This window comes from Piliocolobus tephrosceles, chromosome 13, assembly GCF_002776525.5.
Source record: "Piliocolobus tephrosceles isolate RC106 chromosome 13, ASM277652v3, whole genome shotgun sequence".
NCBI lineage: Eukaryota > Metazoa > Chordata > Mammalia > Primates > Cercopithecidae > Piliocolobus > Piliocolobus tephrosceles.
Window position 1 is genome coordinate 64037950 of NC_045446.1, and position 62728 is coordinate 64100677.

General features: G+C 42.7%; 2 protein-coding genes and 1 pseudogene across 10 annotated transcripts; 1 reads left to right on the plus strand and 2 right to left on the minus strand.

The window, feature by feature from the left end:
• Positions 1–7408: 7408 nt before the first annotated feature.
• On the minus strand, positions 7409–12546 carry LOC111540864 (cytochrome c oxidase assembly factor 4 homolog, mitochondrial). 2 transcript variants are annotated; one of them, XM_023209454.2, is made up of 3 exons: positions 12526–12546; positions 9140–9160; positions 7409–8481 (listed from the first exon to the last, which is right to left on the minus strand). In XM_023209454.2, exon 3 carries the CDS (start codon positions 8148–8150, stop codon positions 7860–7862), a length of 291 nt encoding a protein of 96 aa, XP_023065222.1. In that variant the 5' UTR covers positions 8151–8481; positions 9140–9160; positions 12526–12546; the 3' UTR covers positions 7409–7859. The 2 variants fall into 2 exon arrangements, with proteins under 2 accessions (XP_023065222.1, XP_023065223.1); XM_023209455.1 differs by lacking the exons at positions 9140–9160; positions 12526–12546 and adding an exon at positions 11406–11585 and having other exon boundaries at positions 7409–8139.
• Positions 10879–60416, plus strand: PAAF1 (proteasomal ATPase associated factor 1). 8 transcript variants are annotated; one of them, XR_002731112.1, is made up of 13 exons: positions 11622–11718; positions 13429–13469; positions 22700–22803; positions 27200–27289; positions 32269–32367; positions 33619–33769; positions 41758–41952; positions 47269–47360; positions 49404–49519; positions 51681–51763; positions 55111–55189; positions 57287–57369; positions 59969–60028. XR_002731112.1 is itself a non-coding variant. In XM_023209451.1 (12 exons), exons 5-12 carry the CDS (start codon positions 32332–32334, stop codon positions 60044–60046), a joined length of 834 nt encoding a protein of 277 aa, XP_023065219.1. In that variant the 5' UTR covers positions 10879–11390; positions 13429–13469; positions 22700–22803; positions 27200–27289; positions 32269–32331; the 3' UTR covers positions 60047–60416. The 8 variants fall into 8 exon arrangements, 7 of the variants coding, with proteins under 7 accessions (XP_023065219.1, XP_023065214.1, XP_023065215.1 ...); XM_023209451.1 differs by lacking the exons at positions 11622–11718; positions 55111–55189 and adding an exon at positions 10879–11390 and having other exon boundaries at positions 59969–60416; XM_023209446.1 differs by lacking the exon at positions 55111–55189 and having other exon boundaries at positions 59969–60416.
• Positions 54423–57050, minus strand: LOC111540863 (annotated as a pseudogene).
• Positions 60417–62728: the final 2312 nt, after the last annotated feature.

The window sequence follows — 62728 nt, forward strand, 5'->3', positions numbered from 1 at the left end:
GCTTGAGCCACCGCGCCTGGCCGATCCTTTCTCCTAAAAAAAAAAAAAAAAAAAAATTCTATTTTCTCTTTGCCTGATGCTTTAGCACAGAAGCATGTTCCCCTTCCATATTTCTCCAGCTAGAGTGAATTCATCCTTTAAAGCAATCTGGCATGGTGTCCTGTAGTGAAGCAGAGGATCATAACATAAGTAAAGTCTCTATGGGTGGAAGTTGGAGAGAAGGACATTTTGGCTTTGCACATGAAAAAACTCTCCAGATAGAAACAGATTCTGCCCATAAGTGAAATAAAATGCTTTGTGGGGGTAATAAGTGACTTGTAAGTGTTCAGGTAGATGTTACATAACTGCTAATTAAGTTACTCTGGATTGAGTTTAAGCAAAGACTTGAAAGTTGATCTTGGTCAGGTGTCAGCAAACTACTGCCCATGAACCAAATCCTACCCACTGCCTGTTTGTGTGTGTTTTTTTAAATAATATATTGAGGTGAAATTCATATATACAAAATTAAACTTTTTTTTTTTTTAAACGGAGTCTCGCTGTGTCACCCAGGCTGGAGTGAAGTGGTGCGATCTTGGCTCACTGCAACCTCCGCCTCCTGGGTTCAAGCAATTCTCCTGCCTCAGCCTCCCAAGTAGCTGGGACTACAGGTGCCCGCCAACACGCCCAGCTTTTTTTATTTTTTTGAGATGAAGTCTTGCTCTTGTTGCCCAGGCTGGAGTGCAATGGCGCGATCTCGGCTCACTGCAACCTCTGCCTCCTGTGTTCAAGCAATTCTTCTGCCTCAGCCTCCCGAATAGCTGGGATTACAGGTGCCTGCCACCACACCCGGCTAATTTTTGTATTTTTAGTAGAGATGGGGTTTTACCATGTTGGCCAGGGTGGCCTTGAACTCCTGACCTCAGGTGATCCACCCACCTCAGCCTCCCAGAATGCTGGGATTATAGGCATGAGCTGCCGCCGCACCTGGCCTTAAACATTTTAAACTTGAGTAATTCAGTAGCATTTATTTAGTACATTCACAATGTTGTGCAGTCATCAGCTCTATCTAGTTCCAAAACCCCTCCGTTTTTTTGAAATAAAGGTTTATTGGATCAGAGCCATGCTTATTCACTTACATACTGTCTCTGGTTGCTTTAATGCTACAATGGCAGAGTTGGGTAGCTGCATGTGTATTGCCTCTGTATCATATGGGCAATGGGCAGTGTCACATGTCTTCCATTTGGAAACCTGGAAAAAATAGCAGTCTTTTCCAGTCGCTCAGTTGTTATCAATACGTGGAAGCAGGAATCAGGATTTCATAAATTAACAAGATACTGGAGCTTAAGTACTTTAGGATCCAGCCAACCTAATTGTCTCTTTTAGCTAGTACAGGTTAGGAGCCCATAGAGGGCAATTCTTTGCCCAAGGTCATGGGATATGCACTGGCAGAGGGGCAGCAGGATTCAAATCTCTTGATTCCTAATCCGTCTTTTTCTTTCACATCACTCACGGATGAGTCAGGCTTCTTACACAGGAGGCAGCTGGATTCTGTCACCTTGGAGCTCTTGTGTCACTGACCTAGTTGATGATTTATGCTCTCACCAGAGTCAGAGAGCTTTTGTAGCTCATGATTAGTTTGCCCTGAGACAAATGGAAGTTACTCTTAATGCCTTATCCTGGTAAGAGGGACTGGAGATATTCTGATTGCCAGAACCTCAGGGTTACAAAACAACTATGAGCTTTGACTCTTCTGGAGGGAGGTCCAGAAGGAAATGGATGTTCTTATGATCACATGGCAGTAAAACCACATGGAATACAAATCTTCTGGCTCTAGGTTGAAAATGCCTTCCCTTCCCTCCCTGAGACAACCTGCTAAAGGAAAAGAGGCAAACAAACCTGAGTTGTGCCTGGCTTCCACATTTATTCATTTTGAAGCTGAGTTATTTTAGCCTCATTGAACTTCAGATTCTGATCGGAAGAATGAGCATAATCCCTTTTTAGGGATTTGAGATGGAGATAATATATATAATGAACTAGTAATGCTCAGTAAATGTTATATTTCCTTCCCTTATAAAACTTCTTTGGCATACTCTTTTAAAAGATTTTTTTCATTGAGGTATAATTTATATACAGTGACATACAGATCTTGAACATATATTTGATCAATTTTGAAAATACATCTACCTACCCATGAAACCCATACTTGTATCAAGATAAAGAACATGTCCATCACCCCAAAAAGTTCCCTCATAATCTTCTTCCCCCAAGATGGAGTCTTGCTCTGTCGCTCAGGCTGGAGTGCAGTGGCACAATCTCGGTTCACTACAACCTCTGCCTCCTGGGTTCAAGCAATTCTCCTGCCTCAGCCTCCCAAGTAGCTGGGATTACAGGCATATGCCACCACACCCGGCTAATTTTTGTATTTTTAGTAGAGACAGGGTTTCGCCATATTGGCCAGCCTGGTCTCAAACTGGCTGGTCTCGAACTCCTGACCTCATGATCCGCCTGCCGCAGCCTCCCAAAGTGTTGGGATTACAGGTGTGAGTGACCGCATATGGCCATCTTTCACGTTTTCTCCAAGAAGTAACCACTAACCTCGTTTCTACTGCCATAGATTAGTTTTGCCTATCTAGTACTACATATAAATGAAATACACAGTATGTATTTTTTTCTGTCTGACTTCATCCGTTTAGCATAATGTTTTATCCCTTGTGTTACATGTATCAGTAGTTCATTCCTTCAGCATACTTTTAGTTTTGAATATCCTAGTTGGGGTTAAATTATTCCTAGTAGTGCCATGAAGTCACAAGGGATAGGCAGGAGAGAAGAAGGAATGTCAGTGGATTGAGAATCAGAATAGGTGGGTTCTAATCCTGGCTCTATCAATACATAACCTTGGGGATAAACTATTTTGGTCTTCATTTTACAAATGTGTTAACTGGCCCAGGGAGAGAAAGAGACTTGCCTAAGGTCACCTAATTAGCCAGTGGCAGAGCCAAGGATGGTTTAAGGTCACACAATTCCTGGTTGAGTGCACATTACTGAGATTTTTAAAAAAGGATTTTTATGTAGATCACTATTTTTTTTTTTTTTTTTTTTGAGACAGAGTTTTGCTTTTATCACCTAGGCTGGAGTGCAATGGTGCAATCTCGGCTCACTGCAACCTCTGCCTCCCAGGTTCAATAGATTCTCCTGCCTCAGCCTCCCGAGTAGTTGGGATTACAGGCACCTGCCACTACACCCAGCTAATTTTTGTATTTTTAGTAGAGACTGGGTTTCACCATGTTGGCTGGGCTGGTCTTGAACTCCTGACCTCAGGTGATCCACCTGCCTTGGCCTCCCAAAATGCTGGGATTACAGGTGTGAGCCACCACACCCGGCCAGATCACTAACTTTCAAGAAGGATAGGATGCCTGGGTAAAATGGGCTGTTTTCCTAGTTGAGGCCAGCAGATTCCTCAGCTTCATGTTTTCGTCCCTTTCCTCTGGCTGAGGATGACTTGTTCCTCCACTATGGAAGCCTGGAAATGGCCAGCTGTGGATTCTGAAAAGGTATGTTTTAGACACATTCAAACAAATCTAGGTATTTTGGTCACTCAGATACTAGCAATGCTGAGGCCCCTGGGTCCCCTCTGTTTCTAGTGTACTTAAGGAAAGCTTTCTGAGCCTGTATTGGGTGTGCCTAGAACTAATCCTGATGGAGAGACACGGCATACAGAGGTAGCCAATGTGTCTTGTGCTTGTTTAATCTGTACTTTGATCTCTTTGTGAATTTTTGTTTTCATGTGTCTGATCTTCCCGCAATCTGAAGTGATTCATTTGACTATAATGCCCCTGGAATAACTTTCATTCTCAGACATTTCAGCTCATTTTAGAAAATCAGCTCACCATTGAGTGTCTAGGATCTGAAGAATGAAAACCCTTCAAAAGATAGCTGCTGACAGGGAAGAATCCCTGCTACCTCCTCTGCTTGCTTTAAGTCCTTGCTGAGCGAGAAGGCAACCCCAGCATTTTCTACAGGAAAATATAAGGATTCAATCTGGACTTGCTTCAGTTCTCTTTGGGTTTCTGAAGTCAGCAGCTCAAGGACTTAGTCTGGCAACTCTATGGAGAGAGGATGGGAGGATTATCTTCTTAGTCATGTAGTAAAACGCATTGCAGTGCACCTTTGTACCGAGCACAAGGCCAAGTCCCCAGCCAAGGACCTTGAAAGGAAGAGCTAAACCATGAGTCTGCCCTAGGCCTAGCCAAGAGAGGCATCGAGTCAAGAGGTCTCTCCACTCATCCCTGGCACCAAGTCTCTAAGCAGAGGCAACCCAAAGATGCCAGAGTTAGATCCTATAGGGACAGGTATGAACCACCTTAAAGTCCAGCTCCTAGACTGTGGGCTGCAAAGCTGAGACTAAAGAAAAACATACCAATCTACATCACTGTGGGCAACTTGCACTAATTAATTGCAAAAAGTTAATTTCTTTTTTGCAAAGTGCTGACAAAAGCAAAGTAATATTTTCACAGTCAATGTGGTTACTCACTACTGTGTGTTAAGCACTGCACTGGGCACCAGATGCTTGGGAGAGTAGAGTAGAAAACAGCCTAGGCTTTAGAGCAAGACACGCTTGGGAGTCTGATCCCCAGTCTGCACTTTATTTCCTCATCTAAAGGAGAGCGCCATGTTCAGAGGATTAGAAATTAGATTAGATAATGTAACTCAGGACAGTCACTAGCACACTTAGTAGTGATGATGGTAATAGCTAATGTTCACTGAACACTTACTGTGTGCCAGAGGCTGTTCCTAGGCTAAACCAATATTTAACTCAATCTTTCAACAATCCTATGAGGAAGGCCTATATTAGTTTTGAGGCTTGTGAAAAAGGTACTATATTTGCATTTTTACACAGGTAAAAACAGATCCTGAGATGTTAAGTAACTTGTCCAAAGTTACAAAGCTAGTAAGTGGCATAACTAGGATGTGAAGGCAGCACATCATTGGGATTGAGAGCAGGCTCTGGAACCAGACTGTCTGAGTTAAATGCCCAATCAATTTTAACACTTTTTATTATTAGCTACATATGTTTCGTCCCCCCATTTATTTGGCCTATGACATAAGAATTATCCCCATTTACCTGAGGGAACAGGCTTGGATGGCAAGAGTCCTCTTTGATCAAATACATTCTGTGATCCACCCTGTGCTAACTCCCTATTAGAGCCAGTGTTCTCCAAAACACGCTTGCTCCACTTAGCTGGTTTGGAAGCCATCCTTCCTGCTAAAGAAGCCTTTTATGCTTCTCTCTGTTGCTGTCACCCCCTCCTCCACAGCCTACTATTTTTACTCACACAAAATACACACATTCCTGTTGTAAAAGATTTGAATACACAGAGTCCTTACTGATGGAAATTGACATTAGGACCATTTACTAGTATAAACAATGCTGCAATGAACCTAATAGTATATATGTCTTATAAAAATACATTTCTGGCCAGGCACAAGGGCTCATACCTGTAATCCCAACACTTTGAGAGGCTGAGGTGGGAGGATCACTTGAGCCCAGGAGTTTGAGACTAGCCTGGGCAACATATTGAGACCTCATCTCTACCAAAAACAAAAATGAAATTTCTCTGATTATCCATGATGTAGAGCATATTTACAGTTTCCTATGTTTTGTGGCTTGTTCACTTTTTTTTTTGAGATGGAGTCTTGCTCTGTCACCCAGGCTGAAGTGCGGTGGCAGGATCTCAGCTCACTGCAACCTCTGCTGCCTCCCGGGTTCAAGCAATTCTCCTGCCTCAGCCTCCCAAGTAGCTGGGATTACAGGCACATGCCTGGCTAATTTTTTTTAGTAGAGACACGATTTCACTATGTTGGCCAGGCTGGTCTCAAACTCCTTATCTCAAGTGATCCACCCAGTTCTGCCTCCCAAAGTGTTGAGATTACAGGCATGAGCCACTGTGCCTGCCTTATTTGTTCACTCTTCTATCCAACTATGTGCTTCTTAGTGGCTTCCAGGTACTTTTTATTCTGGATGGTAATCTTTTCTGTTATAATTTACAAATAGGTAATGTCTACTTCATCTTTATTATTTATTTATCTATTGAGACAGTCTCACTCCATCACCCAGGCTGGAATGCAGTGGTGCAATCTTGGCTCACTGCCATCTCTACCTCCCAGGTTCAAGTGATTTTCCTGCCTCAGACTCCCAAGTAGCTGGGATTATACTCAGCATGCACCACCATGCCTGGCTAATTTTTTTGTATTTTTAGCAGAGATGGGGTTTTGCCATGTTGGCCAGGCTGGTCTTGAACTCCTGACCTCAAGTGAGCCACCATGCCTGCCCTATTTCATCTTTAAAAGTTCAACTCAACTCATCCCTTCTCTTCTTTGAGATTCTTGCTGAAAACTCCAGTGCACACTGCTTGTTTTCTCTGATGAATCAGCACTGAGCACACACACATAGCAATTTGTCTTTATAATTTGCCTGGTTATCCCCTTCAGCCAGAAATAGGATTGTTCTTTAAACTCCTATCTTCTCCCCTCTTTTCTCTTTACTTCTTCCCCAGATACTGGCATGAAGGCTCAAAGCAAATTTTAAGGCCTACTATACCTCAGAATTGGGCTTCTAATAGATAGATCCTGAAGAAATACTTGTTACTGTCTGGGTGTAGTGGCTCACGCCTGTAATCCCAGCACTTTGGGAGGCTGAGGCAAGCAGATCACTTGAGGCCAGAAGTTTGAGACCAGCCTGGCCAACATGGTGAAACCCCGTTCCTGACTAAAAATACAAAAATTAGCCGGGTGTGGTACTGCTTGCCTGTAGTCCCAGCTACTTGGGAGGCTGACACAGGAGGATCACTTGAATTTGGGAGGCAGAGGTTGTAGTCAGCCGAGACTGCGCTATTGCACTCCAGCCTGGGTGACAGAGCAAGACTCCATCTCAAAAAAAAAAAAAAAAAAAAAAAAGAATAGAATGGAAGAGTAGTTTTGTTGAAGAAAAATGAGAGTTGATATGCAACTGTTTTGAATGGGAAAACACAACCTACTAAAAGGGGGAGTTATTCAGCTCCAGCAAATTGTTAAGAGGGAATAAAAATCAATGTTAACACCTTTTCCACTTTTCAAAAGCTGAAAATCTGTATTTTAGTGTTAAATATACTTTAAAAATGTTAGCCCAACTTTGTGTGTTTGTTGGGTTGGGAGCAGGTTAAAGCCAGACTCGGTATCTGTTAATTCAACAGAATCTAGCATTTAATAGGTACTCAATATTTGAATAATTAGCTGGGTGTGGTGATGCACACACCTGTGGTTCCAGCTACTTCAGAGGCTGAGGTGGGAGGATGGCCTGAGCCCACTGAGGATGCAGTGAGCCCCGACTGCACCACTGCACTCCAGCCTGGGCAACAGAGACCCCGTCTCAAAAAAACAAAACAAAAACATATTTGAATAAAAAGTTTCCCCATTTGCTTTCTTCCTTCCACTAAACTGATTGAAACATCCAGAACAAGTGATGAAAGAGAAAGGCACTAATCAGGTAACCAATTTACCATTAGATTGTGAATTTAATTTAAAATAAAATGTCCCTAAAATCATCTCAGTACTTGGCACACTGACCCAAGATGTGGGGTCGGGGAGCATCCCTTACCACATTCTTTGTTTTCCTGTCAAATACTGGTGGAACAAGACAGCTGAGGATGTGTGAGATCTGACCATGAACATATGACAGCTGTTTGTGCCAGTCACGTCCAAGCCCGTGGCTCTTAACTCCAGATCCAAAAACTATCCCCAGGTTTTATACCTCCCACACCCAGCATTTAGGATTTCTTCCTCTATAATCTTGCTGGGTGCTGATCTTGGCAGGGCCATCTACTGGTGATAGGTGGTTTGAGGTCTCAGTGGTGGGCACTGGCTTGTTCTTTCCTCCTCTGCAGCTCCTCTCGCCGCCTCGACTGCTGTTCACTCATGCAATCCTTGAACGCCTGCACCTGTGGCTGGCATTGCCGCCAGTCCTGGTGCTGGGCCATGCACTCCTGCACTGCAAAGTGGGAGGCAGCACAGCCAGAGCGGGAGATCAGCTGGTCCAGTGGGTCCTCCTCCTCATCCTCCTTCTTCACCCGTTGGGTCCAGGTATGGCCTTGAGGGGCTGAGGTTGACATCCTGGGGACGGGGAGTCTACAGAACATTAACAGAGACAAGGTTAGAGTGGGGATATAATATGTAAGGTTCCTAGATTATAAATAGCACTGACCAGACTGCACTGTTTAGCCTGTTTATGTCTCCCGTGGGAGACTAAGCTTGCAGACAGATGCTTGTTTGTTTTTTTTAGGGTGTCTTGCTTTGTTGCCCAGGCTCACTGTAGCCTCCATCTTTAGGGATCAAGCAATCCTTCTGCCTCAGTCCCTCCCCGGCCAGAGTAGCTGGGACTACAGGTGTGCACCACCACACTCAGCTAATTGTTTTGATTTTTTGATAGAGATAAGGTTTTTCCATGTTGCTCAGCATGGTCTCAAACCCCTGGGCTCAGGCGATCCTCCTGCCTTGGACTCCTGAAGTGCTGAGATTACAGGTGTGAGCCAACTGTGCCCAGCTGATGTTTGTCTTGATTTACCTTTGTGCCTCCAGCACTAGGCCTGGCCGAGAGCAGGCCTGCGAAGTGGTTTGAACTGAATAAGATAAACCATGTGAGAATGCTTGACATAACATTCAATAAGTTCAATGGATTTTGCTATTGGAATATTAATTAGGTGAAATGTCATCTTTTTAGATAAGCTATCTCTGATCTACCTAAAAAGAACTAAACTTTCAGCTAGGTACGATGGCTCACACCTGTAATGCTAGCATTTTGAGAGGCTGAGGCAGGAAGATCCCTTGAGCCCAGGAGTTTGAGACCAGCCTGGGTTATGGCAAGACCTCATCTCTACAAAAAAATTTTAAAATGACTGGGTACAGTGGCTCACGCCTGTAATCCCAGCACTTTGGGAGACAGAGGTGGTTGGACTACCTGAGGTCGGGAGATCAAGACCAGCCTGACCAACATGGAGAAAGCCCGTCTCTACTAAAATTACAAAATTAGCCAGGCATGGTAGCTACTCAGGAGGCTGAGGCAGGAGAATCGTTTGAACCCGGGAGGCAGAGGTTGTGGTGAGCCGAGATCACACCACTGCACTCCAGCCTGGGCAACAAGAGCGAAACTCTGAGGCCTCAAAAAAAAAAAAAAAATAAGAAAGAAAAAAAATTTAAAAATTAGCTGGGCATGGTGGCACACACTTGTAGTCCCAGGTTCTCAAGAGGCTGAAGAGGGAGAATCCCTTGAGCCCAGGAGTTCAAAGGCTGCAGTGAGCTATGATGCTGCCACTATACTCCAGCTTAGGTGACATAGTGAGACCCTGTTTCAAATAAATAAATAACCTTTCTTCTTTTATCCTACTAGCCTTATTCTATGCTGAAGAACAAAGTTTAAAAAGTGAAAGAGGCTGGATGTGGTGGGTCACACCTGTAATCCCAACACTTTGGGAGGCCAAGGCGAGTGGAGCACGAGGTCAGAAGTTCAAGACCAGCCTGGCCAAGATGGTGAAACCCCATCTCTACTAAAAATATAAAAATTAGGTGGGCACGATGGCAGGTGCCTATAATCCCAGCTACTTGGGAGGCTGAAGCAGGAGAATCGCTTTAATCCAGGGGACAGAGGTTGCAGTGAGCCAAAGATTGCACCACTGCACTCCAGCCTGGGCGACAGAGTGAGACTCCGTCTCCAAAACAAACAAAAAAACAAAGTGAAAGGGTGCCCAAATATTAGTAGGTTTTGACACATGGGAAGGACAGAAAGAGTTCAGTGTGGCTGTAGCATACAGCATGCAGAAACCTGGCCTCTGCATCCATAAGGTGAGATGGCTTTGTAAACTATACAAAAATGTGAGATGTATTTATTTGCCCAAACTGTCACGCCCATCTGCATCAGAACACTCAGCAGAAAGCAGCACACAGAAGGAACTTAGGGTCTGAAGAGAAATGACTTCAGCCTTTGCAAAAATTTCACCATGATGGGCTGTAAAGAAACTAGAAGGACTCCTTATTGCCTTTACTGTGTCTCTCATTCACTCAACCAATGATTAAATACCTATCATGTACCAGGCACTATGCTAGTGTTGAGGATTCAAGAGTGTCTAAGTCAGTTAAGTTCCTGGCTTCATGGAGTTTACAACCTACACAAGGAGACAGGGCAGTTTACTATGCAGTGTACAGATAGCGAAGACTGGGACCACAGTGGAGGGATACCTAATCCAGACAAGGGCAGGAATAGGCAGGGAAGGCTTCCTAGAGGAAGTGATTTCCATGCTGAAACTTGACATATGGAACAAAAGTTAGCCAGAGATGGGAAAACTATTTTTGGTCAATGGAAGAGCAGGTGGTTGAGATAGAATCTGATACATAAGAGCAAAAAAAAAAAAAAAGTTCAGTGATGGGAAAATAGAGTATCAGAACAAGACAATATTAAACTGGTGGGCTTTGTAGGGCATAATAGGGAATTTAAGACTTTTTATTCTGAGGGCAATGTGGAAGTCACAAGAGGGAGTCAGGCACTTTACACAACTCATTTGCCTTGGAGGCAGTATAACTTAAGCAGGAGGGGGAAAATGGGCTTTGAAACAGACTCGGACCTAGCTTTGTCACTGCCTCATCATTTGATAACCTCTCTGGAAACACAGAGATGAAGCTGGGTGCCATGGCTCACGCCTGTAATCCCAGCACTTTGGGAGACTGAGGCGGGAGGATGGTTTGCTACCAGCCTGGGCAACATTGATCATGCCACTGCATTCCAGCCTGGGTGACAGCGGGAGACCCTGTCTCAAAAAAAAAAAAAAAAAAGGTTTGTAAGGAGGCTAGTACGTCTAAAGAGTTCAATAAATGATAGTTTTCTCTTCCTAAACAGGCCAGCAGCAAATAATTTAGAAAAAGAACAGTGGACTGGAAAGTGCTTTGGATCCTAAACCAAGAGATCCGTATTCGAATCCCAGCACTACGCCTTACTATGTAAACTTTTTCATTTTAGTTTCTCCATTAATAATATTTAATTCGCACAACAGAATGAAGATTAACGAATGAAAAGTGCTTGGGCTACAATAGGACTCAGTAAATGCTACCGTACTCTCCTCTCACCACCTTCTGGCTTCAGTCTCCGGAGTAAAATGAGGACGACCCCTGCTCAGAGATCAGGGTAGGCTAGAAGGTTGGCAGCTGGATCGTGGAGGCGGGCCTAAACTAGGAAGTCATGGAAAGGATCTTAAAGCAGAAAAATGCTGGCAGCCACGAGGCCTGAAGCGCCTCAGGGGATCGCGGACTTTGAACTTTGAGGACGTATGCGCGCGCGCGCGCGGCCGCTAATCGCTGCACCTTTGGGCCCGCAACGCCTTCTGAAGAACGCGGTACGCGATGCTCACCGAATAGGTGGGAGAAGAGGGCCCGAACGCACGCTCCTACGCGGCGGCTTGAGCTTCGCAGGCGGTTGGGGGTCCTCTGTCCATCCTTCCAGGAACCAACCCCTCGTGGGGAACGCGCATACGGAAGGGGCGGGGAATGTGAAAAAGGCACGTTTTCATTGGTGGCCTCTTAGTGTTGCGCCCACCCTCTGTCCTCGCCGCACCCTTCTCGGGGACCCACTTCCGGGAAGGGGCGGAAGAGGTGGGCTGGTGGAGGCGGGGTCGAGATGGCGGCGCCTTTGAGGATTCAGAGCGACTGGGCGCAAGCCCTGAGGTGAATCCAGGCCCGGTACAGAGTCAGAGGAGGAGGGTAGTGGATATTGCTTTTGCGTCAAGGAGAGCCATGCCTGGTCCAGGATATCAATAGAGGTTACTTCATCAATTGTTGAGGGATATGGAGGGAACAGGGTCCGGAAAAAGAAGTATCAAACCCGTATGGTCATTCTCTGAAAAGCTATCACCAGGCCAAGGGAGCACATGAGTTGTGTGATCCCCGCGTCAGAATTAGTATCAGTGAGTTGGAGAAAGACAGGGATACTGGAAGGCAGGAAGGCTCTTGGCCAAGCAGTCATTTAGCAAATACTGATTAGTCGTCAGTTATTTCCAGAAGTCCCTGAACTCACCACCACTTTGTGTATGTGATGGAACCTTTGTATTCTCCTAGGCCCCTAATGCTATATTGGGCATACTGGACGATACTATTAAGGAAACTAACACTATGTCCAGGCCCCGTACTGGATGCTTGGTGGAGCTCATATGTATACTCTAAATATAAGTGATGGTTCCTGCTCTTAAGAAGCTGATATCCAGGCCAGGTGCGGTGGCTTATGCTTGTAATCCCAGCACTTTGGAAAACAGATTGGTGGATCATTTGAGGTCAGAAGTTCAAGACCAGCCTGACCAACATGGTGAAACCCTGTCTCTACTAAAAATACAGAAATTAGCCGGGTGTGGTAGTGGGCGCCTATAATCCCAGCTACTCGGGAGGCTGAGGCAGGAGAATCGGTTGAACCCATGAGGTAGAGGTTGCAGTGAGCTGAGATTGCACCACTGCACTCCAGCCTGGGTGACAGAGCGATACTCATCTCAAAAAAAAAGAAAAGCTGAAATCTTAAGTAGGAATACACAGCAAACTATTCATTCATATAACGTTTATTGATCTTATACTGTGCCGGTTGTTTCTCTAGGAATCAGGATGGATATAGCAGTGCCATATTTGTCAACTGCTACTGCTAATAAGGGTTTTTCAAATTGAAACAATGGTGAAGATGAATGAAACAGTCTTCTGCGTTTAAGAAATTTTCACCTTACTAAGTTTATACCTTACTTAAATTAGGTGGGCTAAAATACAGACTAGTTGCTAGTACACAGAATGTGATAAGTAGTAAAGAACAATAACATGAAGTGCCACTAGGTACCTATGAGAAAGTACAGCACCAGAATCAGAAGGCTTAACTTGCCCAAGATCATGCATCTCGTCAAATGATAGAGGGTTGCTGTCAACCTAGATCTTTCTGTCTTAAAAGCATAGACCCTTTCCATTATACCCTAAAAGTGCTAGGGTGAAGAGATCAGGATTTGGATGATTGGGCAGGTGCTGAAATAATAAAAGGAATCTTGTTTGGTTATTGTGAGAGTTAATGATTGTATATGGAAAGTGCTTAGCACAGGGCTTGGTTTACAATAATCCTGATAAATATCTAATTAGATAACCTTGATTTTTCAAAGTGAGCTCACTGTTGATGGATGAGCATTAATTTAACCAACAGATATCTATTCATTAAATAGTTAATCCACAAATATTTCTTGAACAAATAAAGTTTGTCTGTCTTAGAATGATCTATACCTGATGAGAGGTTGAACTAGCTCATGTCTAAGTACTGTGACCAAACTGGAGGTTACGTGACCTTCTTTCTTCCCTTGTAACTATGGGATCCTGTTCAACTTTGGGTGAGCCTAATTAAGCTTTTGTCTTTCTTCATAGGAAGGATGAAGGGGAGGCCTGGCTGAGCTGTCATCCCCCAGGTAATAACCTATATGCTGTCACTTTAAAGAAGAAGGATTATTACCCTTAAAAGAAAGCTTCCTACATAAGCTTCCTGGCCCAGCCTCCTTACATAATACTCATAGTCTGCAAATATGCTTGACCAGTCAGTACTGTATGGCTAACACCCCAACTCCTCCATTCCAAGGGAAGGCCTTGAGATTGATTTTCCATTTGAAAGCCACAGACTTATTCATGGAGACATTGTTGATGCATGTTAATTAATCACTTACCCTGTGCTGTTGTATTCTAAGCACTTCTGCAGCTTTAACTGGGACCTTCTTGATGATAATTTCTAGATCTATAGCTCCAGCCCTGACTTCTCCATGTTCAAACAGAGATTGATCAGTTGTTTGCTGGAGATTTCTGCTTAAAGGTCTCACTGTCACCTTAAGTTACTTGACTTACTGAAGTCCAAAACCAAGCTGAGTACATTTGTTGTCAAGTGAGTTCTCTTTCTTGATTTTCTCATTTCTTAAGTTACCATCATTTTTCTAGGCACCAGAGTGAAAAACCTAGTTACTTGACCCTGCCATATCCAGGAAGCTCCCAAGTCTTATCAGTTTTTCTTTTGAACAACACTCTTATTTCATTCACAGGATTCTTTTCAAATTGGTAACCAATGTGGTACCATTCTAAAACAAATCAACCTTCCTTCTAAATTCTGTGAGAAAGTTTTGTTTTGCTGATTATTCTTCATTTCAAATGCTGCTGATATGTTGTATTTCTATAAGAAATAAAGTTTTGGCCAGGCACAGTGGCTCACACTTATAATCCTAGCACTTTGGGAAGCTGAGGCAGGAGGATCACTTGAGCCCAGGAGTTCGAGACCAGCCTGGGAAACAAAGTGAGACCCCCATCTCTATAAAAAATAATAATAAAAAAATAGGCATAGTGGCATGCTTGTATAGTCCCAGCTACTTGGTAGGCTGAGATAGGAGGATCTCTTGAGCCCAGGAGGTTGAGACTGCAGTGAGTTACGATTGAACCGTTGCACTCTTGCTGGAGTGACAGAGTGAGACCCCATCATTAAAAAAAAAAAAGATTATTGTTTATATCAGTGGAATAAAGGACTGACTTTATAGTGTTGTGACTTGCCAGTCATCTTAAAGTATAAGGCCAGATGTGGTGGCTCACACCCGTCATCCACCATTTTGGGAGGCCAAGGTGGAGGATTGCTTGAGACCAGCGTGGGGAACATAGGCAGACCTCTTGTCTACAGCAAATAAAACTAGCTGGGCATGGTGTTGGGTGTCTGTAGTCCCAGCTAGTCAAGAGGCGGAGGTGGGAGGATTGCTCAAGTCCAGCAAGTCAAGGCTGCAGTGAGCTGTGATCATGCTACTGGATCTCCTACCCTGGATCAGGGTAGCTGTGATCATGCTACGTGATCTCCTACCCTGGACCAGAAAGTAAGACCCTGTCTCTAAAAAAAGAAACACACACACAAATATACAAATATATATATACACACACATACACATATATACATATATATGTAACAAAAATTCAAGGAAAATACTATATTTTATTTTACCGATTTTATTGTGCTTAATTATGTTCAAAAATCCTCTTCTAACTGCTTGAGCTAGGATTGTGCCACTGTACTCCAGCCTGAGAGACAGAGCGAAACCCTGCCTCAATTAAAAAATAAAAATAAAAAAAATAAAAAAGCTGGGCACAGTGGCTCTACTAAAAAAAAATACAAAAAATTAGTCAGGCATTGTGGCGGGTGCCTGTAGTCCCAGCTACTCGTGAGCCTGAGGCAGGAGAATGGCATGAACCCGGGAGGCAGAGCTTGCAGTGAGCCGAGATCATGCCACCACATTCTAGCCTGGTCAACTGAGCAAGACTCCGTCTCAAAAAAAAAAGAAAAAAAAAAGCTGGGTACGGTGGCTCAAGCCTGTTATCCCAGCACTTTAGGAGGCCATGGTGGGTGGATCACCTGAGGTCAGGAGTTTGAGACCAGCCTGGCTAACATAAAACCCCGTTTCTACTAAAAATACAAAAAATTAGCCAGGCATGGTGGTGCTGCCTGTAATTGCAGCTACTCAGGAGGCTGAGGCAGGAGAATCGCTTAAACCCATGAGGTGGAGGTTGCAGTGAGTGGAGATCGCGCCATTGCATTCCAGCCTAGGTAACAAGAGCGAAACTCCGTCTCAAAAATAAATAAATAAATAAATAAAAGTTAAAAAAATACACAAAAGACCTACATTTTATTTTAACTAAAATATATAAACATACATTAAAATTCACCATCTCTTCATTAGTCCACTGATTATTACGAGGACCTTGGCTTTCTTGTAATAAACCATAACCAAAAGGCACAGTTTCTTTAAAGCAAGGCAAATCTTTACTTACGCTGAAAAAGCAAAAAGAGCAAAATGTCAACTGGGGTTTATATTTTTTTAGATCTTTTCCCTAACATTTTGCATTTATCTTGCCCATACATACTATTAAAGCAGTTTTTTTTTTTTTTTTTTTTGAGACGGTATCTTGCTCTGTCACCCGGGCTAGAGTGCAATGGGGGGATCTCAGCTCACTGCAAGCTCCGCCTCCCGGATTTACGCCATTCTCCTGCCTCAGCCTCCCGAGTAGCTGGGACTACAGGCTCCAGCCACCTCGCCCGGCTAGCTTTTTGTATTTTTTAGTAGAGACGGGGTTTCACCGTGTTAGCCAGGATGGTCTCGATCTCCTGACCTCGTGATCCGCCCGTCTCGGCCTCCCAAAGTGCTGGGATTACAGGCTTGAGCCACCGTGCCCAGCCTTAAAGCAGTTTTTTTAAACAGAGTCTTGCTCTGTCACCCAGGCTGGAATGCAGTGGCATGATCTCAGCTCACTGCAACCTCCAGTCCCGGGTTCAAGCGATTCTCGTGCCTCAGCCTCCTGAATAGCTGGGACTACAGGTGCATGTTACCATGCCCAGCTAATTTTTGTATTTTTAGTAGAGACTGGATTTCACCATGTTGGCCAGGCTGGTCTTGAACTCCTGACCTCAAGTGATCCTCCTACCTTGGCCTCCCAAAGTGTTGGGATTACAGGCATGAGCCACTGCCCGGCCTAAAACAGTTTTTTAAAAAATTATCAAGTCTTTACAAAGCAACAAACTTAGTTTTGTTTTGTTTTTAATTACCAAGCTACCTTCAACAACCAAGGAGTTTTTTGTTTGTTTGTTTTTGAGATGGAGTCTCACTCTGTTGCCCAGGCTGGAGTGCAGTGGTGCAGTCTCGGCTCACTGCAACCTCTGCCTCCCGGGTTCAAGTGATTCTCCAGCTTCAGCCTCCCGAGTAGCTGGAACTACAGGCGTGTGCCGCCATGCCTGGCTAATTTTTTTGTTTTTTTTTTTTGTTTTTTTTTTTTGAGATGGAGTTTCATTCTTGTTTTCCAGGCTGGAGGCTGGAGTGCAGTGGCACAATCTTGGCTCACTGCAACCTCCACCTCCCAGATTCAAGCAATTCTCCCTCAGCCTCCCGAGTAGCTGGGATTACAAGCATGTGCCACCATGCCTGGTTAATTTTGTATTTTTTTTTTTTTTTTAACAGAGACACGGTTTCTCCATGTTGGTCAGGCTGGTCTTGAACTCCCAACCTCAGGTGATCCATCCACCTCGACCTCCCAAAGTGCTGGGGTTACAGGCATGAGCCACCGTGCCAGACAATTTTTTGTATTTTTAGTAGAGACGGGGTTTCACCGTGTTAGTCAGGATGGTCTCCATCTCCTGATCTTGTGATCCACTCACTGTGGCCTCCCAAAGTGCTGGGATTACAGGTGTGAGCCACCGCACCCACACCTTTTTTTTTTTTTTTTTTTTTTTGAGGGTAACCTGTAGGCTTAGTTTTCTTTATGAATTGGAGTTAATGATGTCAACTCTTAAGGAGGAGGATGGTTTTTGTTTTTGTGTGCGTTTATTTTTATTTTTATATATTATTTATTTATTTATTTATTTATTTTTGAGTTGGAGTTTCACTCTTGTCGCCCAGGCTGGAGTGCAGTGGTGTGGTCTTGGCTCACTGCAACCTCCGCCTCCTGGGTTCAAGCAATTCTTCTGCCTCGGCCTCCCAAGTAGCTGAGATTGCAGGCATGTGCCACCACGCCTGGCTAATTTTTTGTTTTTGTTTTTGTTTTGAGATGTAGTCTCGCTCTGTCGCCTAGGCTGGAGTGCAGTGGCACGATCTTGGCTTACTGCAAGCTCCGCCTTCCGGGTTCATGCCATTCTCCTGCCTCAGCCTCCTGAGTAGCTGGGACTACAGGCACCCGCCACTACGCCCAGCTAATTTTTTGTGTTTTTGGTAGAGACAGGGTTTCACTGTGTTAGGCAGGATGGTCTTGAACTCCTGACCTTGTGATCCGTCCACCTCAGCCTCCCAAAGTGCTGGGATTACAGACGTGAGCCACCGTACCTGGCCTGTTCTTATTTTTTTGAGACAGGGTCTTGCCCTGTTGCTCAGGCTGGAGTACAGTTACGTGGTTATGGCTCACTGCAGCCTTGATCTCCTGGGTTCAAGAGATCCTCCCACCTAAGCCTCCTGAGTAGCTGGGACCACAGTCATGCACCACCATACCTGGCTAATTTTTTAAATTTTGTGTGGAGACAAGGTCTCACTATGTTGCCCAGGCTGATCTTGAACTCCTGTGTTTATTTTTTAATGCATGGGGTCTCACTGTGTTTCCCAGGTGCTGAATTTGAACTCCTGTGCTCAAGTGATCCTCTCTCAGCCTCCCAAGTAGCTGGGACTCTAGGTGTGATCCACCATCTTGTTTCTTGTTTTTGTTTTTAAATAACAGCTTTATTGAGATTAAAATGTGTGCTATATATGTGCTAGTTGCTTTACATATATTATTTCTAGTATCACTCCCCGGCCCCGAGAAAAGTCTATACCCGTTAACAGTCACTTTCCATGCCCCAATCCTAGCAACCACTAGTTTACTTTCTATCTCTATGGTTTTGCCTACTTTGGACATTTCATATAAATGGAATCATAAAATACATGGCCTTTTGTGTGACTTCTTTCACTTAGCATAATGTTTCTTTCTTCTTTTTTTTTTTTGAGAGTCTCACTCTGTTGTCTAGGCTGAAGTATAGTGACGCAATCTCAGCTCCTCATTGCAACCTTCACCTCCTGGATTCAAGTGATTTTTGTGCCTCAGCTTCCTGAGTAGCTGGGATTACAGGCACCCGCCACCACACCTGGGTAATTTTTGTATTTTTAGTAGAGACGAACGAGGTTTCGGCATGTTGGCCAGGCTGGTCTTGAACTCTTGGCCTCAAGTGATCTACCCACCTCGGCCTCCCAAAGTGCTGGGATTACAGGCAACTTAGTACAATGTTTCTATTTGTTGTTTTTATCAGTACTTCATTCCTTTTTGTGGCCCCGTAATACTCTGTTGTATGGATATACTATATTTTGTTCATCCATTCATCAATTGATGGACATTTATTTCTAGGTTTTGGCTGTTATGAGGGAAGGAGATTTTGATGGCAGGATAGATGGCATGAGAACCGGCTGCTGTGGGGAATGGGAGAGGTGAAAGGATTACAAAACTGCTGAGTTTAGAAACATGAATTGGATTGGTGACAATTGGCAGTTGTGTCCTTTTCTGGAGCAGTGCTCAGCAGCCTGCATGTAGGAATGTAGAAGGTAAGTGGTTGGATTGATCCCAGTTCTGCTATTATGTAGAGAAAACCAAGGCTGAGATCATTTTAGTGACTTCACAAATGTAGAGAAGTCAGCTGGGCAGGGTAACTCACCCTGTAATCCTACCACTTTGGGAGGCTGAGACAGAAGGATTGCTTGAGCCCAGTAGTTCAAGACCAGTCTGGGCAACAGTCTCTACTAAAAATAATAATAAAAAAAAAAAATAGTTGGGCATGGTGGCATGCAGGCTACTCAGGAAGCTGAGGTGGGAGAATCACTTGATTCCAGGAGACAGAGGCTGCAGTGAACCATGATCATGCCACTGCACTCTAGCCTGGGTGACAGAATGAGACCCTGTCTCAAATATTTAAAAACATATATATATGTACACACACACACACACACACACATCCACAAATGTAGAGAAGTCATTGAGTGATTGGTTGAAATGATGCACCATAAGGGCCAGACTTCTTAAGGCAGTTGGTAAACACAGTAGGGAATCATGGAGTGGGATAAAAAGTGAAGTTCCTAGGCCGGGCGCGGTGGCTCAAGCCTGTAATCCCAGCACTTTGGGAGGCCGAGAAGGGCGCATCACGAGGTCAGGAGATCAAGACCATCCTGGCCAACACGGTGAAACCCCGTCTCTACTAAAAAAATACAAAAATCTAGCTGGGCGAGGTGGCGGGCGCCTGTAGTCCCGCTACTCGGGAGGCTGAGGCAGGAGAATGGCGTAAACCCGGGAGGCGGAGCTTGCAGTGAGCTGAGATCCGGCCACTGCACTCCAGCCTGGGCTACAGAGCGAGACTCCGTCTCAAAAAAAAAAAAAAAAAAAAGTGAAGTTCCTTTAGTTCTGTTTTTGTAGCATCTGTCTAAAATAGTGCTTCATGATACTTCCTGTGAAAAGCATCTTTACTAGGTCTTCTGTAGGCCAAACTTCTCCCCTAGACTTGAGTTTCTCTGGGATTTATCCCTTAACTATCATTTCCATGACTGCTATTACCAAACTGGTGTATTAATTAATGAGTCCTTCCCTCTTGTTTTTTCTGACTTTCTTTAATTTTTTTGTTTTGAGATGATGTCTCACTGTGTCACCCATACTGGAGTGCAATGGCGTGGTCTCAGCTCACTGCAACCTCTGCCTCCCATGTTCAAGCAATTCTTCTGCCTCTGTCTCCCGAGTATTGTATCTGGGACTACAGGCACATGCCACCACACCTGGCTAATTTTTGTATTTTTAGTAGAGATGAGGTTTCACTGTGTTGGCCAGGCTGGTCTTGAACTCCTGATGTTGTGATCCACCCGCCTTGGGCTCCCAAAGTGCTGAGATTACAGGCGTGAGCCACCATGCCCAGCCGACTTTCTTTCATTCTTGATATGCTCCTCCTTAATTTGGAGTTTTCTTTCCCTTATTTTCTTCCTAGCCAGCTCCTATCTTTCTTTGAGGATCCTACGCAAGTCCCATACTCTCTAGAAAGCCCTCCCGGCCGGACGTGGTGGCTTACACCTGTAATCCCAACACTTTGGGAGGCTGAGGTGGGTGATCACCTGAGGGGAGGAGCTCGAGACCGGCCTGGCCAATATGGTGAAACCCCGTCTCTGCTAAAAATACAAAAATTAGCCATGTGTGGTGGCAGGCGCCTGTAAACCCAGCTACTTGGGAGGCTGAGGCAGGAGAACTGCTTGAACCCAGGAGGTGGAGGTTGCAGTGAGCTGAGATCGCGCCATTGCACTCCAACCTGGGCGACACTAATGAAACTCGATCTTAAAAAGAAAGCCCTCCCAGTCTTGTGTGAATCCATGATGATTTTTACTTCTCTTTTCTGTAACTTCAGTTTGGTTCAACATTTATTTACTGAATAATAAATGAATGTAGCACCCTGCTAGACTCAAGGACTTCACAGTCTGTTGGGCAAGTCAGGCATGTAAACAGTGTGTTATATGGGCTGTTTTGGACATTAATATATAAGGTGTAGAAGAAGAATGGAAACAGTTTTTTTTTTTTTTTTTTTGAGACGGAGTCTGGCTCCGTCTCCCAGGCTGGAGTGCAGTGGCCAGATCTCAGCTCACTGCAAGCTCCGCCTCCCGGGTTTACACCATTCTCCTGCCTCAGCCTCCGGAGTAGCTGGGACTACAGGCGCCCACCACCTCGCCCGGCTAGTTTTTTGTATTTTTAGTAGAGACGGGGTTTCACCGTGTTAGCCAGGATGGTCTCGATCTCCTGACCTCGTGATCCGCCCGTCTCGGCCTCCCAAAGTGCTGGGATTACAGGCTTGAGCCACTGCGTCCGGCCGGAAACAGTTTTAACTTCATTTTATCATCTGCGTGTGCTTATGTGTAGGATAATATCTTACTTAGCCCATATCTCTGCAAAATCAGTATTCTACTTAGGCAAATTTTACAGGTTACTGAAGCTTAATTCTTTACTGTGTATTATGTGTATATACTGTGGATAAATACATGTATGCATATTGATCTTCATCTTCCATCCTGGAAGAATTACATTTCACAGCCAGTTACATCAGGTTGAGATCACTCTAGCAGCCCTCTCTACAAATGCTGTATCAAATCACTAAATCTTTGTTCTTTTTTAGTCTTGAAAATGTGTTTTAGTCAGGTCGGGCACAGTGGCCCACACCTGTAAGCCCAGCACTTTGGGAGGCCAAGGCAGGCGGATCATGAGGTCAGGAGATTGAGACCATCCTGGCTGACATGGTGAAACCCCATCTCTACTAAAAATATAAAAAATTAGCTGGGTGTGGTTGCGGGTGCCTATAGTCCCAGCTACTCAGGAGGTTGAGGCAGGAAAATGGCATGAACCCAGAAGGCGGAGGTTGCAGTGAGCCGAGATCGCGCCACTGCACTCCAGCCTAGGTGACAGAGCGAGACTCCATCTCAGACAAAAAAAAAAAAAAAATAGAATATGTATTTTAGTCTTGAAAGTGTATTCCCTTTCAAATTAGAGTTGCCTAGTGCTATAGTTTGGATGTTTGACCCCTCTGAATCTCATGTTGAAATTTAATCCTCAGTGTTGGAGGTAGGGCCTAATGGGGGGTGTTTTGGGTCATGGGGGCAGACGCCTCATGAATAGATTAATGTCCTCCCTGGGGAGTGAGAGTGACTGAGTTCTCACTCTGTTCTTTCCTGAGAAAGCTGATTGTAAAAAAGATCCTGGTATCTCCCTCCTGTCTCTTACTTCCTCTCTCACCATGTGATCTCTGCACACACTGGCTCCCTTCTCCTTCTGCCATGCGTGGAAGCAGCCTGAGGCTCTCATCAGAAGCAGATGCTGGTGCCATGCTTCTTGTACAGTCTGCAGAACCGTGAGCCAAATAAAACCTCTTTTCTTTGTAAATTACCCAGCCTCAGGTATTCCTTTATAGCAACACTAAACAGACTAAGACACCTAATCTAATTCTCTTTTTACTTCACCTGACTTTTAACACAGGTACCTGTTTTTCTTTCATGGGCCAATTTCATGGGTTTACTATTTATACAGATGCCTGAATTGGGTCTTCAAAGAGAAAAATATTAAATTTTTCTTATTTTTTGAGACATGCTTTTTTTGTACCATATAGGGAAACCATCTTTGTATGGCAGCCTAACTTGTCAAGGAATTGGCCTAGATGGCATCCCAGAGGTTACAGCTTCAGAAGGATTTATTGTGAATGAAATAAATAAGGTATGTTTTTATATCTTCTAGATGGCATGATATTTAAAACTATGGTACTACCCATACGTCTACTTTAGATATTTATACAATTATCGTGTATCTCCACTTCATTTGTATGAGAATCATAGTTTTTGCTGCCTGTGAGTGTCAATAGTTTTCTTTTTCTCTTGTAGTTACATATACTTTTAAGTGCCATCAAACGTCCTCTTACTTCCCTTATATCAGCTCTGATAACGCAAGATGTATGTGTAATTTAAAATTTTCTAGTAGCCACATTATAGAGATAAAAATAAATGATGAAATTGATTTTTGTTTTGTTTTGTTTTTTGAGATGGAGTCCTGCTCTGTCACCTAGGCTGGAGTGCAATGGCACGATCTTGGCTCACTGCAACTTCTGCCTCCCGGGTTCAAGCAGTTCTCCTGCCTCAGCCTCCTTAGAAGCTGGGATTACAGGCACCTGCCACCACACCCAGCTAATTTTTGCATTTTTAGTAGAGATGCGGTTTCACCATGTTGGCCAGGCTGGTCTTGAACTCCCGACCTCGTGATCCACCTGTCTTGGCCTCCCAGAGTGCTGAGATTACAGGCATGAGCCACCACGCCTAGCCGAAATTGATTTTAATAATATATTTGATCTAACCCAGTATACCTAAAACATTATTTCAACCTGTAAATACTACTAAAAATTACTAGAGATATTTTACATTTATTTTTCTTATTAAGTCTGCAAAACTCCATGTATATTTTACTTTTACAGCTTAGTTCAGACTCTAATTTTTATTAGAAATACTTGATCTGTATTTCGGTTTTATAAAATTTACAGTTGAAAACATATGCCTGTATCCAAGTAGTTCTCAGTTGCCTGATATGGCTGTTACCTACTACACTGAACAATGTAGCCTTATAATCCATATCTGTTGAGGCCTTGATAAAGAGTCTACATTAATAGTACTTAACAGTTTTTTTTGTTTGTCTTTGAGGTGAGTAGATGGGTAAGCAAAGCATTGGTGCACCCATGATTTGCCTCTCCCTACTAATTCCGACTGCTGCAGTTAGTATGCTCTGATGAGATGATTCCCTAAGGGTGGACCAACCTTTTGTTTCATTTTTCATTTTTTGTGTAATTAAACTTTTTAGTTATAAAAATACTTTGGATATACTTACAAGAATAGAGAATACTTCATTTTTCACATAAGATTTTTAGCAAATGTTCATTCATTCCCTAAGGTGAGATGATTCCTTAAGGGTGGACCAGCCTATTGTTTCATTTTTCGTTTTTTGTGTAATTAAACTTTTTAGTTATAAAAAATATTTTGGGTATACTAACAAGAATAGAGAATACTTTGTTTTTTACATAAGATTTTTAGCAAATGTTCATTCATTACTCTCTTTGGGCCAGGTAATAGGCTACATGTTACTATATATTTCATATTTGTTTTTCATAAACAGCTATGGGTATTATAGGTGTCAGAAGATCTAAGTCTTAGTTAACTCTGACACTTATTAGCTATGTGATTTTGGACAAATAACTTAGTTCTCTGAGTCTCAGTTTCCTCATCAATAAAGCTGAGATCGTAATCTACCTCCTAGAATGGTTAATGGGGAATGAGACTGCATGTGGATGAATCTATAAAATACTACAAAAGTTAGTTTTGGTTGTTTTACATAACAATCCTGTGGGATTGGCATTTTAAATTTTCATTTTGCAGATAGGCAAACAAACTCAGGTTAATTAATCTCTAATAATCAAAGACAGACTGTATGCTGGAATTGAAACCCAGTTCTCTTAATTCCAAGTTTAGCACTACCATGCAAGCCTACGTTTTTCTCAGGTGTTTTTGCACAGCCTGGGTGCTGACTTCTTTCTTCCCTTCATACTCAGACCTGGATACAGTCCTTATCACTTCAAACATGATTGCTAATTTTTGCTGTGAACCTGCTAGGTGGGTTCAGACAGTAAGTGCTTATAGTTGAACATTCATTTGTTTCCTAACTGCCATGAGTCACTTTGCTATTTGATATTGCTACACTGTTCTCTTAAACAGTAGATCTGTCATTGTGCTTAAATGTCTAACCCTGGAGGATAAAAATGTTTGACTTAGAATTTTATCTTAGTGCAGCATACTCACACTTTTTCCACTTGGATTTTGTCTGTTCTGATCTCTCTTGCAGTTTTTCTTTAAAATATTTTCATTTTCATTAACAGCATGATTGTCCACTGCTAATATTGGAAGACATTTTAACATTTATCTTCCTTCATAGTCTGTTTGTGGATCAAAGGTTGATTTGCAAGATTGCAAAGTAGGAGAAAAGAACTGATTATTGAAATCTGTCACATAGCTTCAAAGAAATGAAGTCTTCTGAGAGCTAACCCAATTCTTACAGAGGCCCAAACACTAAGCTTTTGAAACTCCTTGCATCCTTGCTAGTATGAATATTCAGCCAAGAGAATTTAGCTGACACTTTAGTTTCTGGTACAAAAGGTAGTTCCAAATCCAGGCCAGCACTCTTGCAGCTATATGGGCTTTGTCACGCAGTTAGAAGCAAAAACTCATTTAAAGAAAGGCCTGCGGGCAGCCAGGCATGGATATGCTGGCTAAGAAAGTGCTGTTTGTGTAGATAGTCTAATTGTCATTTTAAAGGAGTAGATCTGTAAAGAACATACTGATTCAATGATGAGAATATTTTGACTTTGAAACCATTCTTTCTAATGAACTGTGACAGGACCTGTGCTTGTTGGATATAAGGAGATTCAGAAAATTTTGATTACTGAAGTCATTTTCATTGTCCTGAAGAATTACCAGAGACTTGGCTGGCCAGCACTTTGGGAGGCCGAGGTGGGTGGATCACGAAGTCAGGAGATCGAGACCATCCTGGCTAACATAGTGAAACCCCGTCTCTACTAAAAATACCAAAAAAAAAAAAAAATTTAGCCAGGCGTGGTGGTGGTTGCCTGTAGTCCCAGCTACTCAGGAGGCTGAGGCAGGAAAATGTCGTGAACCCGGAAGGCGGAGCTTGCGGATTGCGCCACTGCACTCCAGCCTGGGCGACAGTGGGAGACTCCGTCTCAAAAAAAAAAAAAAGAATTACCAGAGATTTTGAAGTACTACTACAGAAGAGATAAAAGGTTAGGGGTCCTTTGGTGAGTGTGGCTCCTCAATTCCTTATAAGAGATCTATACTTAGGTGATAGTATTGGTATTATGCTGGTTAGAGTAAGGGGCTGTCATATTGCAAGAGTCCTTGAGGGAGAGTTTACCAAGTCTTTTTTTGGAGACGCAGTCTCACTCTCTTGCCCAGGCTGGAGTGCAGTGGCACGATCTCGGCTTACTACAAGTTCCGTCTCCCAGGTTCACATTATCCTACCTCAGCCTCCGAGTAACTAGCAATACAGGCGCCCGCTACCAAATCTGGCTAATTTTTTTTGTATTTTTAGTAGGGACAGGGTTTCACTGTGTTAGCCAGGATGGTCTTGATCTCCTGACCTCGTGATCCTCCCGCCTAAGCCTCCCAAAGTGCTGGAATTAGAGGCGTGAGCCACCGCGCTCAGCCACCAAGCCTTTTTTTTAACCTCTACACATGCTACCTTGAAACACCAATATTCTTATCTAAAATGGTTACAGATGGCCTTTAGCAAGTCATGTCTCCTGAATCTAACATCTAGTTCTAAGCATACTTTCCTAATATGCCACCAGTGTTATCTTCCTACAGTAGTTGAAAGACAGGTGGTAATGACTAGGTAGAACACATGGGGCATCAAAATATAACTGTGTTACAATAACCAGTCTATGCACATGTACAGTCAATTTAGGTCTAAGCAGGGAGTAGGCACTGCAAGCCTGACCCAGGCCTACACATTTTATGGGTGTACCATAATTTACTTTACCAATTTCATCTGGTCATTGTAAATATCAGTAGTCTAACATTCTCTCTGAAAGTTCTTATAGACGGCAAGTGTACTTTTAGACTTGTCTTTTAAGACCTAGGCTTGGGGGCTGGTGCTGAGTTTCCTTATATCTCTTTATGTCCTCTTCTGCTGATCCTGTTCCTTGCCCCACTGCCAGTTGAGAGTATTGGTATTAGATTTTCTTCTGAAAACTAATGCTCTAATGCTTGTTGGTTGTATCATATTGCTTGTCTGTCTTCTGTGCAGCAGTTTATTTCAACATAAAAAGATAATGGCATCTTAGCGATACCAAATTACACTGTAGCCCTCAGCAGTTTAAAAGGACTGCTGATCTATAGGGGAGGGATAGTTTTGTGGGGTGGGAAAGGACGATGAGAGAGGGTACACTGAGAAGATGAGAATGTCCTGCCTGTAGTCCTAATGTTTTCTTTAAGAGGCTTTAATTATAATACATTGGAGGAGTTTTACTGACGAATCTCATCTTTTCCTCTTTGTTTAGAAAAGCATTCATATTTCATGTCCCAAGGAAAGTGCATCTTCTAAGTTTTTGGCACCATATACTACTTTTTCCAGAATTCATACAAAGAGTGTAAGTATTTTGATAAAATGAAGAGAAAATGTAATAGCATGTTAATTTTTCATTTTATTTGCTTGTCTGGTGCTATAAACATATTCAAAATTAATATGTCTTTCATTTACTTTGCATTGTAAGATGATACAGCTGATGAAGTGTGATGTGTTTGGCAAAACTGGTATTCGAGTCCACATAGAATATGTGTTCAGATCTACTCACTGGTAATCTTAGAGATTATATGAAATTTCCTTGTATATGTTTTAGGAGAGTTAGCAGCTTTCAGATAATGATGTAATACTTGATGCTTGGCTAGGTGCAGTGGTTCACACCTGCAATCCTAGCACTTTGGGAGGCAGAGGCAGGAGGATCACTTGAGGCCAAGAGTTTGAGACAAGCCTGGGCAACAGAGTGAAACCCTGTCTCCACAAAAAAACAAAAATTAGCTGGGCACGGTGGCACATACCTCCTCTAGTCCTAGCTACTCAGGAGGCTGAGGTGGGAGAAATTTTTGAGCCCAGGAGTTGGAGGCTGCAGTGAACTGAGATTATGCCACCGTAGTGCAGCCTGGACTCTGTCTCCAAAGAAATAAATAAATAAAAATAAATTTGTAATAGTTGATGCTTACATAAAAATGCTGCTGCTCATATTTTATTCCTTTTCCTACAGGACAGGGACATTTTCTCAAAATTTCAAATATACCATGTTGAGGAATAATTTTTGAAGGTCTTTGTAATAAAGCCTTTTCTACTACCATGGGCTTCTTGGAAGCAGAAGTGAGAAATTGGTAGATAAAACTGATTATATTGAAGCCATTCACTTCTTACTGTATGGTACGTTTTTTAAAAGAGTAATTTTTGGCCAGGCACGGTGGCTCATGCCCATAATCCTAGCACTTTGGGAGACCGAGGTGGGTGGATCACTTGAGCTCAGGAGTTTGAGACCAGCCTGAGCAACATGATGAAACCTTGTCTCTACAAAAAAATACGAAAATTAGCCAGACATGGTGCCACGTGCCTGTAGTTCCAGCCACGCTGAATGCTGAGGTAGGAGGATTGCTTGAGCCCAGGAGGTTGAGGCTGCAGTCAGCCATGATCATGCCACTGCACTCCAACCTGGGCAACAGAATGAGACACTGCCTCACCAAAAAAAAAAAAAAAAAAGGCCGGGTGCGGTGCCTATCACCTGTAATCCCAGCACTTCGGGAGGCTGAGGCAGCTAACATGGTGAAACCCCGTCTCTACTAAAAATACAAAAAAATTAGCTGGGCGTGATGGCTGGCGCCTGTAGTCCCAGCTACTTAGGAGGCTGAGGCAGGAGAATGACGTGAACCTGGGAGGTGGAGCTTGCAGTGAACCGAGATCGCGCCACTGCACTCCAGCCTGGGCGACAGTGCGAGACTCCATCTCAAAAAAAAAAAAAAGAAAAAGAGCTCTTTTTTACCCTTATTACAAAACAAATATATACTTAGTGATGAAAATTTAGGACATGTAAAAAAAGTGAGAATCACTCATGTTTCTATATCCTAAAGGTAACTGTTAGGAACTTCTGCTGTATATCCCTTTTAAATAATAATCATAGTAGTAAAGCTCACATTTATTGATTGCCTGCTATGAGCCAGCACCATGGCAACTCAGCATATCATTATTTTACTTAATACTCTGTCTTTTCCTTAAATATTTTACCAAAATGGGTTTTTACATTACATGTTATTTTGTAACTTGCTTTTTGTTTTGTTTTGTTGTGTTTTTGTTTTGTTTTTTCATTTTTTTTGAGATGGAGTCTCACTCTGTTGCCCAGGCTGGAGTGCTGTGGCATGATCTTGGCTCACTGCAAGCTCTGCCTCCTGGGTTCACGCCATTCTCCTGCCTCGGCCTCCCGAGTAGCTGGGACTACAGGCACCTGCCACAATGCCCGGCTAATTTTTTTTTTTTTTTTTTGTATTTTTAGTAGAGACGAGGTTTCACCGTGTTAGCCAGGACTGTCTCGATCTGCTGACCTTGTGATCCTCTTGCCTCAGCCTCCCAAAGTGCTGGGATTACAGGCGTGAGCCACCGTGCCTGGCCTATAACTTACTTTTTATTACATAATTATATGTCCATTATTCTATGCTGTCTTTCAATGTATTCTTCTGAGAGCTGCATGGTATTCTATTGATGAGTTTACTATAATTTAATTTAACAGTTTTATATTACTGGACATTCAAGTGTTTCCAGTTTTGTGATTTTGTATTTTTATGAATACATTTATAGCTAAAGTTTTGCTCCCAAAGATGGGAAGAAATTAGAATTCATTTGTTAAAGTGGAATTGCTGAGTCATAGGGTGTGGGAATTATAAAGCTTTGGGTGTGTTCTAATGCATCGCCACTTAACTGATTTATAAAGTCAATTTTTGCTCTGCGTTTCCTCTGTAAAACATACCAGTAGGTTGAATGTTTATCAAGAGTCAGTTGTAATGCCAGTTATATTATTTTTGAAATTATATGAATTAATTAAATACTATGTTAAATCAATAAAATGTGAATGTGAAAAGCAGAGAGCAATTATTTATTTGAAAACTAGGCTGGGCGCAGTGGCTTTTGCCTGTAATCCCAGCAGTTTGGGAGGCCGAGGCCGAGGCAGGCAGATCATGAGGTCGAAGTTCGAGACCAGCCTGGCCAACATAGTGAACCCTGTCTGTATTAAAAATACAAAAAAATTAGCTGGGCGTGGTGGGGCACACCTATAATCCCAGCTACTCGGGAGGCTGAGGCAGGAACATCACTTAAACCCAGGAGGCAGAGGTTGCAGTGAGCCGAGAGCATGCCACTGCACTCCAGCCTGGGCAACAGAACAAGACCCCATCTCAAAAAAAAAAAACAAAAAACAAAAGCACCACAAAAAACAAAGTTGAATGCTTTGAAAAGACGTGATAAAGATGATTAAAAAAAAATTGCTTTAATAGTATGCTGGGCAAGATAAATGCAAAATGTTCAGGAAAAGATGAAAAAGCAACACACTAGTTGAAATTTTGCTCTTAGATTGCTTTGTAAGTGTGAGTAAAGATTTGCCTTGCTTTAAAGAAACTGGAAGCTGTAAATTGTGCTTTTTGATTATATTTTATTACAAGAAAGTCAAGGTCCTTGTAATAATCAGTGGACTAATGAAAAGTTAGGGAATTTTAATGTATGTTTATGTATTTTAGTTAAAATGTAGATCTTTATGTGTCATTAAAAAAAATTGAGATAGGATCTCACTCTGTCTCCCAGTCTGTAGTACAGTGTTACAATCATAGCTCACCCTAGCCTTGAACTCTTAGGTTCAAATGATCCTCGCACCTCAGCCTCCTAAGTAGCTAGAACTACAAGGTTCATGCACCACACGTGGCTTACTTTTTTTTTAGATGGAGTCTCACTCTGTAGCCCAGCCTGAAGTGCAGTGGCATGATCTCAGTTCCCTGCAACCTCTGCCTCCTGGGCTCAAACAATTCTCCTGCCTCAGCCTCCTGAGTAGCTGGGATTATAGGTACCCAACACCACACCTAGATAAGTTTTGTATTTTTAGTAGAGGTGGGGTTTCACTATGTTGGCCAGGCTGGTCTTCAACTCCTGACCTCAAGTGATCTGCCCATCTCGGCCTCCGGAAGTGCTGGGATTACAGGTGTGAGCCACCGTGCCTGGCCTAAAAAAATTTTTTTTTTTTTTTTTTGAGACCTGTCGCCCAGGCTGGAGTGCAGTGGCCAGATCTCAGCTCACTGCAAGCTCCGCCTCCCGGGTTTATGCCATTCTCCTGCCTCAGCCTCCTGAGTAGCTGGGACTACAGGCGCCTGCCACCTCGCCTGGCTAGATTTTTGTATTTTTTAGTAGAGACGGGGTTTCACCGTGTTAGCCAGGATGGTCTCGATCTCCTGACCTCGTGATCCGCCCATCTCGGCCTCCTAAAGTGCTGGGATTACAGGCTTGAGCCACTGCACTTCAGCCTGAACAACAGAGTGAGACCTTGTCTTAAAAAAAAGAAAAAGAAAAAGAAACTACAAAAGTGAATTTGGAAAACAAAAAGTGAATCTGATATTTCTCTATTCTTTATTCTGAAAGATCTATATCTGTGTATTTTCTATAGCTATACCTCTATATAGGTATATGTGGAAATACCTGGGCTCTTGAATCCTTCTTTTGCATCTTAGAACATTATCTTTTGTGTAACTGGGTTCCTAAGAATTAGGAGAGGTATCCTGATTTTCTTTTTATTTTTTATATTTACTTTAAAATTTTTTGTAGAGATGGAGTCTCATTATATTGCCCAGGCTGGTCTCAAACTCCTGGGCTCAAGTGGTCCTCCTGCCTTGGCCTCCCAGAGTGTTGGTATTACACAGATGTGAGCCACTGCACTTGGTCTTAATTTTAAAATAAAATAGCAGAGCTGGGCATGGTGGCTCATGCCTATAATCTCAGCACTCTGGGAGGCTGAGATGGGAGAATCACTTGAGCTCAGGAGTTTGAGACTAACTTGGGCAACATGGCGAAACCCCATCTCTACAAAAGAATACAAAAATTAGTCAGGCGCAGTGGTGTGTGCCTGTAGTTCCAACTACTCGGGAGGCTGAGGCAGGAGAATCGTTTGAGCCTGGGAGACAGAGGTTGCAGTGAGCTGAGATGGGGGCATTGCACTCCAGCCTGGGTGATGGGAGTGAAACTCTGTCAAACAAACAAATAAATAAATGTAACACATGGAAACTATGGAAATGAAATGGTGATAGGGAAAACTTTTTTAGCTGAAGCATTAGACTACAGATGATTAGAGGAATATCTTTTTGTTTGAAGAAGTAAAAGGTGTTTACTTCAGCCTTGTTGGGAGGTTGATGATGATAACTCAACCTTTACATCAAACAGAAGTACTTTTTTTGGGGCAACATAGGCTTCAGGAAGTCTTGGAAGAGTGAAACAAGGGAAGTTTATAACATATTTCAAAGGAATAAGAGTATTTCATTATTTCTAACACATTGTTTTCTCTTTGAATAGATAACATGCTTGGACATTTCCAGTGGAGGAGGTCTTGGTGTGTCTTCTAGTACTGATGGGACCATGAAAATCTGGCAGGCTTCCAATGGAGAACTCAGGGTAAAGGATTTGGATATGCTTTTAGGGTCTTAAACACAAAGGGTGGTCTGAGAAGCCTTGGACTGGGACATGGAAGGAAGAATGGCCCATTCTAAAAATGTGGGACCACTCTGCATGTCAGTTGATCTCTTTTCTCCCATTTTTGTGCTTTTTGTTGTTTCTTTTCTTTTCCTTTTTTTTTTTTTGAGACAGTCTTGCTCTGTTGCCCAGGCTGGAGTGCAGTGCTGCCTCCTGGGTTCAAGCGATTCTTGTGCCTCAGCCTCCCAAGTAGCTGGGATTACAGGCATGTGCCACCGCACACATCTAATTTTTATATTTTTAGTAGAGATGGGCTTTCACCATGTTGGTCAGGCTGGTCTCCAACTCCTCACCTCAAGTGATCTGCCCGCCTTGCCCTCCCAAAGTGCTAGGATTACAGGTGTGAGCCACCACTCCTGGCCTCCCATTTGTTAATTGGAGAACCATTCTCAAGCTCAGTGATTTGACAGAACAGAGTGGGGCTGGAGCAGTTAAGGAGCCAGATCAGTGAAGGTCTAAGTGGGTGTGCCCTTGTTTTTTTTTTTGAGGTGGAGTCTCGCTCTGTCGCCCGGGCTGGAGTGCAGTGGCCGGATCTCAGCTCACTGCAAGCTCTGCCTCCCGGATTTATGCCATTCTCCTGCCTCAGCCTCCCGAGTAGCTGGGACTACAGGCGCCTGCCACCTCGCCCGGCTAGTTTTTTTTTTGTATTTTTAGTAGAGATGAGGTTTCACCGTGTTAGCCAGGATGGTCTTGATCTCCTGACCTCGTGATCCGCCCATCTCGGCCTCCCAAAGTGCTGGGATTACAGGCTTAAGCCACCACGCCCGGTCTCCCTTGTTTTTTATTGCCTTCAGTGATCCATTTCCAAGACAGAATAGGATTTTAAACAGAGATGAGTAAAAGGGTCCCCAAGCCACCTCAGCTCTTTATTCTTAGAACTAGACCTAGAGATAGCTGAGAGCGCCATGGATTTTTTTTTTTTTAACCTAGGCTCTGGGGTGTTTTTACATGGAATTCAATTCTATAACCTCTATAGCTGAATTCCAGGAAAGAGAGCCAACACTGCCTGCTAGACAAATGAGCTAAGAGATCCTTTGGATATCCTTAGTTTTGAAACCTAGCATTTGGGTTTAGCATGTAGGTATTTCATATAAGGAACCAGAGTATGGGAGATAAGAGAACATCAAGGGATGGACAAGAGAACTAGCATGGAATTTTCTTTTGTTTTTCCAGAGAGTATTGGAAGGACATGTGTTTGATGTGAATTGTTGCAGGTTTTTCCCATCAGGCCTTGTGGTCCTGAGTGGGGGAATGGATGCCCAGCTGAAGATATGGTCAGCTGAAGATGCTAGCTGCGTGGTGACCTTCAAAGGTCACAAAGGAGGTATGAAGTGTGGTTTCTCCAGAAGGCTTCTCTAATGATACCCAGAAATGAATCACTGAAAAGGTAGAAACAGAAGCTAGTTATTCACGAATACACAATCCATCCAGCTGGACATTTAGATGAGCTGCCATTTCCTTAAGGACCAGAAATTCCTTTGCCACACAATCTTTTTATTGCTATCTTGAACTGTCTTACACAGTTGGTTTGATACCTAAAGCCTTTTCCAGCTGGATGCAGTGGTGCATGCCTGTAATCCCAGCTTTATCAGTTGTTTTCTATAATTGATTAAAAAATTGAAAAAAAAATCTTATCCAGGAAATCAAATACTTATGTGCTGGGAAATAGAGTGAGAGAGAAGGAGGTGTGCCTACATTTTCTCATATTAGTCTTTTGGCTGAGAGAACAGTAAAAGCTGGGTAGCTAATGGCTGCATCATCAGACATTATAGATAGAGCTTGATACCTGCTAATTTTTGTATTTTTAGTAGAGATGGGGTTTCACCATATTGGTCAGGCTGGTCTCAAACTCTTGACCTCAGGGTGATCCACCTGCCTCGGCCTCCCAAAGTGCTGGGATTACAGACATGAGCCACTGCGCGTTGCCTTTTTTTTTTTTTTTTTTTTTTTTTAGACAGAGTTTCACTTGTTGCCCAGTCTGGAGTGCAGTGATGCCAGCTTGGCTCACTGCAACCTCCCCATCCCAGGCTCATGCGATCATTGTGCCTCAGTCTCTCAAGTAGCTGGGATCATAGGCGTGCACCACCACATACAACTAATTTTTGTGTTTTTTAGTAGAGATGGGGTTTCGCTGTGTTGGCCAGGCTGGTCTTAAACTGGCCACAAGTGATCTGCCTACCTTGGCCTCCCAAAGTGCTAGGATTACAGATAGCCACTGCACCTGGCCCAAGTTTTAAGTTTTGATATTTCTTTATTAAAAACATTTTGCCAGATTACATGCTGATGTTTTAGCAAACACATACATTAATCTAAGTACATAAATGGTTTACTTCTGTGACGTAAGAAAATGGGTACATTGAAAGGGAATAAAAACAATATTCAGAGCCTTCCTCACATTACTGAAGAACTCATCACCTCCTGAAGAACTGAGAGATTTAAGAAGTCAGAATGGCCTACAAATCTGGGGAGTCCAGGAGCCAAAGGAGTCTAGAGGAACAGTGCAAGCTTCACCTCAGATCTGGCCATCCCTTTGAAGGTGTGGGGCACAGGAAAACATCCCTTTGAAGGTGTGGGGCTAGAGTGCAGTGGTGCGATCTTGGCTCACTGCAACCTCTGCCTCCCGGGTTCAAGCAGTTCTCCTGCCTCAGCCTCCCGAGTAGCTGGGATTACAGGCATGTGCCACTACGCCTGGCTAATTTTTTTTTTGTATTTTTAGTAGAGACTGGGTTTCACCATATTGGCCAGGCTGGTCTCAAACTCCTGACCTTGTGATCCGCCCACCTCGGCCTCCCAAAGTGCTGGGATTACAGGCGTGAGTCACCACGCCCAGCCTAGAATGTTAAATCAATTTAGATTTAAGCTTTTATTTGCATACTTGTTCCATTCTTTTAGCCTTGTGAGAAAGTCCTGGGGTAGAGTAGTGCCTTCTGCAGAGTATAACAGCCCTGACTTTTTTCTTGAGAGGGGAGTTTTTAGTAGATTGAACGGGAAGATACATTTTAGTGGAAATGACATGAGGTCAGATCCAGGCTAACCTCTATCAGGTCATGAAAGCTCCTTTCCAGTTAGTTGGATAAAGTAGCCCCAAATTTGGGGTTGCCCATTCTTCCACAGCATGGCAAAAATCAAGATAGATCTCTGATAGTTTATATATATATAGATAGATCTGATAGCTTAGCAACCTATAGATTGAGTGATTGTCACTATCTCCAACCAAATGACTTCCAAGTTGCTTTGTGTGACTTAAAAAAAAAAATCTTGGTCCGGGCACAGTAGCTTATGCCTGTAATCCCAGCACTTTGGGAGGTGGGGGCGGGTGGATCATCTGAGGTCAGGAGTTCAAGACCAGCCTCGCCAACATGGTGAAACCCCGTCTCTACTAAAAATACAAAAATTAGCCCAGTGAGGTGGTTGATGCCTGTAATCCCAGCTACTCGGGGATCTGAGGTGGGAGAATCGCTTGAACTCAGGAGGCAGAGGTTGCAGTGAGCTGAGATCATGCCATTGCACTCCAGCCTGGCCAGTGAGTGAAACTCTGTCTCAAAAAATAAAAAATTCTCTTGAGTTATGAGATTTTAAAGCATTTTATTATCCAGAGCCATGAGCCATATTAAAAAAAAACAGAAATGGCCGGGTGTGGTGTTTCACCCTGTAATCCCAGCACTTTGGGAGGCCGAGGTGGGCGGATCGCCTGAGGTCAGGAGTTCGAAACCAGCCTAGCAAACATGGGAAAACCCCGTCTCTACAAAAAATACAAAAATTAGCCAGGTGTAGTGGTATGCGCCTGTAATCCCAGCTACTTGGAAAGCTGAAGCAGGAGAATCACTTGAACCTGGGAGGCAGAGGTTCACACCACTTCACTCCAGCCTGGGCAACAGAGTGAGATTCCGTCTCAAAAAAAAAAAAAAAAAGTATATATACATAAATTGGTGCCCCAATACTGTGTGTGTGTGTATGTATTTAAATATATATAACTAAAGGATTAGTGTGTTCTCTACTTAATTAACAAGCAGAGGTAAGGTTTCTGTGTGTATGCTGAATTTTTCACATGGAAGGTAGACTAAAAGTAGTTTTGTGTTTGTAATATATGAGTTCAGTAAGTAACTCTAAAATGCAGTTTAATCAGTTTGAAGTTAAATTGCCCAGGCCATTTAAGTAAGGTTGTGAAATTTGGGAATATACATTTATCATCCTAATTTTTTATCATAAGCATTTCATCTTTCATAATCAGTGAAATGTTGAGACCAAATTAAACCCCATTTTAGTTAACTAGTTGGCTTAGGTTTTTTATTCTCATAATGGTAGTGGAAATGCTTATATTTATAGAATAATTTTAAGAAACTAAGTTGCAGTTTCAGCAGTTGGGCCATTATTTTCCAAGTCTTCTTTTTTTTTTTGAGATGGAGTCTTGCTCTGTCGCCCGGTCTGGAGTGCAGTGGCTGGATCTCAGCTCACTGCAAGCTCCGCCTCCCAGGTTTACGACATTCTCCTGCCTCAGCCTCCGGAGTAGCTGGGACTACAGGCGCCCGCCACCTTGCCCGGCTAGTTTTTTGTATTTTTAGTAGAGACAGGGTTTCACCGTGTTAGCCAGATGGTCTCGATCTCCTGACCGTGATCTGCCCGTCTCGGCCTCCCAAAGTGCTGGGATTACAGGCTTGAGCCACCATGCCCGGCCCCTTATTTTCCAAGTCTTAAATACTTTCTTAGAAATTGGCTATGCTGCCTCCAAGTAATAGGAGGTGCTTCAAGGCTTACTTTTTTTTTCAAAGATCTGAGTCATAGCCATTAATTTTCCCATATACACATGTATGTATATTGCTCTCTAGCAACATTAAAATAGCTTAATATGATAGAGAAACTAAATAATTTAAATAAACTTGTTAAGAATATACATCTGGGAATATGAAATTTGCTTTATTTCTTACAAATACTTATTTCAGGAATAGTTTCATGTAATGTTATTCGTGTTTCCAGACTTTGGCTGGGATACTTTTATGTGATTCTGCTGAATCTTTTCTTGAAGGCAAATGCTTCTGTGTTCTGGTTTATATGGTGAAGACTTGTATCTATTTGGTTTGATATCTAAAGCCTTTTCCAGCTGGGTGCAGTGATGCATGTCTGTAATCCCAGCTATTTGGGAGGCTAAGGTAGACAGATCTCTTGAGGCCAGGAGTTCAGGGCTGCAGTGTGATATAATTGTGCCTGTGAATAGCAATGGCACTCTAGCCTGGGAAACATAGTGAGACCCCATCTCAACAAAACAAAACAAAAAAAACAGTAAAACTTTTTGCAGCTTCTGGTAAGTCTTAGCTGTGGCTGCTTCTCTTAGAAAGGCATTCTTGAAATTGCTACTTTCTTTCTTTTTTTTGAGACAGAATCTCACTCTGTCACCCAGGCTGGTGTGCAGTGGCATGATCTCGGCTCAGTGCAACCTCCGCCTCCTGGGTTTAAGCAATTCTTCTGCCTCAGCTTCCCGAGTAGTTGGGACTACAGGTGCACACCACCATGCCCTGCTAATTTTTGTATTTTTAGAAGAAACTGGGTTTCACCATATTGGCAAGGCTGGTCTTGAACTCCTGACCTCGTGATCCTCCCTCATTGGCCTCCCAAAGTATTGAGATTACAGGCGTGAGCCACCATGCCTAGCCAAAATTGCTACTTTCGTAGCTTCTTTCTAAAGTCATTCTTCATAGGTTCCCACTTCCCCAGGGTCCTATTTTTCTTTATTCTTGTCATGTAAGTGTTAAGAGACCCACACCAGATGTTATTATGAGTGACATTTTACTAAAGGGAGGGTGATAATTTTTCACTCTGCTTTTATAGAAAAGGAAAACTATCTAGATTGCAACTCTTTGCTGAATATTACTTGAAATTTATACACAATTAATAATATAGTCAGCTTTCTAGCCACAGCTATAGCATCTGTGCCTTGAATACATACTTTTCAGAATTGTTTTTTTCCAAAAGCATATATCACTTCCGTGGAACTCAGTAGCATTTTCACATAGCGGTTGGAACTTCCCAGTAGAGACATAAAGAGATCTTTGATTGCTTAATAAGACCTGAAAGACCTTCCTTATGATGATTCCTTAGGATTCTTAAAAGCTCTAAGATATTTTCTAATTAGATTTTTGCTGAAGGTATTATGGAGTTAAAATAGAAAGGTAGATTTTCCAAACTCAAAATACTTTACTGACCAATTGCAAAATAAGAAACAAGATGGCAGCAAACCATATGGGCTCGATAGATCTGTTTTTGAGAGGAAGACTGAAAAATCTTTTCTCTAGTAGACTTTATCTAGTGGGTATATAGCTGTGAGAATTACATTTACCTAACAACTGTTGTCAGCTGTATAAATTGAGTTTCGTTTTTTTTGTTTGTTTGTTTGTTTTTGTTTTTGAGACTCCCTCTGTTACCTAGGCTGGAGTGTAGTGGCGCCATCTCAGCTCACTTCAACCTCTGCCTCCCAGGTTCAAGTGATTCTTGTGCCTCAGCCTCCCAAGTAGCTGGAATTACAGGCACCTGCCACCACACCCAGCTAATTTTTGTATTTTAGTATAGACAGGGTTTCGCTATGTTGGTCAGGCTGGTCTTAAACTCCTGGCCTCGAGTTATCTGCCTGCCTCGGACTCCCAAAGTGCTGGGGTTACAGTCGTAAGCCACTGTACCTGGCCTGGATTTAGTTTTTATTTTAAACTGCATCTATTTGAAAAGTTACACTATAGTGATTAGGTCCCACCTGAGTTGCTTTTAATCATATTTTCCCACACAGACCCTAAATTGACTACTTTTTAAAGCTGTGGCATTTTCATAAACTCATCTTTTTCTAAACAAAGTGAAATTTCCAGTAAGAATTGAGAGACATAGTTAATCACATTGGATTGGCCCTTGTACGTTATGCTGAGTTGCTGTAGAGTTTTTATCAGGGTTTGTGTATCTGAAGTCATTTCATTTTAAGAGGAATGAAAGTATGCTAAAGACCACTAATTAGCTATGTGACCTTTGGTCAGGTACTCTTAATTTATTGGGCACCTATACTAAGCATTGTTAAATGAGTTTTAATAAAACAAATACTAGCCCTGCCTGGATCACCATAGGGTTGCACTACCTCTCTACCCTATACAACTCTGTGTTTTTACACCTGTGCCATTGTATTGTAAGTCTTTTTTTTTTCCAGATATATTCTATTTGTGTATTTTTTTCTCTTTTTTTTCCGTTGTAAGTCTTTGTCTATAATTAAGTCTATTTTTTTGTGCTGTGTATTCCTGAAGCTAGGGACCAAATCTTCAGATTATAGATAATAAAGGGCTTCAAAAACTGTAAAACTGATAGACATTTTGGACATTATAACACTCGATCTTAATTCCATCATCTTTTTTGGCAGGCAATTCCCTGTTGAGGTGTGGTATGAGGGCTGGGTAGATAAGAATGTTCAGCTTCCTACTGGGCTCCCCTGACACTACCCTGGCAAAAGTGGAGCACTGACTTATACCGCCTCACAGTGCAGACGGGGGAGGTGGAAGTTCAGCTTCCCCCTTGGTCCTGTGTCACCTTCTTGGGGAAAGTAGGACACAATTGCACCACCTGACTTGCATCACCTCATTGCCTCCTAGAGGCGTTACAAGCTTGGTTCCCTGCTGACTGACGCCTGGGAAAGGGTTATGGGTACCTCTTTGTGCCTGTCAGTGCCAGACGGGGATGGAAGCTGAGCTCACTGCTGGATCCTGATGACAGTACCCTATTTAGCCTGGTCAGCCCCACTGGGTAGGGGAATGGGAGTGCTGCTGCCTGCTTCCATGGGAGCGGGGTAGACGATCACCTCCTGTTCAGCCCCACTGAAACCATGGGGGAGGGGGAGTAACAGTTTTTCTGTTGGTGTCTACTTGTATAGGGTGGATGTTGCCAAGAAGATTTCTATTTTGTGAGCTATGTCCTTCGCAGTCTGTGCGCTGGGGGCAACAGACTTTACTGGGAGTTTTGTTTTGTTTTTTAACTCTGTTCCTGTTAGCAGTTTTGTGTTGGAGGCTTCTGCAATGTCCTGTCCAGGATATGTGGGAGGCAATAGAGAAATCCAGGAACTCATTGCTGTGTTGTTCTTTAAATCCTGAGGTCTTTAGGTGGTCCACCACCTTCTTTCCGTCATTCCGAGTCTTCCTATGCTTGCTGTGTCGACGACTTTTCAGTTGTAAACGGAAGGACCTAGGAGCAATGGGACTACTCTCTCGGCCAGAACCAGAAGTCATGTCCTTTTTTCAAATGGGGAGGCTAACCTTTTAAATCAATTATCAGTGAAAGCAGCAGCAGGATATATGTAATTATTTATATATAGTGGGGTCTTGCTCCACTGCCCAAGCTGGAGTGCAGTGAAGCAATCATGGCTTACTGTAGCCTTGAACTCCAGGGCTCAAGCAATCCTCCCACCTCAGCCTCCTGAGTAGCTGGGACTACAGGCACAAGCCTCATGCCTGAATTAAATTTTTTGTATAGACAGAGTCATGCTGTGTTGCCCAGGCTGGTCTCGACCTCCTGAGCTCAAGAGATTCTTCTGCCTCATCCTCCCAAAGTGCTGGAATTACAGATGTGTACCATTGTACCTCGCCAAGGCAGTGATTTTCAAACTGAATTCTCTTAGGTGTCTATTTTTTTTTTTTCTCCAAAGTTCTTGTTAAGGTGTCTACTTTATTTATTTATTTATTTATTTATTTATTTATTTATTTATTTGAGACGGAGTCTCCTCTGTCAAAGGCTGGAGTGCAGTGGTGTGACCTCAGCTCACTGCAACCTCTGCCTCCCAGGTTCAAGCGATTCTTCTGCCTCAGCCTCCTAATTAGCTGGGATTACAGGCCTGTGCCACCACACCTGGCTATTTTGTATTTTTAGTAGAGACGGGGTTTCATCGTATTAGCCAGGCTGGTCTTGAGCTCCTGAGCTCAGGCAATCCACCTGCCTCAGCCTCCCAAAGTGCTGGGATTACAGGCGTGAGCCACCATACTCGATCTCTTAATTTTTATTTTTAAAAAAGAGTTTTGAAGATAAAATAAATTTAAACTTGAACATGATTGCTCTAGCACACTCCACTAAAAGTTAAATCCAGAATTTGTTTTTCCATGCCTGTCTTTCACAGCTAGAATTTGATTCATTGGGGAGCTGGGACTCTATTTCTGTTTCTCTAGCACTTGAACATGGCCAGCATGTAGTAGTGTTCAGAACATGTTTGTAAAGGGATGGAGTCATTTATGCAGCTCCATCTTCTCTGCCCTTGTAGTTCCTTTACTCCATCCTCCATCTTAGAGAGTTTTTTTCTCTTGCTAGGTATCCTGGATACAGCCATCGTTGATCGGGGGAGGAATGTGGTATCTGGTTCTCGAGATGGGACAGCCCGACTTTGGGATTGTGGGCGCTCAGCCTGCTTGGGAGTCCTTGCAGATTGTGGTTCTTCCATCAATGGAGTGGCGGTGGGTGCTGCTGACAACTCCATAAACCTTGGCGCCCCTGAGCAGATGCCCAGTAAGTTGATAATGATATGTAGGATTGTTTTTTTTTTTGGGCCCCCTTCAGTGATTGCCTTAGTTTCTTTATTTCTTCCTCATCCTTTTCTGCTCTGTACCTGGTATTTCTGTTTTCACCATACAATTAATATTTATTCTGTACCTACTATGTTTCTATTGCTTTGGAATCTACAAAGGAAGTATATGTCGTAGCACTGCATTTCAGTAAGTACAGTCTAATTTAGCAGATGAGATTAATGCCTATAAAACAGGGGTGTCCAATTTTTTGGCACCCCTGGGCCACGTTTGAAGAAGACTTATCTTGGGCCACACATAAAACACACTTAACATTGATGATAGCTGACCTAAAAATAAATAAATAAATCTCATAATATCTTAAGGAAGTTTATGAATTTGTGTTGGGCCTCATTCAAAGCCTCCCTGGGCTGCAGGTTGGACAAGCTTGCTATAAAACATTTAGAGAACAGTAACATTTGGCTGAAATAATTAGTGATTCTTTTTATTTATTATATTCTTTTAGTGATAGAGTCCTGCTGTTTTACCCAGGCTGGCCTTGAACTCCTGGGCTTAAGTGATCCTCCCACCACAGCCTGCCTAATAACTGGGACTATAGGCATGTACCACCATGCCTGGCAAATTAGCGAGTCCTAATGCAAATATAATAGGTTTTCAGAGGGATGGAGTGTTCCCGGTTAGTATAGATAGGAAAGGTGTCACAAAAGAAGTTGGCTTAAGCCTTTAAAGGGTAAGTTCAAGTTGAACAGACAGGAATGGTAAGGATAGGACAATGGGAGCTAGGGCAAGGGGTAGGTGTAGGGGCAATTTGCATTACAGTTTGGACGTGAAACTGAGTGTTATATAAAAAGATACGCTTGGCTGGGCTAAAAAGTTGAATTAAGAGGGGTAGTAGTAGGAAATGGGTTGAATAGCTGTGGTGAGAGACTAATAAAAGTCCTAATAAGGCAACTTTCATTCCTATTTTCCCATAATAATAGTTGCATCTTTGTTCCATAGGACAATTTTTTTTTTTTTTGAAATGGAGTCTTGCTCTGTCGCCCAGGCTGGAGTGCAGTGGCACGATCTCGACTCACGGCAAGCTCTGGTTCCTGGGTTCACACCATTCTCCTGCCTTAGCCTCCCAAGAAGCTGGGATTACAGGCGCCTGCCTCCATGCCTGGCTAATTTTTTGTGTTTTTTAGTAGAGACGGGGTTTCACCATGTTAGCCAGCATGGGACAATTTTTTTTTTTTCTTCTACCATTGTCTTAGCCCTTCACATTTTAAAAAATAGACCTTATTTTTTAGGGCCATTTTAAGTTCACAGCAAAATTTAGCAGAAAGAACAGGGGGCTGGGCGTGGTGGCTCACGCCTGTAATCCCAGCACATTGGGAGGCCAAGGAGGGCGAATCACAAGGTCAGGATTTCGAGACCAGTCTGGCCAACATAGTGGAACCCTGTCTCTACTAAAAATACAAAAATTTAGCCGGGTGTGGTGGTGTGTGTCTGTAATCCCAGCTACTCGGGAGGCTAAGGCAGAAGAATCGTGTGAACCTGAGAAGTTGAAGTTGCAGTGAGCTGAGATTGTGCCATTGCACTCCAGCCCAGGAGACAGTGTGAGCCTCTGTCTCAAAAAAAAAAGTACAGGGAGTTCTTATATACCTTTTGCCTTAACCACCCACACATAGCCCTCCTCACTATCAACATCCCCCACCAGAGTGGTACATTTGTTGCAGCTGATGAACCTACATGACACATTATTATCATCCAAAGTTCAGAGTTTAAGACTTATTCTTGGCGTTATACATCCTATAGGGTCTGACAAATGTACAGGAACATGTATTCACCATTGTAGTATCATACATAGTAGTTTCTTAGCCCTAATAATCCTCTGTACTCTGTTCAAGCAGTTCTTCTGCCTCTCAGCCTCTCGAGTAGCTAAGACTCTAGGCATGCACCACTACACATATCTAATTTTTTTTATTTTTTATTTTTGTAGAGACAAGGTCTCACTATGTTGCCCAGGCTGGTCTTGAACTCCTGGCCTCAAGCGATCCTCCCATCTTAGCCTCCCAAAGTGCTGGGATTACAAGTATGAGCCACTGCTGCTGGCCCTAAAGTAATTTAAATGAAAATATTATTTCTCGTTTTCTGTACTTTTTCATTTCCCATTTATTCTTCAGCCCATTCTAGGATGGTTTATGCCCAAGTACTTGACTGAAATGGCTGTTGTTAAAGTCACCAGTGACTTTCTTTTTTTTTTTTTTTTTTTGAGATGGGGTCTTACTCTTGCCCAGGCTGGAGTGCAGTGGTACAATCTCTTGGCTCACTACAACCTCCACCTCCCAGGTTCAAGTGTTCAAGTGATTCTTGTGCCTCAGCCTCCCAAGTAGCTGGGATTATGGGTGCCCACCATCATGCCTGGCTAATTTGTGTATTTTTAGTAGAGATGAGGTTTCACCATGTTGGCCAGGCTGGTCTTGAACTTCTGGCCTCAAGTGATCCGCCCTCCTCAGCCTCCCAAACTGCTGGGCTTACAGGTGTGAGCTATGGGGACCAGCCACCAGTGACCTTTCTCTTGCCGAATCCATCTTATTTCTCTGTGCTTGTCTTTCTAAATTTAGTGGTATTTCACATAGTAAACCCTCTCCTCAGAGAACATTTTTTTTTTTTCATGGCTTCTGTGATACCACACAACACTGGCTTTCTTCCTGTTTCATTGACTGCTACTTCTTAAAGTTCTCCTTTTATGAAACTCCTCTCTTCTACCTTTAAATACTAGAGGGCCCCACTATTAAGTTCTGGGCCCTCAGCTGTAACTACAGTTTCTTCCTTTGTGATCTCATCTGTTCCATAGCTATCATTGTTTAAACTGATAATGATTTCCAAAGTTCATGTAAAGCATAGACCTCTCACCTGAGTTTCAGACTCCATTTCGATGTCTAATAAATAAGTTGAACTTACCTTGTCTAACAAGGAGTGTTTGATCCCTCCCCACCCCAAACTGTTTTTTTCCATCTCAGAAAATGACACCACTATCTACCCATTTGCTCAAGCCTGAAGCCTGAGATTCACTCACAGTCCACCCTCTCTTTCCTCATGTCCTGCATCAGCAAAGACTACCATCTCTAACTTCAAAGTGTTTCTAATTTTTCTATTTCTCCATCTCCCTCCCCATCTCTCCCTTCCTCCTGCCAACATCCTGGTCCAAACTATCATCACCTATTTCCTGTACTACTGCCTAGACTATTCTCCTATAAGCCATTCTTTTTACAATCATTGTGGTCATTTAAGAAAATCGTGCCGGGTGTGGTGGCTCACGCCTGTAATCCCAGCACTTTGGGAGGCCGAGGTGGGCAGATCGCAAGGTCAGGAGATTGAGACCAACCTGGCTAACACAGTGAAACCCTGTCTCTACTAAAAATACAAAAAATTAGCCAGGGGTCCCAGCTACTCGGGAGGCTGAGGCAGGAGAATGGCATGAACCTGGGAGGCGGAGGTTGCAGTGAGCCGAGATCGCGCCATTGCACTCCAGCCTGGGTGACAGAGCGAGACTCCATCTCCAAAAAAAAAAAAGAAAATCATAAATCATGTCATGCTCCTGCTTAGAACTCTCCAGTGGCCTACCTTTGTACATGTTGAAATCCTAACCCCTTACATGGCTTACGACAAGCTCTTTTACTTTCTGACCCCTGCACTTCTCTCCAGTCTCATGTCATACCATCCTCAGCCAGGCCCACTACATTTCAACTATAGGCCTTCAGTTTCGTCTTTCAGTACAGTGGACTCTCCCAGTCTCCGGACTTTGCCTTCTTTTTTTTTTTTTTAAATTGAGACAGTCTCCCTCTGTCACCCACACTGGAATGCAGTGGCACATTCTTGACTCACTGCAACCTCCACCTCCTGGGTTCAAGCAATTTTCCTGCCTCAGCCTTCCAAGTAGCTGAGATTACAGGCGTGCACCACCACACCCAGCTATTTTTTGTATTTTCGGTAGAGATGGGGTTTTGCCATGTTGGCCAAGCTGGTCTTGAACTCCTCACCTCAAGTGATCTACCCGCCTCGGGCTCCCAAAGTGCTGGGATTATAGGCGTGACCCACCGCACCTGGCCTGACTCTGCCTTCTTTTTCCCTTAGTCTGGAATATACTCCTGCAGCTCTTCACATAACTGGTTTCTGTTCACCTTTCAGATCTTACCGTTCAGTTGAAAAGTTACTTCCACAGAGGCTTTTTAAAGTTAAAGTTTAGGCTGGACGTGCTGTAAACCCAGCACTTTGGGAGGCTGAGGTGGGCGAATTGCTTGAGCCCAGGAGTTTGAGACTAGCCTGGGCAACATAGTGAGACCCCATCTCTATAAAAAATATTTTAAAAAATAAATGAAGGTTACATTTAAAGTTACCCTCCCCACTTAGCCTCCCACCACCTATTCACTTCTTATCTTATTTTCCTATTTTATTTTCTTTTAGAACTCATCACTTTCTGAAAGTATCCTACTTGTTTATTTACCTATTCACTAGAATCCTTGAGAGTAAGGACCTTATCTGTTTGTTCATCACTGTTTCCTTAGCAGTTAGAATAGTGTGTGATGTCATCACATAGAAGGTGAAGGTAAAAAAGAAAAAGAAAAAAAGAATAGTGCCTGATACATAGTAGGCCCTAAAGAAATATTTGGTGAGTGAATGATTACATTTCATTTTCTCCAGGCTGTAAGATCGTTGAGGTCAGAGACTGTATTTTCCAGCATTGTATCCCTGCTCCTAGTGTGGTGTCTTTTCACGGTACAAACAACTTAGTATTTTAAAAGTTGGTTTTATTGCCAGCCATGGTGTGCACATCTGTAGTCCCAGCTACTCAGGAGGCTGAGGCGGGAGGATTGCTCGCGCCCAGGGATTCAAGGCTATGGGGTGCTATGTTTGCGCTTGTGAATGGCCCATGCACTCCAGCCTGGACAACATACTAGACCCTGTCTCAAAAAAGAGTACACACACACTCATATTAAAAATACATTTGGATTTACTGAGGTATCTTTTACATAAGGTAAAAGTCACCCTTTTCCTTGGCTACTAGATACCATTAAAAAACATTTTTAGAATGTAAAAATAAAGTCAGTCTTTTTAATTGTATAGTTCTGTGAGTTTTGTCAAATATATCCAGTTTATAAATAATACCACAGTGAGATACAGAACATAATAAATGTTTTCTTTGTAGTAAGTGAATTGCTAACAAAATCAGTAATCAACCATCAGTATTGGTGCTGTGTGGGCACTGCCAGCTGATCAGCCTCACTGTTATTAACATAGTTCATTTGTCATGCAGGTGAACGGGAGGTTGGAACAGAGGCAAAAATGCTGCTGTTGGCCCGGGAAGATAAGAAACTTCAGTGCTTGGGACTACAGAGCAGGCAGCCGGCAAGTGGTTCCTATATGGCCTTTGAACTCTGAGGCAACCTGGGTCATTCTGTTTCTTAGAAGGCTATTTTGGAAACATTTCTACTTGCTCCCTGTGTTCACTTTTGAGAAAGCTGCCTGAGTAAGAGGCAGTACAGCATAATGATTAAGAGTGTGGGATTTGGAATAAGGGCAACATTTAAATCCCAGTTTGTTTGTTTGTTTGTTTGTTTTTTGAGACAGAATCTCACTCTGTCGCCCAGGCTGGAGTGCAGTGGCGCAATCTCGGTTCAGCTTACTGCAACCTCCGCCTCCTAGGTTCAAGTGATTCTCCTGCGTTAGCCTCGCGAGTAGCTGGGATTGCAGGCCTACCACCATGCCTGGCTAATTTTTATGTTTTCAGTAGAGACGGGGTTTCACCTTGTTGGCCAGACTAGTCTCAAACTCCTGACCCATGTGATCTACCTTCCTTGACCTCCCAAAGTGCTGGGAGTACAGGTATGAGCCACTGCACCCAGCCCTAAATCTCAGTTCTTGTGCAACACTTGCAGAGAATAAAAAAATAAAATAAATCTCAGTTCTTATGTTAATACTTAATGATTCCAGCATTGGACAAGTTACTTAACCTCTCTGAGCCTGCTTCCTCATCACTAAACTGGGCATAATAGGGTATATGATGAGGATTAAATGCTCCACTGTTTTGTGATCTTTGTTAAGTCACTTTCCTTTTCTGGGCCTTAGTGTGCTATATGTAAAATGATAAAGTTGTATAGATTTTCTCTCTTTATGAGTCCTGCTACCTCTTAGGTAATGTGAAGAAATTCTGAGTAAAGAACTCATGCGGCTGGGAACAGTGGCTCATGCCTGTAATCCCAGCTTTCTGGGAGGCCCAGAAAGGGTAGATTGCTTGAGTCCAAGAGTTCAAGACTGGCCTGGGCAAAAAACCGATCTCTATTAATAATACAAAAAATTGGCTGGGCATGGTGGCATGCACCTGTAATTCTAGCTACAGCTACTTGGGAGGCTGAGGTGGGAAGATCACCTTAGCCTGGGTGGTTGAGGCTTCAGTGAGCCAAGATTGCGCCACTGTACTCCAGTCTGGGGAACCAGAGTGAGACCCTGTCTCCAAAAAAAAAAAAAGGACTCATGTATTCAGGACTCTTGATCAATTAATGAACAGACCATTAGTTGGAGTTCCTTCCTACATCTGAATTTTTGCTGGGAAGATTATGCTGTTAACTAAATTCTCTCTTCCCAGAGATTAGATTTTTAAAATTTCCTTCTAGCTCCTATAATTGTCATCCAGACAAGTTTAATGATTTGGTTTGGCCACAGGGTTTGCTGTTTTCATTTCATCTTGTTACTTCATTGTGCTGGTGATATTTCCATTTTCAAAGCTTGTTTCAGGAACATTACCATTTTTGCTAATTTCGCCTTTGTACTTGAGTTTTCACACTGGCTTTTACTTCTAGAGGGAAATCAGGTTTTTTTGTTTGTTTATTTTGTTTTTTGCCTTTTCTTTTTAGAATGGGGAAGATATGATCAGTTTGAGCTAACAGTAAGAAGTAAATGAAAATCTAATAATTTCTTTTTCAGATTCATGGGGAGAACTGTGATTCTTTACATCGCTACTTTATTTAAGCCTGTTTATTTTCCTACAAAATACCCTCCTTCAAAAGGTTGAAGTGACATGGAGCAAAACTTACATGAGGGAATTGCAAGTGTTTCTCAAATAGAAGGTTGTCATGAAAAAGGGGAAAAGAAGGAATTTTGTTGGTGAGGATACTGTGAGATAGTGTGTTGAGTGGTAATAGTTGGAAAACTGCCACCTCAGAGTATATTACATAAACTGCTCAAGTCCTTAACCAGCCTCAGGTTCCTGAAATCCTGGGAGTATTTCCTTCTCAGTTTTTGGTGAATGTGTAATTTACCATTTGAGAATAATTAAAGGGGAAGGAAGAAAATATCTCAAAATATAGTGAAATTTTTCCTTTTTTGGTGCCTGTTTATTCTTGGAAACAAATTAATCTCTAAGCAGCATTTTTGCCTCCTACTTGTTCCCAGGTGTTCCTCTTTATTGGCTCAGATGCTTTCAACTGCTGTACTTTTCTCTCTGGTTTCTTGCTATTGGCTGGGACTCAAGATGGAAACATTTATCAGCTGGATGTGAGGAGTCCAGGGTGAGTCACTATTCATTTACATGATGCAGGTCTTCTACAGAGTGGAAATTTTTATTGGCTTTAACGTTGATTTAGCCTAGCATATAGATGACTATTGAATCAAGGGTATATTTTTCCGTTTACAAAGGTTTTCTGGTCTGAATTTTCTGATTGTTCTTATTATTCCTGGACTCATATTAAAATATATGATTCATACTATTATGATTGTCTGACTAATGATTGCTGTGAAAATTAAGCTTAAATATAAACTAGCATTTCATTTAAATTGATTGTCTAGAACTTTTAACCTTAAAGAGCTCAGTAATTTTCTCTTACATTAGACCCTGGCTACCCTAAGATTGAAAGATTGAATTATTTTTATTTATTTATTTATTTTTTGAGATGGATTCTCACTCTGTCCTCCAGGCTGGAATACAGGGGTGCTATCTCGGCTTACTGCAACCTCTGCCTCCCGGGTTCAAGCAATTCTCCTGCCTTAGCCTCCTGAGTAGCTGGGATTACAGGCGTGCGCCACCACACCCAGCTAATTTTTGTATATTTAATAGAGACAGGGTTTCACCATGTTGGTCAGGCTGGTCTCAAACTCCTGACCTCATTATCTGCCCACCTCAGCCTCCCAAAGTGCTGGGATTACAGGTATGAGCCACTGTACCCAGCCCTGAAAGATTATTTTTAGTTTAAGGAACCCAGCTCTGTTAGTTATGTAGTTTTGATCATGACCTTTCTAAACAGGCTTTTCCTTGGTCTTAAAGATACCTAAAGAGAATCACATAATCTCTCTGTTGCAGGATTTAATAATTTCTACAATTCTGTCCCTTCCTCCTTTGATTTTCTTCCTTTTTTCAACTGATATTTATTGAAAATAGCTTCTGTGGGCATCAGGCTTGGTTCAAGGCACTGAAAAACAGAAATAAAAGGTACAGACTCTGGGCTGGGTGTGGTGGCTCACTCCTGTAACCCCAGCACTTTGGAAGGTCAAGGTGAGTGGATCACCTGAGGTCAGGAATTCGAGACCAGCCTGGCCAACATGGCGAAACCCCGTTTCTACTGAAAATACAAAAATTAGTTGGGCATGGTGGCGCGTACCTATTATCCCAGCTGCTAGCATAGCTGAGGCAGGAGGATCGCTTGAACCTGGGAAGTGGAGGTTTCAGTGAGCCGAGATCGTGCCACTGAACTCCAGCCTGGGCAACAGAACGAGACTCTATCTCAAAAACAAAAATAAAAAACAAAAAACAGACTCTGCCTTTGAGACACCTGGAGTCTAATGGTAAAGATGGACAAGTAAAAGACTGTTGTACAGTGTGATTGCTTGTCTGACAGGGCTAGCCACAGAAATTTAAGGAAGCACCAAAAAGGAGAGGGAAGGAGGTAAGACTGCTTCTCCAAGGAAATGAGAAACATTGGATCTTGTTGAGTAAGAAGTTGCCAAGTAAAGAAGGAGGAAAAGAGCTGGGCTGGGTAGAATCCCATGTATACAATCCTATATACGAAGGCATGATTGTTTTCAGGAGTATATGACAGGTATGTTCCCTGCATATGAGGGCAGTGATGAGAAGTGATGCCAGCAGGAAAATAGGAGCTGCTTTGACCTTACCTGCCATTCTAAGTTTATTCCAAGAGCAGAGAAGAAATTACAGTAGATGGTGATTAGCTTATACCTTTTCTTCCATCATTTCAGTTACTTAATATTTTTCTTTTCTTTTTTTTTTTTTTTTTTTGCCTCCACAGAGATAGGGAATCTCTGATCACTATTATAAAATCACCCTTACATATATATTAAATTGATTCTCACTCAGCTTCCTCTTTCTTTTTAGAGTCCTGACAATTTTTAATATTTTACAACAAATCTTAATTCTTTCATTAAGTGAAAAGGTTAACATACTGCTAATATTGTTATCTTCAACCCATGTCATACCTGCCTTAAAAACCCAGGATTTGGGTGGTGACTTAGTTCATGTTTAGAGACATAGATGGTTTTAAACGAATTAACCTTAATCTGCCAGTTAAGGTTCTTGCCAGGAAAGAAACCATAGAAATGTTTAATCTTTCTCCACATTTTATCCTGTTTGCTCTTATGTGGTTAGTACTATATATTGAATATGGTCAAGTATTGCTTTTGAAGAGAGAAAGTAAAATTTCCCCTTTCTTTGTATCCTAGGGCTCCAGTTCAAGTCATCCACAGATCAGGAGCACCAGTTCTATCCCTGCTAAGTTTCAGAGATGGATTCATTGCTAGCCAAGGTGGGTCCATGGGCCAATTGAGAGAGATGCTTCTTTGTAGTTCAGTTAATTAAACATAGTTTTAAGTGTAATCTCTGACTGGGTTGGAGCATAGTCCCCCATGATTCTTTGGCATATTGTAGCTATCAATAGTGTTTATCACTCTGCGTTGTGATTGTCTGCATCCCCCTCTAGTTCAAGCTCCTTGAGGGTGGTGACTGTGCCTTATTCATTGTGTTATTCCCAGAATTTAGCTCAATGCCCACCACTCTTGTGCCCTAAGGGAGCTCACAGTAAGGCAGACAGATGTGAACATATGATTGCAGTCCAGTTTGATAAGGACTACATCAGAAGACTGCATGAGGAAATGGAGAATAGCTAATTCTAGAGGCAGGAGTGCTGTCAGCAAGGTCTTTGTGAACTAGGTGACATGTAAACCGATAAAGATTTCACCCACTGGAGATGTAAAGATGGACACTGAAAGGTGAAGCTTTTGTGTATGCAAAGTCATAGATGGGGCAAGGGGGGCAAAAGAAGGGCAGTAGCATTTCCGGAGAGCCTGCTATGTAGTAGGTACTGTGTTTGATGCTTTACATACATATTCTAGGTAAAGCGAGTACCTTGGTGTAGCCAGGACAAACTCTTTGGAATGGAGTTCAGGAATGGTGTTGGGGAAATGCCTGGAACAAAGTGTACATTAAGGGACACTGGATCCTTGTAGGAATGATGTAGGTGAGCAGGACTGGACTATACAGCCTGGAGGGACTACCTACCTACCTTGAGCATTTCAGTATATCAGTTAGGATGTTTTGGGCTGTTATTTACAGAACACTCAGCTGAACATGGTTTAAACAGTTAGGAAAGTGTACTGCTTCACTTAATAAGAAGTCCAGAGTCCATTTCAGAGTATATTAATTTAGTGATTTGAAAATAAAGTCAATCAAGGAGACTAAAGAAACTTGACAACTAAGTCAGTGGTATCCTAGATTGGATCCAGGATGTTAAGGAAAGACTGGTGAAAAAAAAAAAAAAAGTATGTGTTTAGGTAATAGCAGTGTACCAATATTGACCTCTTAGTTTTGACAAATGTAAGGTGATAACATTTGGGAAAACCTGAAACTGATTAAAGGCATATGGGAACTTTCTGTATTATCTTTAACTAACTTTTCTGTAAACCTAAAGTCACTCCAAAATATAACATTTTTATAAAACTTTTTTTTTTTTTTTTAATTTAAAAAACAAATGGGCTGGGCACAGTGGCTCATGCCTATAATCCCAGCATTTTGGGAGGCTGAGGCGGAAGGATCACTTGAGCCCAGGAGTTTGAGACCAGCCTGAGCAACATAGGAGACCCTGTCTGAACAAAAAATAAAAATTAGCCAGGCATGGTGGTTCATTTCTGTGGTCCCAGCTACTCAGGAAGCTGAGGTTAGGAGGAACACTTGAGTCTAGGAGATGGAGGCTGCAGTGAGCCATGATTGTGCCACTGCATTTCACCCTGGTTGACAAAGTGAGACTCAATCTCAAAAATAATTTTTTTAATTAAAAAAATATTAAAAAGATAGTGACTGGGCATGGTGGCTCATGCCTGTAATCCCAGCACTTTGGGAAGCTGAAGCGGGTGGATCCCTTGAGGTCAGGAATTTGAGACCACCCTGGCCAGCATGATGAAACCCTGTCTCCACTAAAAACACAAAATTTTTGGGCATGGTGGCGCACGTCTGTAGTCCCAGCTACTCAGGAGGCTGAGGCATTAGAATCGCTTGAACCTGGGAGGCGGAGGATGCAGTGAGCTGAGATCACGCCACTGCACTCCAGCCTGGGTGACAGAGCAAGACTCTGTCTCAAAAAAAAAAAAAAAAATTAAAATTAAAAAATAAGGTTGGGCACGGTGACTCGCGCCTGTAATCCCAGCACTTTGGGAGGCCAAGGTGGATAGATCACCTGAGGCCTCGATATTTCTCACCTCTTCTCTCCTACCTGCAGGCCATTTTACTGATTGTTATCCCAGCACTTTGGGAGATCGAGGAGGGCGGATCACCTGAGGTCAGGAGTTTAAGACCAGCCTGGCCAACATGGCGAAATGCCATCTCTACTAAAAATACAAATATTAGCTGGGCATGGTGGTGTGCACCTGTAATCCCAGCTACTTGGGAGGCTGAGGCAGGAGAATCACTTGAACCTGGGAGGTGGAGGTTGTAGTGAGCCAAGATTGTACCACTGCACTCCATCCTCAATGACAGAGTGAGACTCTCTCTCAAAAAAACAAAAAAAAATTCTCTGTTTCAAGGTGATGTGTGGGTTATATGAGGAGTAGGAGGTGGAGAAGAGCTGACTCGTGCTCTACTTTTTGTACTTTTTTTTTTTTGGGAATGTTAGAAATTTCTTTTTTTTTTTTTTAGACAGAGTCTTGCTCTGTCGCCCAGGCTGGAGTGCAGTGGCACTGTCTCAGCTCACTGCAAGCTCCATTCCCGAGTTCATGCCATTCTCCTGCCTCAGCCTCCTGAGTAGCTGGGACTACAGGCACCCGCCACCACACCTGGCTAATTTTTTGTATTTTTAGTAGAGATAGGGTTTCACCGTGTTAGCCTGGATGGTCTCGATCTCCTAAACTCATGATCTGCCCACCCTGGCCTCCCAAAGTGCTGGGATTACAGGTGTGAGCCACCACGCCTGGCCTGAAATTTCTTTATTATTACTCATTCTTACTAAGCACCAGGTTAATACTGCAGAAAATTTCAAATCACTGTTGATAACCCACTTTCTTTTCTCCCACCCAAATTCTTGATCAAGAGTTTTTCAAGTGAAAACATGCTCTTCTCTCTTGTGTATAAAACGTTGTGAAATAAAGGCAAAGTATTGTGTATATCTTGCTGGAAAATGCTGCCCAGGGCTCTGGAGATGGTGGCTGCCCCTGCTCCTTTCACTGTCCAGGCCTTGAAAGACTCTAGTTCATGAACTGTCTCTTCACAAAGCAAGTCCACCACTTGCTGCGTTTATCATTCTGAGGGTTGAAAACTTTCTTACAAAGTCTCAGTCGGTCTCTTGCCTTAGCTGTTGTAAATAGGCCCTCATCACTTCATCTTCCTGTTTGTTTGCAGGTTTGGGATAAATTGGGATAAGTGGAAAACCAGGCTCTCCAGGAACGGGAAAGTTAGTGATTCCCAGTGTATACATTTCTTTCTTACCCTGGCTTTTGGAATTGCACTTTTGGAGTTCCTTCAGACACTCAGAAACGTAGAGAGAGAGATATATCAAGGTCCTATCAGCTTCATTATTAACTTCATAGTTTTTGAAGACGACTTTGGCCTTGAAGTAATAGATGGCTTCATCCACAGTATCAATATCTTTTGTCTCTCTTGGGGCAGGTCCTTTGAATTGACTTCTGATAGGTAACAGTGCCATGTTTCCAATGAGTTCGGTGTCAGGATCCATGAGAGAAGAGTGGTAAGCTGGCATCTTGGTGGCTTCTGGGTTTCAACCCAGAGGAGCAGATTTTTTGTACTTTTTTACTTTTCTGCTGGGAAGAAGGCAAGGCATAACTTCCAGTACTGATCTCTAAAGGCAAAGGGAGTAAGATTATATAGCTCTGTTTTCAGAGGACAAAACTAAGACCAGTAAGAGAAAGTTATCAGAAACCACATTCCAGTTAATTATAAAGGAAAAGTTTCTTTTCCTTAAGAAAGAAGCTGCCCTTAAGGTAGTGAGCACCCCTAACTCTGGAGATGGGCAAGTGTAGGCTGTTTGGCCGCTCTGCCATGTGCTGTAGAGGGAGTTCTGTACTGGTTTAGAAGTTGGATATAGATGATCTTTGAGGTCCTTTGGAACTCTTTGATTATTAGTGAGGAGATTTAAATTGCCAGATGAAACAAAATAAAAAACTTTTTTGATGGAAATTGCCAGACATATCTAAAAGGAGAGAGAATAGCACAATGAACCTGCTATAGCCATTGTCCAACATAAGCTATTATCAATATATGGCTAATCTTGTTTTACCCATTCCCTTGCATTCCTCACTTCATATATTTTTAAATATATCATGAGCATCTTATTTCACCTGTCAGCATTTCTATATGTCTCTCTCAAAGATAAGGATTCATTTTTGGAGAAGATGATTTTTAATAATAATGCAAGAAAGGGTAAGGTACTACCTTGTATATGCTGCTGCTTGGAATGTAGAACAACAGATAAATTTGGAAAACAGTTTTTCAGATTTCCAAAAAGTTTGAAAAGGTTAATTAGTATCTGCTGCTTCTTTTCCAGGTCTTTATATATACAAAGTCAGAAAAAACTGTATGCATAAAGACATTCATTTATGCACATGCTGTTAACCATGAAAAATAGGCACAAAAAATAGATAAAAATGTTAACAGTAATTGCCTTTGAATGGTAGATTGGGGTGATTTTTCTACCTCTGCTTTGTTTATTTTTAAAGTTTTGTTCAATGAGCATGTACTACTTCTATTTATTTATGTATTTATGTATTTATTTTGAGACAGAGTCTCATTCTGTTGCCTAGGTTGGAGTGCAGTGACACCATCTTGGCTCACTGCAACCTCTGCTTCCTGGGTTCAAGCAATTCTCCTGCCTCAGCCTCCTGAGTATCTGGGATTACAGGCGTGGACCACCACGCTCAGCTAATTTTTTTGTATTTTTACTACTTTTATATTAACAAAAAGAAATCACCTCATTAAGCAGTTTATAGATCATCCCAAGTTTCATTTGTCCATGCTCTTTTAAGAATTAGATATACTTTTACTTTCTTAGCGTAACTGTCCTCTTTCTCCTAGTGTATACAATCAAATTTACAGATTGAGGAATAATCTGGGAACATTTTAATAGGGAATATCTACACAAATATTTCTTTAAGAAATGTCAGGACTTTTTTTAGACATTCCCTATTAAAAATAATCTGGGATAAGTTTATAAATACACACACACACACACACACCTGTGGTTGCTTGCTCTGTGCCTTTGGCTGGCATTGCTGATCAAAGACATCCCTTCTTCCCACAGAACTCGCACTTGCTCTTCAAATCTACCCCAGCTCAGCATTCTAGGCAGCCACTATGGGTTATCATAATTGGCCCACATAGGCCGGGCACGGTGGCTCATGCTTGTAATCCCAGTACCTTGGGAAGCTGAGGCGGGTGGATGGATCACCTGAGGTCGGAAGTTTGAGACAAGCCTGACCAACATGGTGAAACCCCATCTTTACTAAAAATACAAAAATTACCCAGGTGTGGTGGCGGTCACCTGTAATCCCAGCTGCTTGGGAGGCTGAGGCAGGAGAATTGCTTGAACCCAGGAGGTGGAGGTTGCAGTGAGCTGAGATCGCGGCATAGTACTCCAGCCTGGACAACAAGAACGAAGCTCTGTCTGAAAAAAAAAGATGGCCCACATAATAAGATCTATTTGCCATTCTGGGTCTTTGGACCATCTTCTTTACACTAGTGATCTACAGAAGCAGATAAAAATACTGAGTGTTTAAAACTCTGGATAGAGTTTTCTCTTAGTTATATCAATTTTCTTTCTGCCTTTCAGGTGATGGAAGCTGTTTTATTGTCCAGCAGGACTTAGACTATGTCACTGAGCTCACTGGGGCTGACTGTGACCCTGTGTACAAGGTACAGGCCTGAGACAACACTAGACCTGGGTGATTCTCATGCGAGATCTAGGGCTTTTACGAGACTGAATCCAGATACCTTGTGGTCATTAGGGATGATAAAATAGTGCTTATTGTACAAGCAGTGTGGTAGGATGGGAAGAAATTAAGAGCTTACGTCAGAAGTGACGTCTGGGCCAGGCATGGTGGCTCATGCCTGTAATTCCAGCACTTTGGGAGGCCGAGACAGGTGGATCACTTGAGGTCAGGAGTTCAAGACCAGCCTGGCAAGCATGGTGAAACCCGTCTCTACTAAAAATACAAAAAAATTAGCTGGGTGTGGTGGTATACGCCTGTAGTTCTAGCTACTTGGGAGGCTGAGGCAGGAGAATTGCTTGAACCTGGGAGGTGGAGGCTGCAGTGAGCCCCGAGATCGCACCACTACACTCCAGCCTGGGCAACAGAGTGAGACTCTATCTCCAAAAAAAAAAAAACATAGTGACTTCTGGCTGGCAGCTATACCCCCAGCACTTCTGGAGGCTGAAACAGATGGATCACTTGAGCCCAGGAGTTCGAAACCAGCCTGGGCAATAAGATGAGACCCCCATCTCTACAAAAAATACAGAAAAATTAGCTGGGTATGGTGGCGCACATGCCTGTAGTCCCAGCTACTGATTTGGGAGGCCAAGATGGGACGATTGCTTGGGCCTGGGAAGTTGAGGCTGCCATGAGCTGTGATCATGTCACTGCACTCCAGCCTGGGCAAAGAGTGAGACCCTGTCTCAGAAAAAAAAAAAAAAGTTCATCACTTACTGGCTCTAGAAACTTAAAAACTTAACTTTACCTCACTAGTCTGTCAATTCATCTGTAAAATGAAGATACTAATATGAAAACTCCTTGTAAATACATTCTATAAATATTACTCATTATTATTATTATTATTAAGACTTCTGGACTGATTTTCTCATTTGATTAGAATAGAAAGAAAAACAAAAGGGGAAATATTTATTGACCAGACACTGTGCTGAACGTTTTATATACATTATCTCATGTCATCTTTGTTACCATTTGTTGAGGTGTAGGTATTATTATTCCTATTTTTTCCTATAATTTAAAAAAAGTTGTACAGTTAATATCTGTAAAAGTTCAAACCATACAGAATGATACAGATTTAAAAGTCTCCTTTGCGACCTTTTTGGTTCCCTTCCTCTTTTCCAGAAGTAACTAGCGTTAACAGTTTGGCACATATTTTTCAAGACTATTTTCAGAGAATTTGTACACTTACATCTTTATGTATTAATGTGAATAATATACTTTTATCTTCAGTTTGTACATAATTGAGACTATTCTCTATATAGTGCCCTGTGACTTTTATTTAAATTACCGTCTTAGAGCTGTTTCCAGGTAAATGCATGTAGATCTATTTTTTCTTTTTTTTTTTTTTTTTGAGATGGAGTTTCACTCTTGTTGCCCAGCCTGGAGTGCAATGGCACAATCTCAGCCCACTGCAGCCTCCGCCTCCCAGGTTCAAGCGATTCTCCTGCTTCAGCTTCCCAAGTAGCTGGGATTACAGGCATGTGCCACCACGCCTGGCTAATTTTATATTTTTAGTAGAGATGGGGTTTCTCCATGCTGATCAGGCTGGTCTTGAACTCCCGACTGAGGCCTGCCTTGGCCTCCCAAAATGCTGGGATTACAGGCGTGAGCCACTGTGCCTGGCCATCCATTTCATTTTTTAAAATTCTTGTGTAGTGTTCCAGCCGGGTGCGGTGACTTACGCCTGTAATCCCAGCACTTTGGGAGGCCGAGGCAGGTGGATCATGAGGTCAGGAGATTGAGACCATCTTGGCTAACACGGTGAAACCCCATCTCTACTAAAAATACAAAAAATTAGCCAGGCGTGGTGGCAGGTGCCTGTAGTCCCACCTACTGCGGAGGCTGAGGCAGGAAAATGGCGTGAACCCGGGAGGCGGAACTTGCAATGAGCCAAGATGGTGCCACTGCACTCCAGTCTGGGCGACAGAGCCGAGATTCTCAAAAAACAAAAAACAAAGAAAATTCTTGTATAGTGTTCCATATTTTGAATCAACATATTTCCCTTATACAAATGAGGCAGCTGGGGCCCGGGGGGTTGAGAAAGTTGCCCTAGGTCATGCAGCTAGTTGATAGTAAAGCTGAGATTAAGTTAACTCCAGAATTCATGCTGTTTTCCTTGAGGAGTTGATGAAATCCTTCTCAGAAAAAAAGACACATATTCAGAACTTTTTTGTATCCAATTTTATAAGGTTCAACAATAGCCAAGCTCATCTATGAACCATCTCCTCCCCAGAGGCAGACCATCTGTGCTCAACCTGAACAACACTAATGGGTTTGCTTTCCACTTGGGCCAATTAGTTTCTCTGTTCTATAGTCATGGGTGCATCCCAACCATTGGTGATTGGGATGCCGGCATCACTATGAGCCAGCAATTTTTGTAAGCACATAATCATGGATGTAATTCTGTTGCCTTCATAAAGCCTTCTCAGACTCCCTGGGACTAGTGTCTGTCAATCATAAGCCTCCATCTTTTTGAAATGGAAGAATCCCAGGCTTCCTTTTAACTGTGAATTCTTGTGTTCTAGGTAGCCACATGGGAGAAGCAGATCTACACATGCTGTCGAGATGGTCTTGTACGACGCTACCAGCTTTCTGACCTCTGACTTCTTGGAAAGAGCAGTCCTGGTTAGTGAAAAGGTTGGACCCTGATCAACAATGAACAGAAACATCATCAGACCTTCCCAAGGACCATGGCCCTTAGTGTCTTGGGCACCCCTTGGAAATCACAGAAAGTCAGCTGTACTGGCTATATGGAACTCTCATGCCAAGACCTACTTTGAACTGAATAGGAAGGTCACTGGGACCACTGCATTTGTCCCAACTTCTCCTTGTATAAACTCACCCCAGCAACACAGGGCAAGGATATAGATGCTTTTAGTTTGTTCTTAAACCAGTTGTGTTAAATGTTTACAAGGATCTCAGTACTAAATCTTGTTTTCTGGAGGAAATAAAATATGTTTGGAGGTGCCTGAATATGAAAAACTTTGTTAAAAACTTACTCCAGCAAAAAGTCGGTCAGGATGATGGAATTCCTTCCTCAGCACTCTCTGTTGCCTGACCATAGAGAAGGCCTGCTTGGCAGTAGCAACAAATGTCCTATAAGAGATTCTTATGCAGGTGGTAACCAACTGTCCCAGTTTGCTTGGAACTAAGGGGTTTTCTGTGACTTGAAACTTGCAGTGCCAAAACTGGGGCAGTCTCAAACCAACATAATTGGTCAGCCTATATGTAGGTGAGGAAATTGAGTCATAATCATTGTAAAGGCATTGGCTGTCAAAGTGTGGTTCTTAGAACAGCAGCATCAGTGTCACCAGGGAACTTGATGGGAAATAGAAATTGTTAGAGCCAATCCTAGACCTAAATCAGAAATTCTACGGGTGCAGCCAGCCATCTGTAGTTTAACAAGGATTCCAGGTGATTCTGATGTATGCTAAAGCTTGAGAGCCACTGATCTGGAGGAAGAGATGGTGGAGGGCACTTTAGTCACAGCTGGAACCCAGGGCTCAAAATGACAAGATTGGTCTGTAGGAGATGAGGCCACAGGGGTTGGCAGAGCCCAGCTAGTGAAGGAGGAGGAATATCAGCTAAGAAGCTCACACTGCAAGTGGTTGGCAGTGGGGAACCACTGAAGGGTTTTAAGCAAGAGAATGGCATGGTCCTTTTTTCTCTGAACATAAAAATGGAATCATAATGTATGTATTCCATGGCTTATTTTCACTTAATGTCTCTGAGATTTTCCATCTCAGTACATGTAGATGTTCCTCATTCTTTTTTAATAATGTCCAGAATGTGGATACCATATTATTTATATTTTTGAGATTATTAGAGAAAAGTTTCTTGAAAGATGTGACACTTGAGTTGGGACATGCAGATTAAGATTTCAATTTATTTAAGGGAGGATGGTCATTTCATTTCTGGCTGGGGTAATAATATTGTTGACAGAGTTCTTTTTTTTTTTTTTTTTTTTTTTTTGAGACAGAGTCTCACTCTGTCACCCAGGCTGGTGCTATCTTGGCTCACTGCAACCTGCACCTCTCAGGTTCAAACAATTCTCCTGCCTCAGCCTTCCGAGTAGCTGGGACTGCAGGCATGCACTACCATGCCCGGCTAAGTTTTTTTTGTGTGTATTTAGTAGAGATGGGGTTTCACCATGTTGGCCAGGCTGGTCTCAAACTCCTGACCTCGTGATCCACCTGCCTTGGCCTCCCAAAGTGCTGGGATTACGAATGTGAGCCACCGTACCTGGCCACCAGTGTTCTTAATGGTGTTTTCTTTTGTAAATTTTTTTTTTTTTTTTTTTTTTTAAGACAAGGTCTTACTCTGTTGCCCAGGCTGGAATGCTTTGGCATGATTACAGCTTACTTCAGCTTTAACCTCCTGGGCTCAAGCAGTTCACTTCAGCCTTCCAAGTTGCTGAAACCATGGGTGCACACCACCACACTTGGCTAATTTTTAAAATTTTTTGTAGTGACAGAGTCTCACTATGTTGTCCAGGCTGGTCTCAAACTCCTAAACTCAAGTGTTCCTCCCACCTTGGCCTCTCATAGTGCTGACATTACAGGCATGAGCCACCACACTCAACCAGGAACTTTGTCTTAACTTTAAATCTCATTTTTTTCTACAACACCCTGTTGCTTAAACCAAAGTGTAAAAAGAAAATACTGTAATTCATTTAATATCTACTCTGTTCTAGATACTATATTTATATATCTAATCAAAAAGCAAATGTTATTATTTGTTTTATTCTGATAAGGAAACTGAGACTCAATACAATAAATACCACAGGCTTCCTTGGACAGTCTATACACCTCCTACACTGTGTAATCACAGGCAGGTAGCAAGAGACCTTTGTGACCAGAGCAATTTCATTTCAAGGTGCAGTTTGTGACAGGGTCAGGTAGACCAGAATGGACATATTCCAGAACTTAGAAATATTAAATCCTAGGAGCTCCAGGTGGAACATCTAAGAAGTCAGATTAAGAAAACAGGATGGGCGCAGTGGCTCATGTCTGTAATCCCAGCACTTTGGGAGGCTGAGGCTGCCAGATCACCTGAGGTCGGGCGTTCGAGACCAGCCTGACCAACATGGAGAAACCCTATCTCTACTAAAAATACAAAATTAGCTGGGCATGATGGCGCATGTCTGTAATCCCAGCTACTTGGGAGGCTGAGGCAGGAGAATCACTTGATCCCAGGAGGCAGAGGTTGCGGTGAGCTCAGATTGTGCCATTGCACTCTAGCCTGGGCAACAAGAGCGAAACTCCATCTCAAAAAAAAAAAAAACA

Coding starts and splice junctions, on each gene's coding strand:
- LOC111540864 (XM_023209454.2), bottom strand. CDS start 8,150: ATGTTCTGTAGACTCCCCGTCCCCAGGATGTCAACCTCAGCCCCTCAA.
- PAAF1 (XM_023209448.2), top strand. CDS start 24,556: ATGCTGGAATTGAAACCCAGTTCTCTTAATTCCAAGTTTAGCACTACC. Junction 27,290..32,268: donor CCAGAATTCATACAAAGAGT/GTAAGTATTTTG, acceptor CTCTTTGAATAG/ATAACATGCTTGGACATTTC. Junction 41,953..47,268: donor CGCCCCTGAGCAGATGCCCA/GTAAGTTGATAA, acceptor TTTGTCATGCAG/GTGAACGGGAGGTTGGAACA.